At 47.4% G+C, this 71,108-nt stretch overlaps 8 protein-coding genes across 8 annotated transcripts in view; 6 read left to right on the forward strand and 2 right to left on the reverse strand.

The window, feature by feature from the left end:
• The first annotated feature begins 23,913 nt into the window (after positions 1-23,913).
• LOC144609510 (histone H1-like) lies at positions 23,914-24,585 on the forward strand. Its single transcript, XM_078427998.1, has one exon. It carries the CDS (start codon positions 23,965-23,967, stop codon positions 24,583-24,585), a length of 621 nt encoding a protein of 206 aa, XP_078284124.1. The 5' UTR covers positions 23,914-23,964.
• Positions 24,586-25,723: 1,138 nt separating this feature from the next.
• LOC144609390 (histone H3) lies at positions 25,724-26,134 on the forward strand. Its single transcript, XM_078427852.1, has one exon. The coding sequence runs from the start codon at positions 25,724-25,726 to the stop codon at positions 26,132-26,134; it is 411 nt and encodes a 136-aa protein (XP_078283978.1).
• Positions 26,135-30,202: 4,068 nt separating this feature from the next.
• On the forward strand, positions 30,203-30,589 carry LOC144609220 (histone H2AX-like). The gene has a single exon (XM_078427639.1). The coding sequence runs from the start codon at positions 30,203-30,205 to the stop codon at positions 30,587-30,589; it is 387 nt and encodes a 128-aa protein (XP_078283765.1).
• Positions 30,590-36,429: 5,840 nt separating this feature from the next.
• Positions 36,430-36,741, forward strand: LOC144609221 (histone H4). Its single transcript, XM_078427640.1, has one exon. The coding sequence runs from the start codon at positions 36,430-36,432 to the stop codon at positions 36,739-36,741; it is 312 nt and encodes a 103-aa protein (XP_078283766.1).
• A 782-nt stretch (positions 36,742-37,523) lies between these two features.
• LOC144609219 (histone H3) lies at positions 37,524-37,934 on the forward strand. Its single transcript, XM_078427638.1, has one exon. It carries the CDS (start codon positions 37,524-37,526, stop codon positions 37,932-37,934), a length of 411 nt encoding a protein of 136 aa, XP_078283764.1.
• Positions 37,935-38,959: 1,025 nt separating this feature from the next.
• Positions 38,960-39,379, forward strand: LOC144609222 (histone H2A-like). The gene has a single exon (XM_078427641.1). The coding sequence runs from the start codon at positions 38,987-38,989 to the stop codon at positions 39,377-39,379; it is 393 nt and encodes a 130-aa protein (XP_078283767.1). The 5' UTR covers positions 38,960-38,986.
• Positions 39,380-44,789: 5,410 nt separating this feature from the next.
• On the reverse strand, positions 44,790-45,101 carry LOC144609675 (histone H4-like). The gene has a single exon (XM_078428178.1). The coding sequence runs from the start codon at positions 45,099-45,101 to the stop codon at positions 44,790-44,792; it is 312 nt and encodes a 103-aa protein (XP_078284304.1).
• Positions 45,102-70,946: 25,845 nt separating this feature from the next.
• Positions 70,947-71,108, reverse strand: part of LOC144609211 (histone H2B 1/2-like) — a 390-nt gene continuing 228 nt past the window's right edge. The window contains exon 1 of the mRNA XM_078427627.1: positions 70,947-71,108. This exon is cut by the window's right edge and continues 228 nt beyond it. Coding sequence (XP_078283753.1) covers positions 70,947-71,108 — 162 coding nt within the window.

The following is a 71,108-nucleotide window of genomic DNA, read 5'->3' on the forward strand; positions in this document are numbered from 1 at the left end:
ATCCAGTGAGTTGGCCTCCACTGCCTTCTGTGGCAGGGAATTCCACAGATTCACAACTCTCTGGCTGAAAAAGTTTTTCCTCATCTCAATGCTAAATGGCCGCCCCCTTATTCTTAAACTGTGACCCCTGGTTCTGGACTCCCCAACATCAGGAGCATTTTTCTGCATCAAGCCTGTCCAATCCCTTAAGAATTTTATATGTATCTACAAGATCCCGTCTCATCCTTCTCAATTCCAGTGAATACAAGACCAGTCAACCCATTCTTTCATCATATGTCTGTCCCTCCCTCTGGGAATTAATCTGGTGAACCTTCTCTGCACTCCCTCAATAGCATTAATGTCCTTCCTCAAATAAGACATAAATTGCACACAATACTCCAGGGTTGGTTTCACCAGGGCCCTGTACAACCTGCTTGCTCCTAACTCAAATCCTCTCGCAATGAAGGCCAACAGCTTTCTTCACTGCTCGTTGTTCCTGCATGCTTACTTTCAGTGTTTGATGTACAAGCACACCCGGGTCGTGTTGCACCTCCCCTTTTCCGAATCTGACACCATTCCGATAATAATCTGCCTTCCTGTGCACCACCAAAGTGGATAACCTCACATTTATCCACATTATACTGCATCTGCCCACTCACCCAACCTATCCAAGACACCCTGCAGCCTCATAGCATCCTCCTGGCAGCTCACACTGCCGCCCAGCTTTGTGTCATCCGCAAACCTGGAGATGGTACATTTAATTCCCTCGTCTAAATCATTAATATATATTGTAAATAACTGGGATCCCAGCACCGAACCTTGCAGCACCCCACTGCCTGCCATTCTGAAAAGGACCCGTTAATTACTAATCTTTGCTTCCTGTCGGTCAACCAGTTCTCTATCCATGTCAATACCCTAACCCCAATACGATGTGCTCTAAATTTGCACACTAATCCCTTGTGTGGGACCTTGTCAAAGGCTTTTTGGAAGTCCAGTTACACCACACCCACTGGCTCTCCGTTATCCATTCTACTTCTTACATCCTCAAAAAAATCCAGAAGATTAGTCAAACATGATTTCCCCATCATAAATTCATGCTGACTTTGACCTATCCTGTGCTGCTTTCCAAATGCACAGATATAACATATTTAATAATCAACTCAAGCATCTTCCCCACTACCGATGTAAAGCTAAGTGATCTATAATTTTGTTTTCTCTCTCTCTCCTTTCTTAAAGAGTGGAGTTACATTGGCTACCCTCCGGTCCACAGGAACTGATCGAGAGTAGAAAGAACATTGGAAAATGATCACCAATGCATCCACGATTTCTAGGGACACCCACTTGAGTACTCTGGGATGTAGACCATCAGGCCTTGGGGATTTATCTGCCTCCAGTCCCAACAGTCCTAACACCATTTCCTGACTAATGTGGATTCTCTTCAATTCCTCCCTCCAAAGCCTGTCCAATCCCTTAAGAATTTTATATGTATCTACAAGATCCCGTCTCATCCTTCTCAATTCCAGTGAATACAAGACCAGTCAACCCATTCTTTGACCAGTCAACCCATTAATCTGAGAATTAATCTGGTGAACATTCTCTGCACTCCCTCAATAGCATTAATGTCCTTCCTCAAATAAGACATAAATTGCACACAATACTCCAGGGTTGGTCTCACCAGGGCCCTGTACAACCTGCTTACTCCTAACTCAAATCCTCTCGCAATGAAGGCCAACCACTTTCTTCACTGCCCGTTGTACCTGCATGCTTACTTTCAGTGTTTGATGTACAAGCACACCCTGGTCTTGTTGCACCTCCCCTTTTCCGAATCTGACACCATTCAGATAATAATCTGCCTTCCTGTGCACCACCAAAGTGGATAACCTCACAGGGAGTAACTCAGCGGGTCAGGCAGCATTTCTGGACAGAAGGAATGGGTGACGATTCGGGTCGAAACCCTTCTTCAGACTGATGTGAGGTGAGGGGGTGGGAGAAAGATAGAATGTAGTCGGAGACAGTAAGACTAGTGTTTTTTTCTTTCATGCTCTTTTCCCCCCTTTTAATTAACCCCTTTCTCCTCCTCTATTGTGTTCTAAATTTCTCCCAGTCCTCCAGTTTACTGCTTCCTCTGGCCAATTCATATGCCTCTTCCTTGGATTTAACACTTCCCTTGATTTCCCTTGTGAGCCACTGTTGAGCCGCCCTCCCCGTTTTATTTTTTTCGCCAGACAAGCATGAACATTTTTTGGAGTTCATTCATGCGGCCTTTAAATCTTTGCCATTGCATCTCCACTGTCAACCTTAAGTATAATTTGCCTGATTATCCAAGCCAATTCCCATCTCATACCATCAAAGTCTCCCTTCTTCAAGTTCAGGACCCCAGTCTCTGAATTAACCGTCTCACTATCCATCCTAATGCAGAATTCCATCATATCATGATCACTGTTGCCCAAGGGGCTTTGCACAACAAGATCGCTAACTAATCCTGCCTCATTATACAATACCCGGACTAGGATGACCTGCCCTCTAGTCGGTTCCTCAACATGTTGGCTTAAACAACCATCTTGTGTACATTCCAGGAAATCCTCCTCCTCAGCGATGTTACCAATTTGGTTGGCCCAATCTATATGTAGATTAAAGTCACCCATGATATCTGCTGTACCTTTACTACACGCATCCCTAATTTCCTGCTTTATGCAACCCCCAACCTCCCTGCTGCTGTTTGTTGGTCTGTCTACAACTCCAACAAGCATTTTCTGCCCTTGGCTATTTTGCAGTTCTACCCACACCGATTCTACAACATCCAAGCTAATGTCTCTCCTTGTGATTGCATTAATCTCCTCTTTAACCAGCAATGCCACCCCATGTCCTCTTCCTTTCTATCTATCCTTCCTGAATATTGAATACTCCTGCATGTTTAGCTCCCAGCCTTGGTCACCTTCAAGCCATGTCTCCGTAATTCCAACCAGCCCGCCTGAACCTACCTGATCTCCTCGTTGCCGGACACTTTAATTCTCCTTCCCATTCCTACACAGACCTTTCTGTCCTTGGTCTCCTCCATTGTCAGAGTGAGGCTAAACGCAAATTGGAGGAACATCATCTCATATTTCGATGGGGCAGCTTACATCTCAGTGGTATGAATAGTGATTTCCCTCACTTCAGGTAGCCCCAGCATTCCCTCTCTATCTCTCCCCCACCCAAGTCACACTAGCTTCTCATTTTCACCCTACAAACAGCTCACAATGGTCTGTTTGCTTTATCATCGTTACCTTTTTGCATGTCTTTCATTCATTGTTCTTTCTTTATCTCTCCATTTCACAGTCTATATCTCTTGTTTCCCTTATCCCTAACCAATCTGAAGGGTCTCGGCTCGAAACGTCACCCATTCCTTCTCTCCAGAGATGCTGCCTGTCCCACTAAGTTACTCCAGCTTTTTGTGTCAATCTTCCGTTTAAACCAGCATCTGCAGTTCCTACTTCCACACTGCCCAGTCCATAACGGCTACTGACCTCCCCACTGTCAAAGTGATCTAGCGGAGTCACAGGCTCAAGAAGGCAACCAGCATCATCAGAGACCAACATCAACCTTGCCATGCACTCATTTCACCAATGTCATTGGCAAGGTGGTTTCGGAGCTGGAAAACTCTAACGTCCAGATTTTGGACCAGGTTATTCCCAACATCATCTGGCTATTACACACTACAAACTCCAAATAAGCCCCATAGCTACATTGACTTGGGACAATTAATTTTGGCTTTGCACTATTATTGTTCTTTATCTACTGAACTTCAGTTGTTGGTTATTATGACGTTTGCACAGTACAATGTTTACATATCTGTTTTGCTGCTGCAGGAAAGAATTTCAATAATATATTCCTTTATTCGTCCCACACCGGGGAAATTTACTGTTCTGTTTCAGGATACAGTATCTGACAATAAAACACTCTTGACTTGACTCTTGAGGACACAGGCCCTTACAACACGGGCCGTTGCACTGTGAGGACACAGGCCTTTACAACACGGGCCGTTGCACTGTGAGGACACAGGCCCTTACAACACGGGCCGTTGCACTGTAGGATTTTGCAATGTGAAGATACAGGCCAACAAACAAAACACCAGTGGATTTTACGGGTACAGGTATAACAGGTATAACAGAGCTTTATTTGTTGTTCGGTACCGAAGTACCGAACGAAACTACATAGCAGTCATAGAAAAAAAAATACCCACATTGCATGGACTTTGTATCTCCCAGCATGATGCAGACACAGGTGTCACCATTAGACCACTGTATGAGCTGCACTACCAGGACAGAGAATATACAAACCACAGTCCTGCAGCTTGAGGATACAACCAAATAAATATCGCACACTGCATTTGGAGAAAGGACCATTTTATTATCATTATAAAGAACCTGGCAAATGTGGATAGGGAGAAGTGACTTGCAGGGAAATGTACATGTACAGCGAAGTGGGAGTTGTTTCAGAGTTCATGGCCAACGTGCTCCATTGGGGCAGAAAGTCCTGAATCTCGAGGGATGTTGAGGGATTGATTACATAAATTAAGAAAAGTAGCAAAGAGAGAAGTGGTTCACATGGACATCAAACAGCCTTTGACAAGAGACTTCATAAATGAAGAGAGGGGGCTTGGGGGAGAAGGTTGCTGTGAAATAAATTAAGAAGGGAAAGAGGAATCTGGAAAATTAGTGGCAGCTCAGATCAAGGAAAATTTCAGGAAGATTGCTAGGTAGATTATGAGCAAAAGTGTTACCAGGGAAAGAATCAGGCCTGTTTATTCTCACCTGTGTTCACTTAAAATTCATTGTGGCAGGAGATTTTAAGTATGAAGTGAATTTCTGGAGAACACTCAGATATCTTAGCAGGCACAAAAGTCGATAATTCCCAAGGACTACTTTGTTGGGCATGGAGATGATTACTGGGGCACTGACGGGGAGATTTATATCTTTACAGGGAACAGCTGAGATGCTAATTGACTGGAAGACAACAAATGAGGCACCTTTATTCAGGAAAGGCAACAGGGATAAGCCAGACAATAACAAGCTAGTTAGTCTTGGGTCAGTTGTGTGGGAATAATTAGAAAAAGCTTTGAGTGACGGGAATAATCTGCACTTGGCAGGGATTGTTCAGTAACACTGATTTGCTGGTGGGAGATCCCATCTGACTAATGTAATGGAGATTTATAAAAAAGTAACTAAATAAATTGTTGATGGCTGTTTGGTGGATGTGGTTCACATAGACCTCAGACAGGCCTTTGACAAGGTCCCAAACAGAAGGCTGGTCCAAAACATTAGACCCATGGTATTCAAAGTAATGTGACCAAAAGTACCCAAAAGTAGCTTGATGATAAGAGATGGAAGGTGATGGTGGAAGGTTACTTTTGTGATTGAAATCCTGTCAGCAGTGGTGTACAACAGGGATCAGTGCTGGGTCCCTTGATGTTTGCATCTTATTTAACAATTCAGATGCAAATACAGGAGGCACGGTTGACAGGTTTGTAGATAACCCTGCTGGTTTTGTTGACAGTGTGCAGTACAGTCTAGGACGATAGAATATGGATCAGCTGGTAAATTGACAAATGGAACATAATCCTGATAAATGTGAGGTGAAGCATTTGCCAGGGTTAAACAAGAGTCATATGTACTCTGAGGAGATATTGTAGAATAAAGTGATCTTGATGGGCTTGCAAAATACTCCTGAATGTGGCGGCACAGTTAGGATGAGTGGTGAAGAAGTTCTGTGGGATATTTGTCTTCGTCAGAACACACGTTTTACTAGAAACTTTTAAAACTTTGGTAAGGGCACAGCTGGAACAGTGTGGACTTCTCTGGTGCTGTATTGTAGGAAGAACGAGATTACACTGGAGAGGAGATTCACCAGGATGTTTACTGGGGTGGAATCATTCAGTTAAAAGGAGAGACTGGACAGGCTGGGCTTGATTTCCTTGGAGCAGTGGAAGCTAACCAGGTGAAGATGAATAAGATTGTGTGTGATCATTGTGTACTCCTACCTGGTTTAACTTTCAAAATGCATCACTACACACTTGTCCAAATTAAATTACATTGCCATTCCCATGCCCGCTTTCCCAGTTGATCAGTCTTCAGTTGTAAACATACATACCCTTCTTCACTCGACCATAAACTGTGGAGAGAGCTGTAAACGATAATTATGCGACTTATTTATGGTAATATGCATGACACACAACAGCAACCAACATTGATCCCTGCAGCATCTAAAAGAGAAGAACATAGAACAACGCAGGAACAGGCCCAAATGATTCCAACTACGGGTATTGTCTGTACAGAGTTTCTACGTTCTCCCCATGACCGTGTGGATTTTATTCAAAATCTTTGGTTTCCTCCCACACTCCAAAGACGTACACAGGTATGAAGGTTAATTGGCTTGGCTTGGTGTCTGTGCAAATTGTCCTTAGTGTGTATAGGATAGTGTTAATGTGCAGGGATCGCTGGCCAGTGCAGACTTGGTAGGCCGAAGGGCCTATTGCCATGCTGTATCTCTAAACTAAACAAACATGGCAAGACCACATGTGGAGTATTGTGTGCAGTTTTGGTCTCCCAATTTTGAGGAAGGACATCCTTGTAATTGAGGTAGTACAGCGTAGGTTGACGAGATTGATCCCTGAGATTACGGGACTGTCATATGAGGAAAGATTGAAAAGTCTAGGCTTGTATTCACTGGAGTTTAGAAGGATGAGAGGGGATCTTATAGAAATATATAGAAATATATAAAATTATAAAAGGACTGGACAAGCTAGATGCAGGAAAAATGTTCCCAATGTTGGGCGAGTCCAGAACCAGGGGCCACAGTCTTAGAATAAAGTCATTTAAAACTGAGGTGAGAAGGAACTTTTTCACCCAGAGAGTTTTCAATTTGTGGAATTCTCTGCCACAGAGGGCATTGGAGGCCAAATCATTGGATGGATTTAAGAGTGTTAGATAGAGCTCTAGGGGCTAGTGGTCAAAGGATATGGGGAGAAGGCAGGCAAGGGTTATTGGTTGTGGACGATCAGCCATGATCACAATGAATGACAGTGCTGGCTCGAAGGGCCAAATGGCCTCCTCCAGCACCTATTTTCTATGTTTCCATGCCAAGTTTAATTAATCCCCTCTGCCTGCGTGTGATTCATATCCGTGTATATCCAAGTGTCTATCCAAAAGACTCTTAAATGCCATTATTTTATCTGCCTGCACCATCTCCCAAGCAGCACATTCCAGGCACCCATACCACCCTGTGCAAAACAGCGGTCACACACATATCATTTAAACTTTGTGTCTCAAACCTTAAAGCTAAGTCATCTAGTTTATGACAATTTCAGCCAGGGACAAGGATCAGACTATCCACACTTTCTATGCCCCTCCTAATTTTATCTACTTCAACCTCAGCCTCCGATACTCCAGAGAAAACAATCCAATTTTATGCAACCTTGCCTTGTACCTAATGTCTTCTAATCCAGGCAACATTCTGGTAAACTTCTTCTGCACTCTCACCAACATTCCTGTAATGGGGTGACCAGACAATACTCCAAGGCTGCAACATGGGTTCCCGACTCTTTTACGCAATACACCGACTCACAAAGTATATCATGTGCCGTCTTTACCATACTATCTACTTGTGATCTCACTTTTAGGTTGCTGTAGTGTCCCCCAAAATCCCTCTACATGTCAATGCTTTTGAGGATCCAGACATTAACTGTATACTTTCCCCTAACATTAGACCTAACAAAGTGCAATCCCTTTCATTTGCTCCAATCAAACACCATCTGCCATTTATCCACCATTTCTGTAGCTGATCTGTATCCTGCTGTATACTTTCACAACCATCTTCACTGACCGCAACTTCATCAATTTTGGTGTTGTCTCCGAAGTTACGTACCAACTCTTCTACTTTTATGCCCTGTGCTGGAAGAACTCAACAGGTATATGCTGCAATTATGGAGGGAACGTTTCAAGTCGGGACTGGAACAAGGGAATTAAGTTGTTTAGACAAAAGAAAGGACCAAGTAATAATTCCTGCAGCACACCTGTAGTCAGAGTCCTCCAATCTGAAAAGGGAAGGGACATGACGTTGCCATAGGTGGAGGAGAGCAAAGATTTCAGAGCACCAGAACAGTGAAGGAGGTTACAGAAAGGGTGAGGGCAAAGAAGAGATTTGAACACGAGGATGGCATTGTTAAAACTGAGGCAGGGACTGGTGGAGTAGGTACCAACATACACTCACTGTTCACTCGACGGCAGTCAAGAAGAGAAGACCCCAATGTCCATGGTGGAGCACTCATGTCCACAAGATTCCACTTGTCAGGTCCCAGATCCACATGGGAATGGCACGTTTGATGCAATCGCCATCTTGTTCATCCCTCCAAGTCAGTCTACAAACACAAGAGAAGCCGTGAGATTACCTCTCATTCTTCGAAACTCTAGCAAGTACACACCAACCCCAGTTCAGTTCTTAACCTCAGCTTCCAATTGTTCGATGGGAAGAAAATAAAATCTGCAGATGCTGGAAGTCCGAGATGAACATAACACCTGCTGGGAATTCTCAGCAGCCCAGGCAGCGACCGTAGTGAGAGAAACAGAGCTGAGACCTGGAACCGAAACTCTGCCTTTCTCCCCGGAGATGCTGACCGACCTGCCGAGTGTTTCCAAACTATTCTACCCGCGGTCTAGGCTTAAGCTCAGGGGTGACCGCGCTTTTGCGGTTGCAGCTCCTAGACTGTGGAACAGCATCCCTCTCCCCATCAGAACTGCCCCCTCCATCGACTCCTTTAAGTCCAGGCTAAAAACCTATTTCTACTCCCTAGCGTTTGAGGCTCATTGAGGAGGCGCTGTGAACTGTTTGCGTGCTACTGTACGTTTCATTTTTTTCCTTAGTACCTAATCAGATGTACAGCACTTTGGTCAACGTGGTTCGTTTTTAAATGTGCTATATAAATAAAATTGACTTGACTTGACTTGACTTATTTCTCAGTGGGAGCGCCTGTCGACCGCTCTCAGATTTACCTGCTGCAGGGAACAGTTTCTCTGTATCGACCATTTCAGTTGAGTCGAGTCAATGCTTCCCCTTCCCAGCCCACGACCCCTGGTCCCAGGACGTGGAATAAACCCCATGGTCCTGCATCCTCAGGCCGGAGATCAGGACCAGGGCCCACACTTCCATCCTGGGGCAGCCTCGGCCGGACCCATTTTGAATTCGGTTCCTCTTCTCCGCCGCGCTGATGAAGGCGAGGCTCCATCCGCCTCTTCTCACCCTGACAACCTTCAGTGCGGCCCCGGGACCGGGACGAGCTGGAACCGCGCTCCAGCACTTTGGACACGGGCCTCCGGTCGCCACAACACCTCCCGCCCGGGGAATGTCTCGCGTCCGCCCCCGGGCCCAGGCCGCTCCTCCTCCGTGGGCCTCGCAGCCGGCTGCCGAGGGAACGACGTCAATGGCGCCCTGACGTCACGTCTCAATTAGCTCCGTGACGTCTCCTCGCATCACGTGACAGGGGCGGCCGCAGCCCGGGGAGGGGCAGATGGAGCTGTCAATCAGGCGAGCCGCTTTGCAAAGTGATACTGTGAAAAGTGAGCCGAATGATGGAGAATTCGGTGACACCAGCATGAGTGCGAAGTATTTTGAGTGAACTGTAAAACGTTGCTGAGACCACAGCTGGAGTGCTGTGTGCATTTCTGGTCACCACACCATAGGAGTGGTGGGAATGCACTTCAGATGGGCAAAGGAGATTGACCAGACTGTTCCCTGGGACAGAGCGTTTCGGACGTGTGGGTTATGTGGGTAGTAGGAGCAGCGTGGATAATGAGAAACCTTTCCCCATAAACGAAGATATTTGAAACCAGTTGACATAATTTTCAGGCGAGCAGGGAGAGGGTGAGAAAAACCTAACGATTTTTCATTCACCAAGGAGTGGGTTGCAATGAGGGACCACCCCGAGAAGGTGGTGGATGCAAGGACACTCACAAAATGTGTAGGTGTTTGCAGACCAAGTGGCAGAACAGTAGCTTTACAATAGACAATAGGTGCAGGAGTAGGCCATTCGGCCCTTCGAACCAGCACCGCCATTCAATGTGATCATGGCTGATCATTCTCAATCAGTACCCCGTTCCTGCTTTCTCCCCATACCCCCTGACTTTTGTAGAATGTACAACTTCTAAAAACCATTGTACATTTTTGTCATGTTCAGCTTGGTCTTTTCCTGCAATAGTTATATTATCAAGATAAGGGAAAGTATCTTTAAGGTTTTCCTGTTCAACAAGTTTGTCCATCTCTCTCTGAAAAACAGCCACACCATTAGTTACACCAAAAGGAACTCTGCAGTAGTGGTATAATTTTCCATTTGCTTCAAATGCAGTGTATTTCTTTTCTGGACATGGAGAATGAAAGAATGATCACAGACTCGCCCTTCTTGTACATTTTTGCGGAATCCAGTGGGCACAACTTATGATGTCTGGGACAAGCAAACGCGAAGTAGTTTCGGCGGATCAGGCATTTCCTCGGTGGATTTCAAACACAGAAGTGACCAGAAGCCGCTCGGAGCGCGGATTAAATAGGCAGCGCGTCGCCCTATGCTAATGAAGGATGGAGCGGGAGCAGATCGTCATTGGGTGGTCGGAGACATGAATAATTACACCTCCCCGTAAACGCTCTGATTGGATATCTGAGGGGAAACGTCACAATCCCTCGCTGCACCAATCAGAGGCCGCTCCCACTGCCCCGTGTCCTGTCCGGGTCACTCTGCGGACTGGGAATTGGCGCCGATCTGGTGCAGTGGCCGCTGCTGTTTAATACAGCAGAAAGCCCCGAAAGCTGTCGTTTGTCATCCTCTCCGGTGCCGAGTGCGGGATACTGACGTCCCGTAGGGTAAAGCACGAGAAAGAAAAACACCTTGCAATTAAAGGTCAGCTTGTACAACTTCATTAGTGGAGCAATTATTCAAATATGAAAGTGCCGGAATAACTCAGCAGGTGAGGCAGCATCGCTGGAGAACATGGATATGGGACCACAGGTAGACTACAAATGCTGAAGTAACTCAACGGATCAGGCAGCATCTCGGGAGAAGGAATGGGTGACGTTTCGGGTCGAGACCCTTCTGACTAATGTCAGGGGAGTGACTCTAGAATAGTCAGAGATAGGAAGACCAGTGGGAAAACTGGGAAAGAGAGAGAAAGCAGGGACTATGTGAAGTAAGAAAAACCAATGTTCATACCGCTGGGGTGTAAACTACCCAAACTTATGAGGTGCTGTGCCTCTAATCTGACAATGGAGGCCCAGGACAGAAAGGTCAGATTCGGAATGGAAGGCGGAGTTGAAGTGCTGAGCCAGCAGGAGATCAGGTAGGTCAAGATGGACTGAGCGGAGGTGTTCAGCGAAACGATCGTCGAGCCTGCGCTTGGTCTCACCGATGTAGAGAAGTTGACACCTGGATGCAGTAGATGAGGTTGGAAGGGGTGCCGGTGAAACTCTGCATCACCAGTAAAGACTGTTTGGGTCCATGGATGGAGTCGAGGGGGGAGGTAAAGGGACAGGTGTTGCTTCTCCTGCGGTTGCTGGGGAAAGTACCTGGGGAGGGGATGGTTTGGGTAGGAAGGAATGAGTGAACCAGAGAGTTGCGGAGGGAACGGTCTCTGCGGAAAGCATAAAGGGTTGGAGATGGGAAGATGTGGCCAGTAATGGGATCCCTTTGGAGGTGGCAAAAATGTTGGAGGATAAGATGTTGTATGCGATGGCTGATGGGGTGGAAGGTAACAAGGGGGACTCTGTCCTTGTTATGAATAGAGGAGGGGGAGGGGGAGCAAAAGTGGAGCTGAGGGATATTGAAGAAACCTTAGTGAGAGCCTCAAGTGCAATGGAAGAGGGGAACCCCCGTTACCTAATGAACGAGGACATCTCCGATGTCCTAGTATGGAACACCTCATCCTGAGCGCAGAGTCAGCGTAGACGGAGGAATTGGGAGTAGGGGATAGTCTTTACAGGAAACAGGGTGGGAAGAAGTGTAGTCAGGATAGCTATGGGAGTCAGTAGGTTTGCAGTAGATGTCGGTCAACAGTCTGTCTCCTGTAATGGAGACAGTAAGATCCAGAAACGGTAGGGAGATGTCGGAGATGCTCCAAGTAAATTTGAGAGCAGAATGGAAATTAGTAAAGTTGATGAAGTCAGTGAGTTCTGCATGTGTACAGGAGGTAGCACCAATGCAGTCTTCAATGTAGCTGAAGTAGAGTTCGGGGATAGGTCCAGTGTACACCTGGAACAGGGATTGTTCAACATACTCTACAAAGAGACAGGCATAGCTAGGTCGCATGCGAGTGCCCATAGCCACCCCTTGGATTTGGATCGTTCTTCAGTCTGATTGTAATATGGAAAAGGCGGCTGGAAGAGGGGGAATCCCCGGTGAAGCGTTGGAGGTCAGATCCAACTTAGATGGTAAACCTGTGTTTATAAAGCCAGAAGTTACTTAGGAAGCACAATAAATTGCAGTTTTCGTTTTGTTTCAGAGATAGTGTGGAAACAAGCCCATCGGCCCACCGAAACCGCGCCGACCAGCGATCCCCTTACACGAACACTATCCGACACGAGGGAAAATTTACAAATGCACGTAGCCAATTCCCCCTCTAACCTGTACGTCTTCAGTGCTGTAGGTAACTGGAGCACTCGCAGAAAACCCACACAGGGCATGTGAAGAACGTACAAACTCTGTACAGACAGCACCCATACTCAGGATCTAACCCGGGTCTCTGGCGCTGGAAGGTAGCAACACTGCGGAATGGACAGACAATGTTTTCGGATGGGAGCCTTCTACAGATTTTCATTAATCATAGTTGGTTCAATTAATTGAGGGGATAGCGTGGAGTGTTGGCGAGGACTTCAGCAATAACTGATAGGTCCCAAACGCCAAAACAGTTGATAATCTCAGTCAAATACCCTGGAGGCAAATGAAGAGGAGTAAATCTGTTTCAGAATCAATTCACCAACAGAGCGCACAGGTCCAGGGACCTCGACATTCCTTTCGGGTGAGGCAGAGGTTCACGTGCATCTCCTCCAACCTCATCTACTGTATCTGCCATCCAGGTGTGGATATGTGTATATGTGTATATATATATATATATATATATATATTAGGGGAGACCAAACACAGGCCGACTCGGCGATCGTTTCACTCAACAGTCCGCCTTAAACTACATGCTCTCCCAGTTGCGAAACACTTTAACTCCTCTTCCCATTCCCATCCTAACTTTGTCCGAGGTCTCCTTCAGTATCAGAGAGGCCAAATGTAAATTGGCGGAACAGTGCCTCATATTTCACTTTGGCAGTTTACAACCCAGCGGTATTAATTTTGATTTCTCTAACTTGCATCCCCTCTATCCGTCCCTCCTCCACCATCGTAATACTAGCTTTGTTGTCATCCTGTCGAATTTCACGGTCTGTATAACTCGTTATCACCTATCCCACAGTCATCAATGGACCATTGTGGGATTCACATTTCAATGATTGTCGTTGCTGTCTGCATTTCTTTCATTCATTTGTTCTAAGTATCGTCCATATCTCTCATTCCTCCTTTTCCCTGACTGTCAGTCTGAAGAAGGACCTTGACCCGAAACGTCACCTATTCCATTTCTCCAGAGATGCTGCCTGAGGTGCTGAGTTACTCTAGCTTTTAATATCTGTCTTCATTTTATCATGTCGCACTGGTACCCTGGAACATTAAGCTACCTGCCTGACCCTCCATTAACTATATTTCTGCAGGGGCTATAATATCCCAGTCCCATGTACTTATTCACGTCCAGTTCGACGACCTTACTTGTCCGGCCTCTTTTACTGAAATAAATTTAATTTAATCTGACTCCCTTTGCTCGTTCCCTGCCCTGCTGCTGCCTGACACATATACTGAACTTACTGTTGCTGACTTTGCAGTGAACTTGCAGCTTCCACTTGCCTCACTACTGCTTTGAATCCCACACCACTGCCAATCTATTTGAAACCTTCCCTGGTATCGTGAGCAAATCTGCCTGCCAGAATATTTGTCACCCTCCAGTTCAGGTGTAACCCGTCCCTCTTGTGCAGGTCACTGCAGCGCAGAAAAATCCCAATAATCTGACTCCCTGCTCCAACTTTTCAGCCATGCATTCATCTGTCCCATCTCCCTATTCCTATCCTCACAGAATATCCTTCTTTTCCCCTGACTATCGAGCGTCCTATCACTGTAGCCTGACTGGCCTCATTCATCCCCACTGTGCCACAGAGCTAGTCCTAGTAGCACAGATCTGGATGTTGCTTTCTGTTGAAACGTCACTGCTTCTCCCCACCCAACGGTTACAATTACCCATGACTACAAACACATTGATTTCACACCCTTCCTCATTCAGCCGACATGTTTGGTCTACTCTTCCATGCTGACTATTGAGAGGCAGACAGTATAATCCCATCATAGTGATCGTCCATTAACCCCACTGGCCCCTCTCGAAATTCCCCTCCCGTCTCTGTCTACTCATCCCACTGGATTTTACTGTCCTAATTTCTACATAGGAGTCACAGCCCACCCGATGAGAGTCACTGTGGATCTCACCCCCCTATATCACTAGATTAAATCCTGAGTAGCCCCGGTGCATCTATCAGCAAACGTCACTCAGTTCCACCCAATGCCCTCCCCAGCCCTCTCTGCTACAGAGCCAGACACATTTATCTCTTCCTCTGTTCCAATCAAGGATGCCAGAGCTAAAATATCAGCCATTTCTCTCTCCACAGATGCTGTCTGGCCTGCTGAGTTTTCCCACCATGTCCTACATTTCTTCACATTGACATCAGAGTTGCCGCTTCTCATCAACAGCACGGCCATGACACTGGTTCCCAGTGAGTCTCACTGCCAGCAGTCGTCGGGCACGAAAGTACTTGTCACCAACTGTACTCACTCCTGTCACTCAGTCTTTGGATAAACTTGCACATCACACAAATGACATGTTTTCGCTCAGATCAACCTGTTTTGTCACACTACTTGCCAATGCACAATTCAACCAACTTGGACACACAGATATCGTAAAATATTCAGATTTCTTCATATAAACTGTCCTTCAAACCCCTTCAATTTCCAACCCCGCAGACCAGACACTGTGTGAACCGTCTCTGCACTCCCTCTATTGTACCAATATCCTACCTATGATCGATCTGGACATAATATTCAAGATGTCAAAAAGGCGTTTGGTACACTGGGCTTCATCAGTCAGAGTTTTGGGAAGTCGTGGTGCGGTTGAGTAAGGCGTTGGTGAGACCGCATTTGGAATATTGTGTTCAGTTTTGGGCACCATGTCCGAGGCATAGACTCTATCCTCTGGAGCGCAGGAGAATGAGCGGTGATCTTATCGAGGTGTACAAATCATGAGGAATAGACCAGGTTGTTGCACAGAGTCTCTTGCCCAGATTAGATGAATCGAGGACCAGAGGGCACAAGTTTAAGGTGAAGGGGAAAAGGTTTAATAGGAATCTTACGTGACTTTTTTCCCCACACAAAGCGTGTTGAGTGTATGGAACAAGCTGCCAGAGGAGGTAGTTGAGGCGAGGATTATCCCCATGTTTAAGAAGCTGTTCGACGGGTACATAGGTAGGTCCTTTCGCGTTGGAGAACCAAAATGTACGTTTGTTATCGTACACTTGGAAAGGAAGATGAAGAGACTACGTTACCCTCAATTATTTGCTTAGGATAATAGCTGCAGATGCTGGTACAAATCAAAGGTATCACAAAATGCTGCAGTTACTCAGCGGGTCAGGCAGCATCTCTGAAGGGAAAGAATGGGTGACGTTTCTGGGTCAAGACCCTTCTTCAGACTGATGTCGGGACAAAGAAAGGGTTATAGGTGGAGACAGGAAGACAGTGGGAGAAATGGGAAGGGGAGGGAAGAAAGGGACAGAGGAACTATCCAAAGATAGAGTAGTCAATGTACATACCGCTGGGCTGTCAGCTGCCCAAGCGAAATATCGGGTGCTGTTCATCCAATTTGCAGTGGGCTTCACTGTGACACTGGAGAAAGCCCATGACAGAAAGGTCAGACTGGGAATGGGAGGGAGAGTTGAAGTGCTCAGCCACCGGGATATCAGGTTGGTTTAGGCAGACTGAGCGAAGGTGTTCAGCGGAACGATCGCCGTGCCTGCATTTGGTCTCGCCGATGTAGAGAAGCTGACATCTGGAACAGCGGATACAATAGATGAGGCTGGAGGAGGTGCAGGTGAACCTCTGCCTCACCTGGAAAGACTGTTTTGGTCCTTGGATGGAGTCGAGGGGGGAGGTAAAGGGACAGGTGTTCCATCTCCTGCGGTTGTAGGGGAAAGTGCCTGGGGAGAGGGTGGTTTGGGTGGGAAGGAACGAGTGGACCAGGGAGTCACGGAGGGAACGGCCTCTGCGGAAAGCAGAAAGGGGAGGAGATGGGAAGATGTGGCCAGTAGTAGAATCCCGTTGGAGATGATGGAAATGTTGGAGGATAATTTGTTGGATACTTTAGCTGATGGGGTGGAAGTTGAGGACAAGGGGGACACTGTCCTTGTTACAAATGGGGGGACAAGGGAGATCAAGCGCTGAGCTGCCGGATATAGAGGAGGCCCTAGTGAGAGCCTCATCTGTAAAGAATAAGGACATCTCTGAAAAAACACCTCACCCTGGCACAGATGCGGCGTAGACGGAGGAATTGTGAGTAGGGGATAGACTTTTTTGCTGGAGACAAGTTGGGAAGAAGTGTAGTCCAGATAGCTGTGGGAGTTAGTGGGCTTGTAGTAGATATCAGTCACTAGTCTGTCTCCTGTGATGGAGATGGTGAGATCCAGAAACCGTAGGGAGATGTCAGAGATGGTCCAAGTATATTTAAGAGCGGGATGGAAATTAGTGGTGTGCTATTTGCTTCATGATATGATACACCTTTAAAGTTCAACCTCTGTCGTCAAAGGAGAAAAGTGCTAGCGATGCAAACCTCACCCAATGGCTCAGGCCTTCGAGTCCTGGCCATATCCTCACGTATCTCTGCACTTTGAAAATCAACTGCTTATTTTCCTGAACTGAATAACCAAAACTGTGCAGAATGTTCCAAGTGCGGTATCAACAACCTCTTCTACAACTAACCACGTATTAAATCCCATGCTCATTGCCTCGAATGTTGAAGGCCAATGTACCGAAGGCCTTCGCCCCAGGAGCAAAGATAGAATGAGCGCAACAAATCTGGAACCTAATTGTTTCATTGCCCATTGTTTGCGAGAACAGTCCAGTAACCGCGCATTCCCGAATATTAAATCCAGTCCACATACCATTTCTATACTTTATCCGCTCTCTAACCATATACGTGAACCACTACCGCCATTGACCCGAAACTCTTGACCGCCGGGAAAACCGTCCACTGACCGTGTACTAAGATGACAGAATGTAAACCCATTTAGCAAATATCTCCATGATCTCAGATGGAGCCGCCATCAAACGGCCCGACCAAAGAGTAACCCGCAGTCAGGCGCCCGATACACTCCGACAAGTGAAACAGAGTTAGACCGACTGAATTCTGATGCAATCGGAGCCGAAAGTTTGGTGTTGATCTGCAGAGGCTGCCATCGACTATAATCACCAAAAACGCACTGGAATACGGAGCAAAGCGCTGCGAATAAAAAAGCAACGAGAGCGGGGGTCAGTGACAGCGGCAGTTTATTCTCCAACAGCCACCTACAGTTCCAGGGAGCTGCCCACACAACCCGCCCTCACACCAGTCTCCCGTTTCCATAGAGCCACAGTGCCGACCAATAGAGCCACGGAGAGCAGCGCCGTCCCGGCCGCAATTCCAGGAAGGACAAGGGACGGAACATCAGCAGCAGCGTCTGCGGGAACAAGACAGGGTTAGAGCGGCTCCAGGAACTCGCGCCCTTGCCAGTTACAGCCACCTCGGAACACAGTGGCCAGAAAGGTACACACCCGGCAGGTTGTCAAGTGTATAGAAACACGGCGGAATATGCGCACTATCTGCATCTAAGCAGCAGCCTCTCTGCACGCACTCGCGGCCAGAAATCTCCACAAACCCGCAGTCTTTGCGGAATTGAGGAGACAGCCAACATTTATCGGCCGGGAGATGCAGAGAGGGCGGCTGCGCTGAATAGGTTGCAGCAAAAGCCAAACAATGTGCCCATAACCCGTCCATCTCAACGCGCCAAGTCTCCGGGTGAATGATGCACTAGAGCCGACGCCTCCTTTTTCACCCTACGCTGTTTTACTGCCACTCAATGAATGACCCGATCAGCCGCAGGCCCAGAGTCCGCCGCCCACCGCCTCCCGCATTCCCGCGTGAATCTCGTGGATGGGCCTGGTTCCAATCAACCAGTGAAGGGGCTTCTGTCTTCAGGGAACGATCAGAAAATTCCCATCTTAAAGGCACCGCGGGTCTATATTGCAAGTCATTGTTTGATTAAATAATCAAAGTTATTTAAGACAGAATCAGGCTCTTCGGCCCACCGTATCCAGTGTCCGCCACCAACCACCAATTTTACAGTGATCTAATTTAGCAGCATCTATTTAGATTGAGGGTCGATGATGAAGGGAAGTAATGGCATCAAATTCCTGGCTTTAACATCTTGAATGCGATACATCCGATACGATACGAAAAACTTCATTCATCCATGGAGGGAAATTGGTCTGCCGACAGTCACAACACACAAGGTGCACAAAACTTGAAACTAAAAGTGAAAACAAAAAGACAAAGACAAGCGACAGTTGGTCGGCTGTCCTGTGCACAGCGCCTTCACCGGAACAAATGAACAAAGAAACAAACGAACGCAGACTTATCCCATGGGCAGAGGAATCTAGACTAGAGATCCCCCCTCCCCCACACCGGGTCCCCTTGTTCTCCAACCATCACTCACGGCGGTCCCCCCCAAGCCGGGTCCTCATTGTCTTCCCCTCCCCCCTCACGTTCATCCACCGCGAGCCTCATCTGTTCTGGGCCCAGCAAGTAATTTTAGATACCACCACGATAAAGGTGCGCCAGCGTCTTTGCTTTCTCCGAAGTTTAAATCAATCTGACATGACTCCGAACACTCACGCAAAACTTCTTCAGATGCATTGTATTCTGTCTTATTGCGTCATGGTCAGGTGCCGCATTTCTAATGCGGAGAAAAACGGTGCAGAGTGATAGGTTCAGCTCGGTCCACACAACGGCTTTTGTGCGGTTCATTCCGTACCGAAAGCCTTGAGATTTTCTTTTATCCGATGTCAGTGACATTTCACGGGAACTTTTGACCTTTCTAACTGCTCACTTGTTTTATTTTCTTGCTTGCTTACTCATCCTCAAGGACCAAGGAGCATGCAAATTTGATCGTAACGTCAAAGGTTGTCTATATAAGGTATAGACAGATGAATTCAGATGGGTACATCTGAATTCAAGGTACCGAACGAAACTACATAGCAGTCACACACAAAAAAGAACACAAGACACATGACCCCAACACAAACGTCCATCACAGTGACTCCAAACACCCCCTCATTGTGATGGAGGCAACAAAACTTCCACTCTCTTCCCCACGCCCACGGACAGACAGCTCGTCCCCGACCGACCCGCACAGTCCCCGCAAGGGGATGGAAGTCCCCGCGGCCGAGTCGCACCGGGCGCTGAGACGTCTCATTTTCACTGTTGCTCCGACAGAAAAAAAACCCTGACAAAAGTACTGTGCAAAGTGACTGGAATAAGTGAAGCCGTTTACCAAGCCGAAATTCCGTCTTTACCCGACTAGTTGTGCTGAATTGGTGTGTGATGCGCTCCTGGGTCCGTGGAAAGGATGTCGGCCGGAAATGTATCTATCCAGAGTATAAAATATTTTCTCGCCCACAGAAAAATAATTCATGAATTCATGAAAATGCGATTTAAAATCTCGCTGAAGGAGTTGTTGGGCAGCAGAATAGTTGGGTCAGTGCCTCAGAATGTTCGCACGCTCGTACTGAAAATAAAAATACAGAATTTGCTCCAAATTCTACGGAGTAGGGCGTAGGCAGCCAGTGATGATCTGCATGGTGTCGTTGAGGTTGGCGTCTAGCTTGCTAGTATGAACGTTGTGGCACCATGCTGGGGCAGCGTACTTAGCGGCGCTGTACACGAGTGCAAGAGCACTGGTTCGGAGAGTAGATGTCCTGGCACCCCATGACGATCCGGCCAAGCAAAGCAGGAGGTTGTTCCGTGCCGAGACTTTAGCACGGAGAGCTTCAAGGTGCTGCTTGTTGGTCAGCTGCCGATCCAGTTTCACCCCGAGATATGTAGGGAATGGGTTGTACGGTAGGGGTGACCCATTGCTGGTGACGGTTAGCTGGCATTGAGCTTCCTTGTTGTTCAGGTGAAAGGTTGTTGTTGTGGTTTTTGCAAAAGTCAGTTTTAGTCTCCAAGTCTTAAGGTAGCCCGCGACAAGTTCCATATCCACTGAGAGCACATCCTCCTAATCTATTGCATCCGCTGCTCTAGATGTCAACTTATTTATATCGGCGAAACCAAGCGCAGGCTCGGCGATCGCTTCGCTGAACACCTGCGCTCGGTCCGCATTAACAAAACTGATCTCCCGGTGGCCCAGCACTTTAACTCCCCCTCCCATTCCCAGTCTGACCTCTCTGTCATGGGCCTCCTCCAGTGCCATAGTGAGGCCCGCCGGAAATTGGAGGAGCAGCACCTCATATTTCGCCTGGGCAGTTGGCAGCCCGGTGGTATGAACGTCGACTTCTCCAACTTCAGATAGCTCCTCTGTCCCTCCCTTCCCCTCCTCCTTCCCAAATCTCCCTCTATCTTCCTGTCTCCACCTATATCCTTCCTTTGTCCCGCCCCCCTGACATCAGTCTGAAGAAGGGTCTCGACCCGAAACGTCACCCATTCCTTCTCTCCCGAGATGCTGCCTGACCTGCTGAGTTACTCCAGCATTTTGTGAATAACTCCACATTTGACCAACTCTTGTCCGAGTGCAGTAGGGCCAAGTCATCTGCGTATCCATACTGGCGCGAGGTCGTGCGTGGCAGATCGCTGATATAGAGGTTGAAGAGCATGGGGGCCACTACCGAGCCTTGAGGGAGGCTAGATTGTCTGTCGCTGGTCTTGAGTACACAACTTCGGTTGGCAAGGATGTTGGCAAGGAACCGCACTCAGTGACGGTCAGGGATGGTTCGGAGGAGCTTCAAGATCAAGCCCTGGTGCCACACAGTATCATAAGTGGCGGTGAGGTCCACCAGTGTGATGCCCGCCTGTGACCCTTTTCAAACCTGTCTTCGATGTCATTGGTCAGCTTGACTATTTGGTGGGTGGTGCAGCGTCCACGCCGAAATTCGGCTTGTTCAGCAGGTTGTTGAGGGTCAACGATTGGATTGAGCCGGGCCAGGAGAAGCCGTTCGAGGAGCTTGTACGGGACACAGAGGAGTGAGATGGGACGGTAATTTCCTTTGGTCATCCGCAGGCTTGTTTGGCTTTGGTAGCGCAATGACGGTGGCTTTCCGCCAGATCTTTGGAATGGACTGACCAATGAGGCAAGAGGAGTAAAACTCACGGAGACAGGCCAGGCATTTAGGACTGCAACGTTTCAGGAATTCTGGGGGGGTGTTATCAGGACCCTGAGCTTTTCCACATTTCAGTTGAGCTCTTAAAGATAGCGGTGTCATGGGGTATGGGGAGAGGGCAGGAACGGGGTACTGGTTGTGAATAATCATCCATGATCACATTAAATGGATCAAAGGGCTGAATATCCTACTCTTGCACCTCTTGTCTATTGTCTATTGTCTATTGAAAAGATATGGGTCAGTTTACTGGTCAATGACCGGCGAGTCTGTATTGAGTGATTGCATGGACCGCCAAATTCTGTTAAAAAGTGGAATTAACGCATCATCAGTGCATTTGTTTCCGGAGGTGGTTCCCAAAGCGCTCGGTTTCTCCAATCCATCCATTTCTCCTTCCCCCATCGGCACTCTTTGCACCTCCAACGCATTACTTAGTCTAACAAAGCCCAAATGATTCCATCAGTACAAGTACGGAACGGAGTGACGTTCACTTCCACTGTTGCTCCGAGAAGCAAAACCACTGACAAAAGCACTGTGCAAAGTGACTGGAATAGGTGAAGCCGTTTACCAAGCCGAAATTCCGTCTTTACCCGACTAGTTGTGCTGAATTGGCGTGTGATGCGCTCCTGGGTCCGTGGAAAGGATGTCGGCCGGAAATGAATCTATCCAGTGTATAAAATATTTTCTCGCCTACATAAAAATAATTCATGAATTCATGAAAATGCGATTTAAAATGTCGCTGAAGGAGTTGTTGGGCAGCAGAATAGTTGGGTCAGTGCCTCAGAATGTTCACACACTCGTACTGAAAATAAAAATACAGAATTTGCTCCAAATTCTACGGATACGTTAGAATGCCGTGAATGGAGAGGTCCCAACACACAACAATATTAATGTGCGCACAATTGTGCTCGGTTTGCCAATGCTCAGTTGAATTTTGAAATAAGCGACCACGTAAAAGGGGTAAACAGTCGCACGTAATTCCACGTATCAGGTCACTCCTCCGGGCGCGAACCCAAGCAATTAGTTGAGTCCGATGAAAATTCAAGAATGTTTCCTGTTTTCTTTGGCTATATTTTTGTTTGACTGAATTATTTTGCATAATACAATGGCTTGAATATAAATTGGCGGCGGCGGAGATGTCCTCATTCTTTAGGAAACGGGGTTCCCCTCTTCCATTATAGATGAGGCTCTCACTAGGGTCACCTCGATATCCCGCAGCTCCGCTGTTGCCCCCCCCCCCTTCGCAACAAGGACTTGACCTCACCAGCCGTCGCATCCAGCATATAATCCTACAACACCTCCAACGGCCACATCTTCCCATCTCCACCCCTTGCTGCTTTCCGCAGAGACCGTTCTCTCTGCAATTTCCTGGTCAACTCGTCTCTTCCCACCCAAACCACCCCCTCCCTGGGTACTTTCCCCTTTACCTCGCCCATCAGCTCCATCCAAGGACACTGACAGTCCTTTCAGGCGAGGCAGAGGTTCACTTGCATTTCCTCCAATCCAATTTACTGTATCCGCTGTTCCAGGTGTCAACGTCTGTACACCGGCCAGACCAACCGCAAACTCAGCGATCCTTTCACTGAACACCTCCGCTCAGCCCGCCTGATCCTACCTGAACTCCCGGTTGCTCAACACTTTAACTCCCGCTCCCATTCCCAATCTGACCTTTCTGTCCTGGGCTCTTCCATTGTCAGAGTGAGGCCAGCGCAAATTGGAGGAACAGCACCTCATATTTCACTTGGGTAGCTTACACCCCAGCGGCATGAACATTGACATCTGTAACTTCAAATAGCCCTTGCTTTCCCTCTCTCTCCATCACCTCTCCATTCCCGGTTCTCCCACCAGTCTTACTGTCTCCGACTACATTCTATCTCTGTCCCACCCACTCTCCTGACATCAGTCCGAAGAAGGGTCTCGACCCGAAACGTCACCCATTCCTTCTCTCCAGAGATGCTGCCTGCCCCGCTGAGTTACTCCACCATTGTGTGTCTGCCTTCAATTTAAACCAGTATCTGCAGTTCTTTCCGACACATTCCTATCACAAGGCATTTCCATGATCTTAAGTAAAACGCTCCTAATTTGCACAAAATTCTCTTCTCCATAAAATTACAGAAATTTGAACTCCATCCAAGAGAAAGCTTCTCATTTAATTCGCATCCAATCAAGTTCACAATATATTCACCGCCCACCATTAGCATGAGGTGCTGCAGTGTGTATCAGTGTGTATTGCCTATTATAAACATGGCAGTTCTTGTCCAGGACTACTGGAATAACATCTCCCATTTGTCTCAGTTGCGGATCAATACTGTAGAAGGGAACTAGGTCAGGAAAAAAAAGACAAGGCTTGCAAGGGGAACTATATGATGTTGGGAAGAAAACGATTCATTTCTCACTCAGTCCTGAGTGTCAGAGAGAGCTTGTGCAGAGTCGCCGACATGACCGAGACCGCAGCCGCCGAAGCGGATCCTCCAGCCGTCCCCGCCGCTAAAACAAAGGCTCCCAAGAAGAAGAAGGCGGCCGCCCGGAGCAAGTCAGCCGGTCCCAATCTGGGCGGCCGGGTCGACAAGCTTGTGGCGGATTGCCACGATCGCCATGGGCTATCTTTAGTTGCGATAAAGAAAGGTCTGGCCGCCGACGGCGTGGATGTGGACAAGTTACGCCACGTGATCCTGAGGTGCATCAGGAGGAGAGTAGCGAACGGTTTCCTGGTTCAGAACAAGGGCTCCTTCAAGATCGGTAAGGGAGAAGCCGCCGTGAAATCGGTAAAGAAAGCAAAGGTTCCAGCAGTCAAGGCATCCAAGAGCAAGAAACCGACGACCAAGAAAACCACGACCAAGAACTCACTGGCAAAAAAATCTACCACCAAGAAAACTACCGCTAAGAAAGTTGTGGCCAAGAAACCAGCGGCTAAAAAAACGTCGGCGAAGAAATCACCGAAGAAGGCATCGCCGAAAAAACCCAAGAAGGTCGCAGTGAAAATGGCAGCAAAGAAGCCGGCAAAACGACAGGCAAAGCCGAAATCGGTGAAACCCAAGAAGGCAACGACCAAAAAGTGAAATAAAAAGCGCTGTCTGTAAAGACCTGAACCCAACGGCTCTTTTCAGAGCCACCCACTCTATCAGGAAAGAGCAGATCCAAACTCAAACGTCCCCTGTCCCGGGACCAGGCTCAGTGCGAGGCGGAAATCATTTCAATTACCCAGGGGTTCATCATCCTAACTCGCTGTCTCCCACCACCCTCTTTCTATGTGATCAGGGATGCGGTCACCTACACGAGCACGCCAAGCGTAAAGCAGTCACTGCCATGGACGTGTACGCCCTGAAACGCCAGGGCCGCGCTCTGTTCGGAGGCTGAACCATTCCCTTTATTCGAACACAAAACAAAGGCTCTTCAAGAGCCGAAGATAGCCATAAAACCCTGGAGTAACTCAGCAGGACAGGCAGCTTCTCTTGAGAGAAGGGATCGGTGACGTTTCGGGTCTAGACACTTCTCCAGACGCTATTGTATCTCTTCAGAGAGTGTACCCACAGAGGGAACAGTGAGACGGGAGTGAGAGTGGATGCAGAGTGGAACAGGAGTCGACTCGAAACCGTTCCCTCAGTCTGAAGAAGGGTCTCCCGAGATGCTGACTGACCCGCTGAGTTACTCCATCATTTTGTGTCTACCTTCGATTTAAACCAACATCTGCAGTTTTTCTCCTACACCCTCTGCAACGGGATCCGGTCTGTAAGTCCGCGCCGCATATTCGGACTCGATGATTTAAAGCAGAAGTTAAAGTGGATTTGATATTAAGTTGACAGAAACGGAATATTATTTGTAATTGTATAAATAATACGGCCGTCAGTTCCCGACTGCTGTGAAATTGGCGGGCAATTTGTAATTCAACCCGCAACCAATGATAGTGCAGTCCATGCTCTCTGGTTGGCTGAGCTTCCCCCACACCACCCGCCGGTCACAAATCTCTGTACCCCTCCCCCCCCCCCCCCCTCCGGACTCAGACCTTCTGAAACCGCCGCCTGATGCTGACAGACCTGCAGCCATTCGCAGGCATGGGACACCGTGAGTGACATTTCTGCTCCAGCCATTCAGAGGCTGTGGGCCGGCGCTTCACCAACGCTTTAAAACCTGGTCCCAGAGCCGGCTCCGTCATTCCTGTGCCTGTGTTTCACGCTGTGCTCCGACTGTTGAAGGAGAATGGCCCGGACCAAGCAGACAGCGCGCAAATCGACCGGAGGGAAAGCTCCTCGCAAACAGCTGGCGACCAAAGCGGCGCGGAAGAGCGCTCCAGCCACGGGCGGAGTGAAGAAGCCTCATCGCTACAGGCCCGGCACCGTGGCTCTGAGGGAGATCCGGCGCTACCAGAAATCCACCGAGCTGCTCATCCGCAAACTGCCCTTCCAGCGCCTGGTGCGGGAGATCGCTCAGGACTTCAAGACAGACCTGCGCTTCCAGAGCTCGGCCGTCATGGCCCTGCAGGAGGCCAGCGAGGCTTACCTGGTGGGGCTCTTTGAGGACACCAACCTGTGCGCCATCCACGCCAAGCGAGTCACCATCATGCCCAAAGACATCCAGCTGGCCCGCCGCATCCGCGGGGAGCGCGCCTAAACCCCACCTCCACCAAGGACAACAAACGGCTCTTTTAAGAGCCACTAACCCCGGCAGAAGAAAGTGCTGCGCCTTTGTCTTAATGTCCTGTTACATTAATGCTCTGTTCTATCCGTGGGGTTTTCATCTGAATTAATGCCATAGACTATTGCTAAGCGGAGTTTTACTCCAGTGATTCAAGTGTAACTGGTTACGATGTAAACGCCAAAGCTGCTCATAATGCTGTGTACACGCCGCGCACAGACCAGCCCCTGTTCGCTCTGCGCCCCATTTTCTTCCGCTCTGGGTTCAAGGACAACAAACACCTTTATTACGCACTTTCCCCGCGCGGACCTCAGTCGCTGATCAGCCCTTCCACAGTCACTGAGTTACTGCATCTACATCTACAAAGTGATGAGGCCGGTTGGAGGGACAAAGGCGGCGACCAGATACACCAGCTCCAAGTAACGACCCACACAGCGCTGACGCAGCTAACGGAAATCCTAACGGCTCTGTTCAGAGCCACGCACGGTCTCGCTGAAAGTGTTGTGCCGATATTTCGACACCTCATTGCTCTAACTGGTTCGATATTTCATTTTCAGGCGATGATTCTCATTCTGTTTAATTTCATCAAATTAGCCTTCACGGTATAATCCATGTGTCGCTCTGCATTCATGCCAACTGCACTGAAACGGAAACATCACTCTCTGCTTGCCCATTAGTTTGTCTCAATCTTCATACACTTCTCTCAATGATCTATCCCTTCAGATTGGATTAACGTGAACAAGATGTTGGTGTGTTTGTTGCTGCTGCTGCTGTTTTAATTGCGAAGTGACTGACTTTTTGTGACTGCAGTCTGTTGTTTTGAACGTGTGAATCGTTTACTATTCGAGAAACAAACATATTAACCATATAACCATATAACAATTACAGCACAGAAACAGGCCCGTTCGGCCCTACCAGTCCACGCCGACCACTTTCTCTGGCCTAGTCTCATCTACCTGCTCTCAGACCATAACCCTCCAATCCCCTCCCATCCATATACCTATCCAATTTACTCTTAAATAATAAAATCGAGCCTGCCTCCACCACTTCCACCGAAAGCTCATTCCTCACAGCCACCACCATCTGAGTAACGAAGTTACCCCTCATGTTACCCCTAAACTTTTGTCCCTTAATTCTGAAGTTATGTCCCCTTGTTGGAATTTTCCCCACTCTCAAAGGGAAAAGCCTACCCACGTCAACTCTGTCCGTCCCTCTTAAAATTTAAAAAACCTCTATCAAGTCCCCCCTCAACCTTCTACGCTCCAAAGAATAAAGACCCAACCTGTTCAACCTCTCTCTGTAGCTTAAGTGCTGAAACCCAGGCAACATTCTAGTAAATCTCCTCTGTACCCTCTCCATTTTGTCGACATCCTTCCTATAATTTGGCGACCAGAACTGCACACCATACTCCAGATTCGGCCTCACCAATGCCCTATACAATTTCAACATTACATCCCAACTTCTATATTCGATGCTCTGATTTATAAAGGCAAGCATACCAAACGCCTTCTTCACCACCCTATCCACATGAGATTCCACCTTCAGGGAACAATGCACAGTTATTCCCAGATCACTCTGTTCCACTGCATTCCTTAATTCCCTGCCATTTACCCTGTACGTCCTATTTATGATTTGTCCTACCAAAATGCAGCACCTCACACTTATCAGCATTAAACTCCATCTGCCATCTTTCAGCCCACCCTTTCAAAAAGCCCAAGTCTCTCTGTAGACTTTGAAAATCTACTTCATTATTAACTACACCACCTATCTTAGTATCATCTGCATACTTACTAATCCAATTTGCCACACCATCATCCAGATCATTAATGTAAATGACAAACAACAGTGGACCCAACACAGATCCTTAGGGTATTCCACTAGACACTGGCCTCCAACCTGACATACAGTTGTCAACCATTACCCTCTGGTATCTCCCATTCAGCCATTGTTGAATCCATCTTGCAACCTCACTATTAATACCCAACGATTTAACCTTCTTAATCAACCTTCCATGTGGAACCTTGTCAAGTGCCTTACTGAAGTCCATATAGACAACATCCACAGCCTTGCCCTTATCAATTTCCCTGGTAACCTCTTCAAAAAATTCAAGAAGATTAGTCAAACATGACCTTCCAGGCACAAATCCATGTTGACTGTTTCTAATCAGGCCTTGTTTATCCATGTGATTATATATATTGTCCCTAAGTATCTTTTCCATTAATTTTCCCACCACAGACATCAAACTAACAGGTCTATAATTGCTAGGTTTACTTTTAGAACCTTTTTTAAACAAAGGCACAACATGCGCAATGCGCCAATCTTCCGGCACCATCCCCGTTTCTAATGACGTTTGAAATATTTCCGTCATAGCCCCTGCTATTTCTGCACTAACTCCCCTCAATGTCCTAGGGAATATCCTATCAGGACCTGGAGACTTATCCACTTTTATATTTTTCAAAAGTGTCCGTACCTCCTCTTCTTTGATCCTCATAATTTCCATCACTACTCTACTTGTTTCGCTTACCTCACATAATTCAATATCCTTCTCCTCGGTGAATACCGAAGAAAAGAAATTGTTTAATATCTCCCCCATTTCTTCCGGCTCAGCACATAGCTGTCCACTCTGACTCTCTAATGGACCAATTTTATCCCTCGCTATCCTTTTGCTATTGACATATCTGTAGAACCCCTTGGGGTTTACTTTTACATTACTTGCCAAAGCAACCTCATATCTTTTTTTCACTTTTCTAATTTCCTTCTTAAGATTCCTTTTACATTCTTTATATTCCTCAAGAACCTCATTTACTCCCTGCCGCTTATATTTATTGTATATCTCGCTCTTTTTCCGAACCAAGTGTCCAATTTCCCTGGAAAACCACGGCTCTTTCAAATTATTATTCTTTCCTTTCCACCGAACAGGGACATAAAGACTCTGTACTCTCAAAATTTCACCTTTAAATATCCTCCATTTCTCTATTATATCCTTTTCATAAAACAAAATGACCCATTTCACTCCTTTTAAATCCTTTCTCATCTCCTCAAAATTAGCCTTTCTCCAATCCAAAATCTCAACCCTTGGTCCAGATTTGACCTTCTCCATAATTATATTGAAACTAATGGCATTGTGATCACTAGACCCAAAGTGCTCCTCAACACATACCTCCGTCACCTAACCCGTCTCATTTCCTAACAGGAGGTCCAACACTGCCCCTTCTCTGGTAGGTACCTCTACGTATTGCTGCAAAAAACTATCCTGCACACATTTTACAAACTCCAAACCATCCAGTCCTTTAACAGAATGTGATTCCCAGTCTATGTACGGAAAATTGAAATCACCCACAATCACTACTCTGTGCTTACTACTATCTGCTATCTCCTTACATATTTGCTCTTCCAATTCTCGTTCCCTATTTGGCGGTCTATAATACACCCCTATAAGTGTTGCTAAGCCTTTCTCATTTCTGAGTTCCACCCAAACAGCCTCCCTAATCGAGCCTTCTAGTCTGTCCTGAAAGTGCTGCGACGGCTCCGTGAGTCATTAGACCATAGGTCATCAATACTCTAATGTCTTTTGTGCATAGAGCGATGTCTAACATGTTCTGTGAACCGCGTTTGTTCCGACAGGTTTGCGGTTTAAAATAGTAAGTGAGCATTCCTAGGAATCTCTCACCATGGAACGAATTCACACTCGGTGTGTCTTGTAGATGGGTCATCATAGAATAACCGGGGATACGGGGATGCATTATCACACATAGATCTGTAATTAATTAAGTCTGGGGTATTGCTGAAGATATATTTTTTCTTTTTGGGCGGGCTTTTCAAATATCAGTTCTTTTGGGGACTGGCGGTTATTTTCCGCGCTTCGCCTGTTGGCGCCTGGTCATTGGAGGAAGAGGCAGCTCTACGATTGGCCTATTTCACTTCACCAATGAGATGAAGCGCTGCGCCACCAATGGTAAGCGTCCCACCGCATTCCTCCAGAAGCTACAAGAAGGGCGAGTGCGGGAGGATTTCCTCATTCTCTGCGTGCAGAAGTTTGTGGAAATGACTGGACGAGGGAAAACCGGAGGCAAGGCCAAGGCTAAATCACGCTCGTCCCGGGCCGGACTGCAGTTCCCGGTGGGCCGTGTTCACAGGCTCCTGAGAAAGGAAAACTATGGTGAGCGGGTGGGTGCCGGAGCCCCGGTCTACCTGGCTGCTGTGCTCGAGTATCTGACGGCTGAAATCCTGGAGCTGGCCGGCAACGCGGCCCGGGACAACAAGAAGAGCCGCATCATCCCCAGACACCTGCAGCTGGCCGTCCGCAACGACGAGGAGCTCAACAAGCTGCTGGGATGGGTGACCATCGCTCAGGGCGGGCTGCTGCATAATATCCAGGCCGTGCTGTTGCCCAAGAAAACCAGCGCAACCTCTGGCACTAAGAGCAAATAGATCAGCGAAACGTCAATCCAACGACCCAAAGGCTCTTCTCAGAGCCACTCATAGTGTGTCGAAGGGCTGAGTACCGGCTGGGGTGAGCGGTTTCTGTTCAGTCTATCCGCTCACGTATGAAGCGATCCGCTTCAGTCCGGCTTCCTCCACAGTCCACAGTCTCCTCTCCGTCAGTTACATGGAGCTCCCCCCCAACGGGATCAGTGAGAGGGGAGCTGGGGAATTTCAGAAAGGCCGACGATTCCAGAACATCATAGAAACGTAGAAAATAGGTGCAGGAGTAGTCCATTCGGCCCTTCGAGCCTGCACCGCCATTCAATATGATCATGGCTGATCATCCAACTCAGTATCCCGTACCTGACTTCTCTCCATACCCCCTGATCCCTTAACCCACAAGGGCCACATCTATCTCCCTCTTAAATACAGCCAATGAACTGGCCTCAACTGTGGCAGAGGATTCCACAGATTCACCACTCTCTGTGTGAAAAAAAAGTTTCTCATCTCGGTCCAAAAAGACTTCCCCCTTATCCTTAAACTGTGACCCCTTGTTCTGGACTTACCCAACATCGAGACAAGTTCTGCCTGCAATTGTAAAGGCAAGGAATGAGTAGGAACAGTCACGGTGGTTCTGTGAATGGGAAATTGTGACTCACGAATTTAACTGAGTTTCTCAAAAAGGAACCATGAAAATTGTTGAGGGGCAGGCAGTAGATGTTGCTACATGGACTTTAGCAAGGCCTTTCACATGGTGTTGTATGGTAGGCAGGTCCAGAAGTTAGTTCACAAGCGATGCAGGGTGAGCTGGGCAATTGATACAAAACTGGTTTGGTAGAGGTGATTCTGTAAGTCTGATTTACAGTTTGGAGACCTATGATCAGTGGTGTACTGCAGAGATCAGTGCTGGGTCCACTGTTGTTTATCATCTATGCCCATCATTTGGATGATTATGCGATTGTCTTGGTTAGTAAGTTGACGGATAATAAATTAGTGGTAGAGTGGACAGTGAATAAGGTTATCTAAGATTGACGCTGGATCTAAATCAGCTGGGACAGAGGCTCAAGGAATGGCAGAAGGGACTTAACTCACACAACTGTACAGTGTTGCATTTTGGCTGAACAGTAAACGGCACCAGATTGCAGGAAGGATGTGGTTTTAACATGGAAACATAGAAAATAGGTGCGGGAGGAGGCCATTCGGCCTTCGAGCCAGCACCGCCATTCATTGTGATCATGGCTGATCGTCCCCAATCAATAACCCATGCCTGCCTTCTCTCCATATCCCTCGATTCCACTATCCCCTAGAGCTCTATCCAACTGCCCTTTGTGGCAGAGAATTCCACAAATTCACAACTCTCTGGGTGAAAAAGTTTTTCTCACCTCAGTTAAATGGCCTCCCCTTTATTCTAAGACTGTGTCCCCTGGTTCTGGACTCGCCCAACATTGGGAACATTTTTCCTGCATTTAGCTTGTCCAGTCCTTTTAAAATTTTTCTGTTCCTATAAGATCCCCTCTCATCCTTCTAGACTCCAGTGAATACAAGCCCTGTTTTTTCAATCTTTCCTCATACGACAGACCTGCCATCCAAGGGATCAATCTTGAGAACCTATGCTGCACTGCCTCAATTACAAAGATGTCCTTCCTCAAATTAGGAGACCAAAACTGTGCACAATACTCCAGATGTGGTCTTACCAGGGCCCTATACAACTGCAGAAGAACCTCTTTACTCCTACACAGAAATCGTCTTGTTATGAAGGCCAACATTCCATTAGCTTTCTTCACTGCCTGCTGTACCTGCACGCCACCTTTCAGTGACTGGTGTACAAGGACACCCAGGTCTCGCTGCACTTCCCCCTTATCTAACCTAACTCCATTGAGAAAATAATCTGCCTCCATGTTTTTGCCGCCAAAGTGCATAACCTCACATTTATCTATATTATACTGCATCTGCCATGCATCTGCCCACACACTCAACCTGCCCAGGTCACCCTGCAACCTCCTCACATCCTCTTCACAGTTTACACTGCCACCCAGCTTTGTCACAAATGGGTGAAGTTTTGGGTCGAGACCCTTCTTCAGATCAGTATGAAGAAGGGTCTCGACCCAAAAAGTCATCCATTCCTTCTCTGCAGAGATGCTGTATGTCCCGCAGATTTACTCCAGCATTTTGTGTTTACCTTCAGCAGAATATTGCTTGGACTGGAGGACTTTATCCATGGGGAGAACCTGGAGAGGATTTTCTTGTTTTCCTTGCAGTGAAGGAAACTGAGGAATGACCTGTTGGAAGTATATGAGGTTAGGATAAATAATCAATATTCTTTTCTCATGGTCAGTATTTCAAAAACATGAGGGGATAGGGTTGAGGTAAAGCACAAGGAGTTTTAAAGGAATGTGAGGCGTATTTTTTTTACACAGGGTTGGTTGATATCTGAATCATGTGACAGAGAAGGTGGTGGAATTGGATACAGTCACCATGTTTAAGAGACATATAGACAGATGAATAGGCAAGGCATAGAAGATTTCAAGAGAGAGTTAGATTTAGCTCTGAGCGCTAAGGGAATCAAGGGATATGTGGAAAAAACCGTAACGGTACTGATTTTGGACGATCAGCCATGATCTTATTGTATGGCGGTGCTGGCTCAAAGGGCCGAATGCCCTATTCCTGCACCAATTTTCTATGTTTCTATGAAGTCCCTATGCCAGCAAAACAGGATTGATACAGATGGGCAAATTGATGTGGTGGGCCAAAGGCTCTGTTTATTGGCTGTATTACTCTGTCTAAATACAAAATTATCAAATTTGGGGAAAAAAAGAAGCATGTCTCTAAACATATCACCAACTATTTGTTCTGGTACATTGATTCTATGATAAGGCACCACACCAACGCCTACACTTCTTCAGGATACAAAAGAAATCTAGCGGCTCTCCAATGACTATCAATTTCTGCTCTTGCACCACCATGGAAATCATATATCCAGAAGCATCATAGATTGCTGGTCTGTCCTGGTCTGTCCATGATCTCAATAAATTGCAGAGAGTTGTGGAAATAGCCCAGTCCAAAACAAACCAGGCTGCTCCATCATCATAATCTACACTTCGTCCTGGCTCGGGAAAGCAACCAACATAATCCAAGGACCACTCACAGGTCTCAAGAAGGGTCTCGACTGTCCCGCTGAGTTACTCCAGCTGTTTGTGTCTATCTTCGGTTTAAACCAGCATCTGCAGTTCCTTCTTACACCACTCACAACCTGGTCATTGTATCTCCTCTCCTCTGCTGTCAGGCGGAAAATATTATAGTTTGAAAGCGCGTGTCACCAGATTCAAGATTAGCTATTTGCCTGCTGTTAGCAGACTCTTGAACAGACATTTCATATGTTTCCAATAGACAATAGGTGCAGGAGTAGGCCATTCAGCCCTTCGAGCCAGCACCGCCATTCAATGCGATCATGGCTGATCACTCTCAATCAGTACCCCGTTCCTGCCTTCTCCCCATACCCCCTCACTCCGCTATCCTTAAGAGCTCTATCCAGCTCTCTCTTGAAAGCATCCAACGAACTGGCCTCCACTGCCTTCTGAGGCAGAGAATTCCACACCTTCACCACTCTCTGACTGAAAAAGTTCTTCCTCATCTCCGTTCTAAATGGCCTACCCCTTATTCTGGACTCCCCCAACATTGGGAACATGTTTCCTGCCTCTAATGTGTCCAATCCCCTAATTATCTTATATGTTTCAATAAGATCCCCCCTCATCCTTCTAAATTCCAGTGTATACAAGCCTAATTGCTCCAGCCTTTCAACATACGACAGTCCCGCCATTCCGGGAATTAACCTAGTGAACCTACGCTGCACGCCCTCAATAGCAAGAATATCCTTCCTCAAATTTGGAGACCTAAACTGCACACACTGCAATCTTCCAATCCACCTCGTGATCCACTGCACTTTGTTTCCTTTTTGCTCTCATGTATTGTGTGAGTGTACGATTTGCCTGCCTGACATGCAAAATAAACGTTGTCACAGTATGTTGCTACGTGACAATAATAAACCAACTCCAAATACTGAGATGACAAAGGCCTGAGGTTCACAGAGATCTTAGGGTCCTGCTGCCTAATTTGCAACAACTCGCATGCAGACGCAGATAGAATGACTTTTTCCTCTACTTCTTTCTTAGGCCCCCTCGGTCATGGGTTACCATGGGTGATGCATCCAAGTTGGCTGCTTCCTCCACACCTCGGCTGGAGCAGCAGATAGAATGTGAATTCGTGGATTTTACAGGTTACCTGATGTAGGGGAGGGGGGGTTGCAGAAGCCTGTAAGTGTAACAGGGTTATGCTGGTAGGTGATTTAAACTTTCGTCATGTTGACTGGGACTGCCACAGATTCGAGACTATGGAAGGGGAGGAATTTGTTAAATGCCACCAGGAAAGATTTCTCAAACAATATGTGGAAGGGCCTGACGGAGAGGAGGCGATACTGGGCCTCCTATTGGGAAATCAGGCGGAGCAAGTGACTGAAGTGTCAGTGGGGAGCCAGTGACCATAATACCATCCGGTAAAAATAACAAGTAAATAAATTATATTTCAGATATGCAGTGAGCTGTTGATACCACAACTGGAGTCTGTGTCAGGTGTTGGAGTGTTTAAAAATACAGGGCCGCTCATGTAAGAAAGAGGCGACACGAATCCGAATCCAGGGATCAGAGACTCTGATGATGGCGGCGTCAGCGAGTTTAACAGTTACTGAGCTGGGAAACTACACGCAACCCCCGAGAATCCACAGCAGAGAGGTTATCCCACCCTGGGAACTGTGCAACGGGCTGGCTGTCCGAGCTGTGAATGTGTAGATGTGAACATTGTGTCAGAGAGTGTGTTAAAGGGGCGGGCGGCTCAGATTGATGTCACTGTGTTTGTGGGTCCGAACATTTCGCCGGATTTCGCAGCCCCTCTGGTGAAAAATGTAAAGATATCAGTGTCAGGGGATCGCCCCACTTCCCAGCTCAGTCCTGAAGTGGGAATGAACCGCATAGTTTACGTTGGTTTCGATATTTCTGTCGAAAAACAGCGGGCACGTCAGCGATCGGGACAGAGAACGCGCTCAGTGCATCAGTGAAACGAGTTTAAATGGACAGCGCTGCCTTTAATTCGTATCAGACTTACTCGGCAATAAACATTCCGGTCTCAGAGATGTACCGAGGTCAGTCTGTGTCTCCGAAATGTCTGATTTTAAGTGGAATTGGAGGGTTTTTGAAGACAGAGAAACACAGCGAGGCGGAGAGGCCGGGAGCTGACAGCAGGATGTCACCGCCCCGTCCGCTCGCTGCCTTTAAATTGCTCTGTGCCGCTAAATGGTGTGACCGGGCTAAGCATCACTCGGACTGGGCATACGTTTGGCTTCGAGCTGAATTTAAAGCCTTTCATTGTCAGTGAGACCAACTCGGTATGTTCTCCAAATCATCCTTTAAAGCGACTGTAAACTGCTGAACCGCGTGGGGTGGGCGATATGGGCAGAGGGAACGGACTCCGAGAATGAACTGGAAGGAGACAAATAAATTTGACACAGCGATAATACCACTGAGTGACTTTTACCGCGGAATGCCTGTCTCTGACAGTTTGTCCGGAGCGCTAATTTTCGGGTCAACTGTCGACTAACCGTTGGAAATTTGGTTTCAGGAATCTGGGGCGTGGAGCTGGAATATGAGAGGGTGCTGTCTGTCACGTTGTCTCCTCCTCTCTCCGCCTCTCTCTCGCTCTCTCTCTCTGCATATTTCGGGCAGGTCGGGGCGCTGTTTATAAAAGGAGACAACAGCAGTCAGTTTATCATTGAGCAGCGACTCGAGTGAAGCAGCATCATGTCTGGCCGAGGGAAAGGAGGCAAAGGTCTGGGCAAAGGCGGAGCAAAGCGGCACCGAAAAGTGCTTCGCGATAACATCCAGGGCATCACCAAGCCAGCCATCCGCCGCCTGGCTCGGCGTGGCGGGGTCAAGCGGATCTCGGGTCTCATCTACGAGGAGACCCGCGGGGTGCTGAAGGTTTTCCTGGAGAATGTGATCAGGGACGCGGTCACCTACACCGAGCACGCCAAGCGCAAGACAGTCACTGCCATGGATGTGGTGTACGCTCTGAAACGCCAGGGCCGCACTCTCTACGGGTTCGGCGGATAAATAACTACCCCTTTTATTCGAACACAAAACAAAGAAAAAAAAAGGCTCTTCTAAGAGCCGCCCACAGCCTCACAGAGAGAGCAGTGACTCGGGAGTGACAGTAGATGCAGATTGTAATGTGCTTTATGAAACGAGTTATTCGACCACAAGAGTGGTTTGATCACAGCCGACAGTAAAAGATCACACACAAGGCGATGTCAGTTTCCCTTTTACCTTTATACCCCATAATTACTGCGGCAACAGGAGGGTCGACTCGAAACCGTTCTCTGGGTAACCGTCGCTTATTTCCAGTCTGAATTCCGTCTGCACCGGGATCCGGTCTGTAAATCCGCGCCGCGTATTCAGTCCATGATTTAAGCGAGAAGTTAAAGTGGATTTGCTATTAAGTTGACAGAAACTGGATTCATTCGGAAATATCAATAAAATACTGTCCGGTTCCCCGCTGAAATGAAATTGGCGGCAATTTAAAATTCAATCCGCAACCAATGATTCTGCAGTCCGTGCTCTCTGGTTGGCTGAGCTTCCTCCAACCCACCCGCCGGTCACAAATCTCTGTATCCCCCCCCCCCCCCCCCGCGGGCCTCAGACCTCCTGAAACCGCCGCCTGGTGCTGACAGACCTGCAGCCACTCGCAGGCATGGGACACCGTGAGTGACATCTCTGCTCCAGCCATTCAGAGGCTGTGGGCCGGCGCTTCACCAACGCTTTAAAAGCCGGTCCCAGAGCCGGCTCCGTCATTCCAGTGCCTGTGTTTCACGCTGTGCTCCGACTGTTGAAGGAGAATGGCCCGGACCAAGCAGACAGCGCGCAAATCGACCGGAGGGAAAGCTCCTCGCAAACAGCTGGCGACCAAAGCGGCGCGGAAGAGCGCTCCAGCCACGGGCGGAGTGAAGAAGCCTCATCGCTACAGGCCCGGCACCGTGGCTCTGAGGGAGATCCGGCGCTACCAGAAATCCACCGAGCTGCTCATCCGCAAACTGCCCTTCCAGCGCCTGGTGCGGGAGATCGCTCAGGACTTCAAGACAGACCTGCGCTTCCAGAGCTCGGCCGTCATGGCCCTGCAGGAGGCCAGCGAGGCTTACCTGGTGGGGCTCTTTGAGGACACCAACCTGTGCGCCATCCACGCTAAGCGCGTCACCATCATGCCCAAAGACATCCAGCTGGCCCGCCGCATCCGCGGGGAGCGCGCCTAAACCCCACCTCAAACGGACCAACGACACCCCCCCCCCCCCCCCCCCCCGCCAAGGACAACAAACGGCTCTTTTAAGAGCCACTAACCCGGCAGAAGAAAGTGCTGCGCCTTTGTCTTAATGTCCTGTTATATTAATGTTCTGTTCTATCCGCGGGGATTTTTTTCTGAATTAATGCCATAGACGATTGCTGAACGGAGTTTTACTCCAGTGATTCAAGTGTAACTGGTTACGATGTAAACGCCAAAGCTGCTCATAATGCTGTGTACACGCCGCGCACAGACCAGCCCCTGTTCGCTCTGCGCCCCATTTTCTCGCGCTCTGGGTTCAAGGACAACAAACACCTTTATTACGCACGTTCCCCGCGCGCACCTCAGTCGCTGATCAGCCCTTCCACAGTCACTGAGTTACTGCATCTACATCTACAAAGTGATGAGGCCGGTTGGAGGGACAAAGGCGGCGACCAGATACACCTGCTCCAAGTAACAACCCACAGCGCTGACGCAGCTAACGGAAATCCTAACGGCTCTGTTCAGAGCCACGCACGGTCTCGCTGAAAGTGTTGTGCCGATATTTCAACACCTCATTGCTCCAACTGGTTCGATATTTCATTTTCAGGCGATGATTCTCATTCTGTTTAATTTCATCAAATTAGCCGTCCAGACCACGGTATAATCCATGTGTCGCTCTGCATTCATGCCAACTGCACTGAAACGGAAACATCACTCTCTGCTTGCCCGTTAGTTTGTCTCAATCTTCATACACTTCTCTCTATGATCTATCCCTTCAGATTGGATTAACGTGAACAAGATGTTGGAGTGTTTGTTGCTGCTGCTGTTTTAATTGTTTAGTGACTGACATTTAGTGACTGCAGTCTGGTGTTTTGAACGTGTGAGTCGTTTGCTATTCGAGTTATTTTCTTATAGAATAAGCGGGGATGCGGGGATCCATTATCACAGATGTGTAATTAATTAAGTAGACTTGCTGAATATGTATATTTTATTTTTGGGCGGGCTTTTCAAATTTCAGTTCTCTGCGCGCAGAAGTTTGTGGAAATGACTGGACGAGGGAAAACCGGTGGCAAAGCCAAGGCCAAGCCTAAATCACGCTCGTCCCGGGCCGGACTGCAGTTCCCGGTGGGCCGTGTTCACAGGCTCCTGAGAAAGGGCAACTATGGTGAGCGGGTGGGTGCCGGAGCCCCGGTCTATCTGGCTGATGTGCTCGAGTATCTGACGGCTGAAATCATGGAGCTGGCCGGCAACGCGGCCCGGGACAACAAGAAGAGCCGCATCATCCCCAGACACCTGCAGCTGGCCGTCCGCCACGACGAGGAGCTCAACAAGCTGCTGGGAGGGGTGACCATCGCTCAGGGCGGGGTGCTGCCTAATATCCAGGCCGTGCTGTTACCCGTGAAAACCAGCGCAACCTCTGGCACTATGAGCAAGTAGATCAGCGAAGCGTCAATCTAACGACCCAAAGGCTCTTTTCAGAGCCACTCATAGTGTGTCGAAGGGCTTAGTACCGGCTGGGGTGGGCGGTTTCCGTTCAGTCTATCCGCTCACGTATGAAACACCGTTCCCCTTTGCCAAGCCCCATGAATAAAGCCAACATCTGCCCCGCACAAAGCGATCCGCTTCTGTCTGGCTTCCTCCACAGTCCACATTCTCCTCTCCGTCAGTTACATGGAGCTCTCTCCCAACGGGATCAGTGAGAGGGGAGCTTGGGATTCCAGAACATCATAGAAACATAGAAAATAGGTGCAGGAGTAGGCCACTCGGCCCTTCGAGCCTGCACCGCCATTCAATAAGATCATGGCTGATTATCCAACTCAGTATCCCGTACCTGCCTTCTCTTCATACCCCCTGATCACTTTAGCCACAAGGGTCACATCTAACTCCCTCTTAAATATAGTCAATGAACTGGCCTCAACTACCTTCTGTGGCAGAGAATTCACCACTCTCTGTGAAAAAAAACTTTCTCATCTCGGTCCTAAAAGACTTCCCCCTTATCCTTAAACTGTGACCCCTTGTTCTGGACTTCCCCAACATCAATTTTCCGTATATAGACTGGGAATCACATTCTGTTAAAGGGCTGGGTGGTTTGCAGTTTGTAAAATGTGTGCAGGATAGTTTTTTGCAGCAATACGTAGAGGTGCCTACCAGAGAAGGGGCAGTGTTGGACCTCCTGTTAGGAAATGAGACGGGTCAGGTGACGGAGGTATGTGTTGAGGAGCACTTTGGGTCTAGTGATCACAATGCCATTAGTTTCAATATCATTATGGAGAAGGTCAAATCTGGACCAAGGGTTGAGATTTTGGATTGGAGAAAGGCTAATTTTGAGGAGATGAGAAAGGATTTAAAAGGAGTGAAATGGAACTTTTTGTTTTATGAAAAGGATATAATAGAGAAATGGAGGATATTTAAAGGTGAAATTTTGAGAGTACAGAGTCTTTATGTCCCTGTTCGGTGGAAAGGAAAGAATAATAATTTGAAAGAGCCGTGGTTTTCCAGGGAAATTGGACACTTGGTTCGGAAAAAGAGGGAGATATACAATAAATATAAGCGGCAGGGAGTAAATAAGGTTCTTGAGGAATATAAAGAATGTAAAAGGAATCTTAAGAAGGAAATTAGAAAAGTGAAAAAAAGATATGAGGCTGCTTTGGCAAGTAATGTAAAAGTAAACCCCAAGGGGTTCTACAGATATGTCAATACAAAAGGATAGTGAGGGATAAAATTGGTCCATTAGAGAGTCGGAGTGGACAGCTATGTGCTGAGCCAGAAGAAATGGGGGAAATATTAAACAATTTCTTTTCTTCGGTATTCACCGAGGAGAAGGATATTGAAATATGTGAGGTAAGCGAAACAAGTAGAGTAGTGATGGAAATTATGAGGATTAAAGAAGAGGAGGTACAGACACTTTTGAAAAATATAAAAGTGGATAAGTCCTGATAGGATATTCCCTAGGACATTGAGGGAAGTTAGTGCAGAAATAGCAGGGGCTATGACGGAAATATTTCAAATGTCATTAGAAACGGGGATGGTGCCGGAAGATTGGCGCATTGCGCATGTTGTGCCTTTGTTTAAAAAAGGTTCTAAAAGTAAACCTAGCAATTATAGACCTATTAGTTTGACGTCTGGTGGGAAAATTAATGGAAAAGATACTTGGGGACAATATATATAATTATTTGGACAAACAAGGCCTGATTAGAAACAGTCAACATGGATTTGTGCCTGGAAGGTCATGTTTGACTAATCTTCTTGAATTGTTTGAAGAGGTTACCAGGGAAATTGATAAGGGCAAGGCTGTGGATGTTGTCTATATGGACTTCAGTAAGGCATTTGACAAGGTTCCACATGGAAGGTTGATTAAGAAGGTTAAATCGTTGGGTATTAATAGTGAGGTTGCAAGATGGATTCAACAATGGCTGAATGGGAGATACCAGAGGGTAATGGTTGACAATTGTATGTCAGGTTGGGGGCCAGTGTCTAGTGGCCCCAGGGATCTGTGTTGGGTCCACTGTTGTTTGTCATTTACATTAATGATCTGGATGATGGTGTGGCAAATTGGATTAGTAAATATGCAGATGATACTAAGATAGGTGGTGTAGTTAGTAATGAAGTAGAGTTTCAAAGTCTACAGAGAGACTTGGGCCTTTTGGAAGGGTGGGCTGAAAGATGGCAGATGGAGTTTAATGCCGATAAGTGTGAGGTGCTGCATTTTGGTAGGACAAATCAAAATAGGACGTACAGGGTAAATGGTAGGGAATTGAGGAATGCAGTGGAACAGAGGGATCTGGGAATAACTGTGCATTGTTCCCTGAAGGTGGAATCTCATGTGGATAGGGTGGTGAAGAAGGCATTTGGTATGCTTGCCTTTATAAATCAGAGCATCGAGTATAGAAGTTGGGATGTAATGTTAAAATTGTACAGGGCATTGGTGAGGCCGGATCTGGAGTATGGTGTGCAGTTCTGGTCGCCAAATTATAGGAAAGATGTCGACAAAATGGAGAGGGTACAGAGGAGATTTACTAGAATGTTGCCTGGGTTTCAGCACTTAAGCTACAGAGAGAGGTTGAACAGGTTGGGTCTTTATTCTTTGGAGCGTAGAAGGTTGAGGGGGGATTTGATAGAGGTTTTAAAATTTTTGAGAGGGACGGACAGAGTTGACGTGGGTAGGCTTTTCCCTTTGAGAGTGGGGAAGATTCCAACAAGGGGACATAGCTTCAGAATTGAGGGACAAAAGTTTAGGGGTAACATGAGGGGTAACTTCTTTACTCAGAGGGTGGTGGCTGTATGGAATGGGCTTCCGGTGGAAGTGTTGGAGGCAGGCTCGATTTTATTATTTAAGAGTAAATTGGATAGGTATATGGATAAGAGGGGATTAGAGGGTTATGGTCTGCGTGCAGGTAGATGAGACTAGGTCAGGGAGAGTGGTCGGCGTGGACTGGAAGGGCCGAAAGGGCCTGTTTACGTGCTGTAGTTGTTATATGGTTATATGGTTATCGGGAACAATCTTCCTGCATCTAGCCTGTCCAACCCCTTAAGAATTTTGTAAGTTTCTATAAGATCCCCCCTCAATCTTCTAAATTCCAGCGAGTACAAGCCGAGTCTATCCAGGCTTTCTTCACATGAAAGTCCTGCCATCCCAGGAATCAATCTGGCGAACGATCTCTATGGCAAGAATGTCTTTCCTCGGATTAGGAGACCAAAACTGTACGTAATTCTCCAGGTGTGGTCTCACCAATGCCCTGTACAACTGCAGCAGAACCTTCCTGCTCCTATATTCAAATCCCCTCGCTATGAATGCCAACATACCATTCGCTTTCTTCACTGCCTGCTGCACCTGCATGCCTACTTTCAATGGCTGGTGTACCACGACACCCAGGTCTCGTACCATCTGCCCTTTTCATAATCGGCCACCATTCAGGTGATAGTCTGCTTTCCTGTTCTTGCCACCAAAGTGGATAACCTCACATTTATCCACATTATACTGCATCTGCCATGCATTTGCCCACTCACCTAACCTATCCAAGTCACCTTGCAGCCTCCTAGCATCCTCCTCACAGCGAACACTGCCCCCCAGCTTCGTGTCATCTGCAAACTTGGAGATGTTGCATTCAATTCCCTTGTCCAAATCATTAATATATATTGTAAATAGCTGGGGTCCCAGCACTGAGCCTTGCGGTACCCCACTAGTCGCTGCCTACCATTCTGAAAAGGACATGTTTATTCCTACTCTTTGCTTCCTGTCTGCCAGCCAGTTCTCTATCCACATCAATACTGAACCCACAATACCGTGTGCTTTAACTTTGCATACTAATCTCTTGGGACCTTGTCGAAAGCCTTCTGGAAGTCCAGATATAACACATCCACTGGTTCTCCCTTATCCACTCTACTAGTTACATCCTCGAAAAATTCTATAAGATTCATCAGACATGATTTACCTTTCATAAATCCATGCTGACTTTGTCCAATGATTTCACCACTTTCCAAATGTGCTGCTATCCCATCTTTAATAACTGACTCTAGCATTTTCCCCACTACCGATGTTAGACTAACTGGTCTGTAATTCCCCCTTTTCTCTCTCCCTCCCTTTTTGAAAAGTGGGGTTACATTAGCTACCCTCCAATCCTCAGGAACTACTCCAGAATCCAAAGAGTTTTGAAAAATTATCACTAATGCATCCACTATTTCTGGGGCTACCTCCTTAAGCACTCTGGGATGCAGCCTATCTGGCCCTGGGGATTTATCGGCCTTTAATCCATTCAATTTACCTAACACCACTTCCCGACTAACCTGGATTTCACTCAGTTCCTCCATCTCATTTGACCCCCGGTCCCCTGCTATTTCCGGCAGATTATTTATGTCTTCCTTAGTGAAGACAGAACCAACGTAGTTATTCAATTGGTCTGCCATGTCCTTGATCCCCATGATCATTTCACCTGTTTCTGACTGCAAGGGACCTATATTTGTTTTAACTAATCTTTTTCTCTTCACATATCTATAAAAGCTTTTGCAGTCAGTTTTTATGTTCCCTGCCAGTTTTCTTTCATAATCTATTTTCCCCTTTCCTAATTAAGCCCTTTGTCATCCTCTGCTGGACTCTGAATATCTCCCAGTCCTCTGGTAGGCTGCTTTTTCTTGCGAATTTGTATGCTTCATCTTTTGTTTTGATACTATCCCTAATTTCCCTTGTTAGCCACGGATGCACTACCTTCCCTGATTTATTCTTTTGCCAAACTGGGTTGAACAATTTTTGTAGTTCATCCATGCGGTCTTTAAATTCCTTCCATTGCATATCCACCGTCAACCCTTTAAGAATCAATTGACAGTCTATCTTGGAGAATTCACGTCTCATACCCTCAAAGTTACCTTTCTTTAAGTTCAGAACCGTTGTTTCTGAATTAACTATGTCAATCCGCAGAGGGAAAATTTAACCTACATACCGTCAGCATCTGTGTGACGACTCCCAAATACTGGGAATAACTTAACCGGTCACAGCATCTGTGAAGGGAATGAATAGCGGACATTTCGCCAACACGAATCTTTGTCTCCATGGAGCAACGCCTCTCTTCATGACCGAATGCCGCCCAGACTGTTCGGACTCCGGACCGGTGTTAAACAGGCAGAGACACCACTTCGCAACAGTACAACCGATCACCAATGTCACAAAATATTCATTTACGGGAACACATTAACTGCTGCAGGATTCAATATAATTAGTTGAAAATCTCATCGGCCCCAGTTAACCTTTAACAAATTATAATTAACCAAATCGGGTGGTCACTGCTCTCTCTGTGAGGCTGTGGGCGGCTCTGAGAAGAGCCTTTGTTTTGTGTTCGAATAAAGGGGTAGTTATTTATCCGCCGAACCCGTAGAGAGTGCGGCCCTGGCGTTTCAGAGCGTACACCACATCCATGGCAGTGACCGTCTTGCGCTTGGCGTGCTCGGTGTAGGTGACCGCGTCCCTGATCACATTCTCCAGGAAAACCTTCAGCACCCCGCGGGTCTCCTCGTAGATCAGACCCGAGATCCGCTTGACCCCGCCACGCCGAGCCAGGCGGCGGATGGCTGGCTTGGTGATGCCCTGGATGTTATCACAAAGCACTTTTCGGTGCCGCTTTGCTCCACCTTTTCCCAGACCTTTGCCTCCTTTCCCTCTGCCAGACATGATGCTGCTTCACTCGAGTCGCTGCTCAGTGACAATCTCGCTGTTGCTGTCTCCTTTTATACTCAGTGCCCCGACCTGCCGGGGAAATGCAGAGGAGGAGAAAAGGCAGAATCATTGTGACAGGCAGAAAGAGGAATGCCTCTCATCTTCCAGCTCCGCCCTCGGTTTTCTTTAACCGCCAATTTCCAACCGTCAATAAACAATACAATTTAAATTTAGCGTTCCCGCCAATCCCCATGTTGAACTGGTCGAAATAAGGAACTGCAGATGCTGGTTCATACGAAAGATGGACATAAAGTGCTGGAGTAATCAGCATCTCAAGAGAAAAGGGGTAGGTGATGTTTTTGCTCGGGACCCTTCAGCCTGAAATTGGGGAGGGGGTGTGTGGAAATTGAGGAGGCAGTGGAGAGGGAGTGGAAAGTTGGAGGTGAGAAAAGACCGGGACAAATCAGGGCCGGCGACAATTTACCTTTCCACTTGGAAATTGGAGGAACAGCAGCTGATGTTTAGCTTGTATGAACGGTGAATTTTCTGTGTTTAAATGACTTCTACCAAAACTCTCCTCACCTCCCCCTTTGCCCCCATCACCCTCTAGTCGTTTAACCAGATCCACAGTTTTCCCCATTGTATCCCTCTTGGGATCACACCTTCCTTAGCCACAACTTTGCAACAAGGTCCAGAGCAGTTGGGAAGGTGGGACTAGGAAGGGCAGATGGCATTTTGGCCTATGAAACAACGGACATGACTTGCACGTAGATGGTAGGACCCTGAAGTGTGTTGCAGAACACAGAGATCTGGGTGTACAGGAGTATGGCTCCCTGAAAGGGTCAGTCATGTGGACAGCGCGGTGTAGGCTGCGTTTGGCATGCTTTACTTCACTAGGAAGGATATAGAGTACAAACGTTGCCACATCATCATGCAGCTGAGCAAGTCGTTAGTTTTAGAGGTATTTGGGCCAAATGTAGGGAAAAGGGACCAGCCCAATATGCCAACTTAGTTGGTATGGACAAGGTTTCCATGCTGCACAGCTCTATAACTTTATGACTGGTATTTATACGATGATAGATGACTGGCACTCACTGTGTGACTTAAAAAGATTTAAGTTTATTATTATTGTCACGTGCACCAACAGGAAACAATAATACTCCCCTGCACTGTACTGTAGGGAGACTGTGTGACCATCACACAGCACAATAATATAAAGACAAGGGACCTCAAACTGCTCTGTGGGGCAACAGATTTCCAACACCAACCCCTCTGCTGTACAGATAGACAGGAACACCCCCTGCACTACACTGTGAAATCACAGCCCACTACAGACCACACAGCCTGTGGACAGAGAGCTTTGCATCAGCCACTCCCAACACTGTAAGGGCACAGACCCGCACAAACCACCTCAGGACTGCATGGAGACTGCCCAGTACAGCTCCAGCACTGACAGTAGGGAGATGGACAAAGGGAATCCAACCACAGTCCTGCAGGGACACAGATTGGTGCGATGTCAGACTGTAACATGGCGTTCCATACCATCATCCCCTCCAAACTGGTTACCAGTTTGAGGGAACTGGATCTCTGCACATCCATATGCAACTGCATCAAATTCCTGGGCATGCACATTTCTGAACATCTGTCCTGGCCCGAGCACATTGATGCAATCATAAAGAAAGTGGATCAATGTTTATACTTCTAAGATTCAGGAAATTCAGTATGTTAACAAACACATTATTTTACTTCTACAGGTGTACAGTAGAGAACATATTGACTGGTTGCACCATGGCCTGGTTCAGCAACTTGAAACGCCCAGGATCAAAGATGATTGCAAAAATGGATGAACACTGCCCAGTCCATAGGCACAAAAAGCTGGAGTAACTCAGCGGGACAGGCAGCATCTCTGGAGAGAAGGAATGGGTGACGTTTCGGGTCGAGACCCTTCTTCAGACTGGTTAAGGACAATGGAAACAAGAGATATAGACGGTGATATGGAGAGGTAAAGAATAATGAATGAAAGATATGCAAAAAAGTAACAATGATAAAAGAAACAGGCCATTGTTAGCTGCTTATAGGGTGAAAATGAAACACTAATGCAACTTGGATGGGGGAGGGATAGAGAGAGAGAGAGAGAGAGAGGGAATCTCGGGGCTAGCTGAAGAGAGAAACATAGAAAAATAGATGTAGGAGTAGGCCATTCGCCCTTCCAGCCAGATCAATTTGATCATGGCCGATCATCTAAAATCAGTACCCCGTTCCGGCTTTCTCCCCATGTCCCTTGATTCCTTCAGCCCTGAGATCTTAATCTAACTCTCTCTTGAAAACATCCAGTGAGTTGGCCTCCACTGCCTTCTGTGGCAGGGAATTCCACAGATTCACAACTCTCTGGCTGAAAAAGTTTTTCCTCATCTCAGTCCTAAATGGCCGCCCCCTTATTCTTAAAATGTGACCCCTGGTTCTGGACTCCCCAACATCGGGAGCATTTTTCTGCATCAAGCCTGTCCAATCCCTTAAGAATTTTATATGTTTCTACAAGATCCCCTCTCATCCTTCTCAATTCCAGTGAGTACAAGACCAGTCAACCCATTCTTTCATCATTTGTCAGTCCCTCCCTCTGGGAATTAATCTGGTGAACCTTCTCTGCACTCCCTCAATAGCATTAATGTCCTTCCTCAAATAAGGCATAAATTGCACACAATACTCCAGGGTTGGTTTCACCAGCTTGCTCCTAATTCAAATCCTCTCGCAATGAAGGCCAACAGCTTTATTCACTGCCCGTTGTTCCTGCATGCTTACTTTCAGTGTTTGATGTACAAGCACACCCGGGTCGTGTTGCACCTCCCCTTTTCCGAATCTGACACCATTCCGATAATAATCTGCCTTCCTGTGCACCACCAAAGTGGATAACCTCACATTTATCCACATTATACTGCATCTGCCCACTCACCCAACCTATCCAAGATACCCTGCAGCCTCATAGCATCCTCCTGGCAGCTCACACTGCCGCCCAGCTTTGTGTCATCCACAAACCTGGAGATGGTACGTTTAATTCCCTCGTCTAAATCATTAATATATATTGTAAATAACTGGGATCCCAGCACCGAACCTTGCAGCACCCCACTGCCTGCCATTCTGAAAAGGACCCGTTAATTACTAATCTTTGCTTCCTGTCGGTCAACCAGTTCTATATCCATGTCAATACCCTAACCCCAATACGATGTGCTCTAAATTTGCACACTAATCTCTTGTGTGGGACCTTGTCAAAAGCTTTTTGGAAGTCCAGTTACACCACACCCACTGGCTCTCCGTTATCCATTCTACTTGTTACATTCTCAGAAAAATCCAGAAGATTAGTCAAGCATGATTTCCCCATCATAAATTCATGCTGACTTTGACCTATCCTGTTACTGCTTTCCAAATGCGCAGATATAACATTTTTAATAATCAACTCAAGCATCAAGCATAGGGCGGCACGGTGGCGCAACGGTAGAGTTGCTGCTTTACAGTGAATGCAGCGCCGGAGACTCAGGTTCGATCCTGACTACGGGTGCTGTACTGTAAGGAGTTTGTACGTTCTCCCCGTGACCTGCGTGGGTTTTCTCCGAGATCTTCGGTTTCCTCCCACACTCCAAAGACGTACAGGTATGTAGGTTAATTGACTGGGTAAATGTAAAAATGGTCCCTAGTGGGTGTAGGATAGTGTTAATGTACGGGGATCGCTGGGCGGCGCAGACTTGGTGGGCCGAAAAGGCCTGTTTCCGCGCTGTATCTGAAATATGAAATAAATAACAAAATAATATCTTCCCCACTACCGATGTTAGGCTAAGTGATCTATAATTTTGTTTTCTCTCTCTCTCCTTTCTTAAAGAGTGGAGTTACATTGGCTACCCTCCGGTCCACAGGAACTGATCGAGAGTAGAAAGAACATTGGAAAATGATCACCAATGCATCCACGATTTCTAGGGACACCTACTTGAGTACTCTGGGATGTAGACCATCAGGCCTTGGGGATTTATCTGCCTCCAGTCCCAACAGTCCTCACACCATTTCCTGACTAATGTGGATTCTCTTCAATACCTCCCTCCCACTAGATCCTCCGTCCCCTAGTATTTCTGGGAGATTGGTCCTGTCTTCACCAAGGAAGACACAAATAAAGTACTCATTTAACTGTTCTGCCATTTCCTTGTTTCCCATTTTAAATTCACCTGTCTCTGATTGTAAGGGACCTACATTTGTCTTCACTAATCTTTTCCCTTTTACACATCTAAAGAAGCTTTTACAGTCAGTTTTTATATTCCTCGCAAGCTTTCTTTCATGTGTGGGAAAGAACTGCAGATGCTGGTTTAAATCGAAGGTAGACACAAAATGCTGGAGTAACTCAGCGGGTCAGGCAGCATCTCTGGACAGAAGGAATGGGTGACGATTCGGGTCGAAACCCGTCTTCAGACTGATGTTATGTGAGGGGGTGGGAGAAAGATAGACTGTAGTCGGAGACAGTAAGACTAGTGTTTTTTTCTTTCATGCTCTTTCCCCCCCTTTTAATTAACCCCTTTCTCCTCCTCTATTGTGTTCTAAATTTCTCCCAGTCCTCCAGTTTGGTGCTTCCTCTGGCCAATTCATATGCCTCTTCCTTGGATTTAACACTTCCCTTGATTTCCCTTGTGAGTCACTGTTGAGCCGCCCTCCCCGTTTTATTTTTTCGACAGACAAGCATGAACATTTTTTGGAGTTCATCCATGCGGTCTTTAAATCTTTGCCATTGCATCTCCACTGTCAACCTTAAGTATAATTTGCCTGATTATCCAAGCCAATTCCCATCTCATTCCAACAAAGTCTCCTTTCTTCAAGTTCAGGACCCCAGTCTCTGAATTAACCGTCTCACTCTCCATCCTAATGCAGAATTCCATCATATTATCATCACTGTTGCCCAAAGGACTTTGCACAACAAGATCGCTAACTAATCCTTCCTCATTATACAATACCCAGACTACGATGACCTCCCCTCTAGTCGGTTCCATATAACAATTACAGCACGGAAACAGGCCCGTTCGGCCCTACCAGTCCACGCCGACCACTTTCTCTGACCTAGTCTCATCTACCTGCTCTCAGACCATAACCCTCTAATCCCCTCCCATCCATATACCTATCCAATTTACTCTTAAATAATAAAATCGAGCCTGCCTCCACCACTTCCACCGGAAGCTCATTCCACATAGCCACCACCCTCTGAGTAAAGAAGTTATCCCTCATGTTACCCCTAAACTTTTGTCCCTTAATTCTGAAGTTATGTCCCCTTGTTGGAATCTTCCCCACTCTCAAAGGGAAAAGCCTACCCACGTCAACTCTGTCCGTCCCTCTTAAATTTTTTAAAACCTCTATCAAGTCCCCCCTCAACCTTCTACGCTCCAAAGAATAAAGACCCAACCTGTTCAACCTTTCTCTGTAGCTTAAGTGCTGAAACCCAGGCAACATTCTAGTATATCTCCTCTGTACCCTCTCCATTTTGTCGACACCCTTCCTATAATTTGGCGACCAGAACTGCACACCATACTCCAGATTCGGCCTCACCAATGCCCTGTACAATTTCAACATTACATCCCAACTTCTATATTCGATGCTCTGATTTATAAAGGCAAGCATACCAAACGCCTTCTTCACCACCCTATCTACATGAGATTCCACCTTCAGGGAACAATGCACAGTTATTCCTCAACATGTTGGCTTAAACAACCATCTTGTGTACATTCCAGGAAATCCTCCTCCTCAGCGATGTTACCAATTTGGTTGGCCCAATCTATATGTAGATTAAAGTCACCCATGATATCTGCTGTACCTTTATTACACGCATCCCTAATTTCCTGCTTTATGCAACCCCCAACCTCCCTGCTGCTGTTTGGTGGTCGGTCTACAACTCCAACAAGAATTTTCTGCCCTTGGCTATTTCGCAGTTCTACCCACACCGATTCTACAACATCCAAGCTAATGTCTCTCCTTGTGATTGCATTCATCTCCTCTTTAACCAGCAATGCCACCCCACGTCCTCTTCCTTTCTATCTATCCTTCCTGAATATTGAATACTCCTGCATGTTTAGCTCCCAGCCTTGGTCACCTTCAAGCCATGTCTCCGCAATTCCAACCAGCCCGCCTGAACCTACCTGATCTCCTGGTTGCTGGACACTTTAATTCTCCTTCCCATTCCTACACAGACCTTTCTGTCCTTGGTCTCCTCCATTGTCAGAGTGAGGCTAAACGCAAATTGGAGGAACATCATCTCATATTTCGATGTGGCAGCTTACATCTCAGTGGTATGAATAGTGATTTCCCTCACTTCAGGTAGCCCCGGCATTCCCTCTCTATCCCTCCCCCACCCAAGTCACACTAGCTTCTCATTTTCACCCTACAAACAGCTCACAATGGTCTGTTTGCTTTATCATCGTTACCTTTTTATAGACAATAGACAATAGGTGCAGGAGTAGGCCATTCAGCCCTTCGAGCCAGCACCGCCATTCAATGCGATCATGGCTGATCACTCTCAATCAGTACCCCGTTCCTGCCTTCTCCCCATACCCCCTCACTCCGCTATCCTTAAGAGCTCTATCCAGCTCCCTCTTAAAAGCATCCAACGAACTGGCCTCCACTGCCTTCTGAGGCAGAGAATTCCACACCTTCACCACTCTCTGACTGAAAAAGTTCTTCCTCATCTCCGTTCTAAATGGCCTACCCCTTATTCTTAAACTATGGCCCCTTGTTCTGGACTCCCCCAACATTGGGAACATGTTTCCTGCCTCTAATGTGTCCAATCCCCTAATCATCTTATATGTTTCAATAAGATCCCCCCTCATCCTTCTAAATTCCAGTGTATACAAGCCTAATTGCTCCAGCCTTTCAACATACGACAGTCCCGCCATTCTGGGAATTAACCTAGTGAACCTACGCTGCACGCCCTCAATAGCATGTCTTTCATTCATTGTTCTTTCTTTATCTCTCCATTTCACAGTCTATATCTCTTGTTTCCCTTATCCCTAACCAATCTGAAGAAGGGTCTCGATTTGAAACGTCACCCATTCCTTCTCTCCAGAGATGCTGCCTGTCCCACTAAGTTACTCCAGCTTTTTGTGTCAATCTTCCGTTTAAACCAGCATCTGTAGTTCCTTCTTCCACACTGCCCAGTCCATAACGGCTACTGACCTCCCCACTGTCAAAGTGATCTAGCGGAGTCGCAGGCTCATGAAGGCAACCAGCATCATCAGAGACCAACATCAACCTTGCCATGCACTCATTTCACCATGTCATTGGCAAGGTGGTTTCGGAGCTGGAAAACTCTAACGTCCAGGTTTTGGACCAGGTTATTCCCAACATCATCTGGCTATTACGCACTACAAACTCCAAATAAGCCCCATAGCTACATTGACTTGGGACAATTAATTTTGGCTTTGCACTATTATTGTTTGTTCTTTTTATCTACTGAATTTCACAGTTGTTGGTTATTATGACGTTTGCAGAGTACAATGTTTACATATCTGTTTTGCTGCTGCAGGAAAGAATTTCACTAATATATTCCTTTATTCGTCCCACACCGGGGAAATTTACTGTTCTGTTTCAGGATACAGTATCTGACAATAAAACACTCTCGACTTGACTCTTGAGGACACAGGCCTTTACAACACGGGCCGTTGCACTGTGAGGACACAGGCCCTTACAACACGGGCCGTTGCACTGTGAGGACACAGGCCCTAACAACACGGGCCGTTGCACTGTGAGGACACAGGCCTTTATAACACGGGCCGTTGCACTGTGAGGACACAGGCCTTTACAACAAGGGCCGTTGCACTGTGAGGACACAGGCCCTTATAACACGGGCCGTTGCACTGTAGGATTTTGCAATGTGAAGATACAGGCCAACAAACAAAACACCAGTGGATTTTACGGGTACAGGCATTTAAATACCCACATTGCATGGACTTTGTATCTCCCAGCATGATGCAGACCACTGTATGAGCTGCACTACCAGGACAGAGAATATACAAACCACAGTCCTGCAGCTTGAGGATACAACCAAATAAATATCGCACACTGCATTGTGGAGAAACAGTCAGCAGTGGACAATAAGGACAATCAACTTTGCAGCACTGAGAACTTCACAAGAAGATCTATAAATACACATAGCACTGTAGAGAGCACACAAAGCTATTCATACCCAGCACAGAATTACCATGGTTGATCATTGCAACATCCACAATATTAACTGGATTCCCTTTGTGTGAAGGATCAGGGGTAGGGTTTTTAAAAGTGCATCAAGGATAATGTTTGTTTCAGTACATTAATGGTCGCACTGGGGATGGGGCATTGCCTGTCCCAATCCCAGGCAATGAGGCTGGGCAAGTGGATAAAGTGTCAGTGTGCAATCACTTCTGGGATAGTGAGGGCAACTCAGTTTCAAAGTAGCTAGGGAAAAATAAGTATTGTCTGGAAATGAAGTGTCTGAATTGGAGAAAGGACCATTTCATTATCATTATAAAGAACCTGGCAAATGTGGATGGGGAGAAGTGACTTGCAGGTAAATGTACATGTACAGCGAAGTGGGAGTTGTTTCAGAGTTCATGGCCAACGTGCTCCATTGGGGCAGAAAGTCCAGGGATTCCTGAATCTCGAGGGATGTTGAGGGATTGATTACATAAATTAAGAAAAGTAGCAAAGAGAGAAGTGGTTCACATGGACATCAAACAGCCTTTGACAAGGTCCCGCGCAGAGACTTCATGAATGGAGAGAGGGGGCTGGGGGGAGAAGGTGGTACTTGTGAAATAAATTAAGAAGGGAAAGAGGAATCTGGAAAATTAGTGGCAGCTCAGATCAAGGAAAATTTCAGGAAGATTGCTAGGTAGATTATGAGCAAAAGTGTTACCAGGGAAAGAATCAGGCCTGTTTGTTCTCACCTGTGTTCACTTAAAATTCAATGTGGCAGGAGATTTTAAGTATGAAGTGAATTTCTGGAGAACACTCAGATATCTTAGCAGGCACAAAGGTCGATAATTCTCCAGGACTACTTTGTTGGGCATGGAGATGATTACTGGGGCACTGACGGGGAGATTTAAATCTTTACTGGCAACAGCTGATGCTAATTGACTGCAAGACAACAAATGAGGCACCTTTATTCAGGAAAGGCAACAGGGAGAAGCCAGAATAACAAGCTAGTTAGTCTTGGGTCAGTTGTGTGGGAATAATTAGAAAAAGCTTTGAGTGACGGGAATAATCTGCACTTGGCAGGGATTGTTCAGTAACACTGATTTGCTGGTGGGAGATCCCATCTGACTAATGTAATGGAGATTTATAAAAAAGTAACTAAATAAATTGATGATGGCTGTTTGGTGGATGTGGTTCACACAGACCTCAGACAGGCATTTGACAAGGTCCCAAACAGAAGGCTGGTCCAAAACATTAGACCCGTGGTATTCAAAGTAATGTGGCCAAAAGTACCCAAAAGTAGCTTGATGATAAGAGATGGAAGGTGATGGTGGAAGGTTACTTTTGTGATTGAAATCCTGTCAGCAGTGGTGTACAACAGGGATCAGTGCTGGGTCCCTTGATGTTTGCATCTTATTTAACAATTCAGATGCAAATACAGGAGGCACGGTTGACAGATTTGTAGATAACCCTGCTGGTTTTGTTGACAGTGTGCAGTACAGTCTAGGACAATAAAATATGGATCAGCTGGTAAATTGATAAATGGAACATAATCCTGATAAATGTGAGGTGAAGCATTTGCCAGGGTTAAACAAGAGTCATATGTACTCTGAGGAGATATTGTGGAATAAAGAGATCTTGATCGGCTTGCAAAATACTCCTGAACGTGGCGGCACAGTTAGGATGAGTGGTGAAGAAGTTCTGTGGGATATTTGTCTTCGTCAGAACACACGTTTTACTAGAACCTTTTAAAACTTTGGTAAGGGCACAGCTGGAACAGTGTGGACTTTTCTGGTGCTGTATTGTAGGAAGAACGAGATTACACTGGAGAGGAGATTCACCAGGATGTTTACTGGGGTGGAATCATTCCGTTATAAGGAGAGACTGGACAGGCTGGGCTTGATTTCCTTGGAGCAGTGGAAGCTAACCAGGTGAAGATGAATAAGATTGTGTGTGATCATTGTGTACTCCTACCTGGTTTAACTTTCAAAATGCATCACTACACACTTGTCCAAATTAAATTACATTGCCATTCCCATGCCCGCTTTCCCAGTTGATCAGTCTTCAGTTGTAAACATACATACCCTTCTTCACTCTCCACTCTACCATAAACTGTGGAGAGAGCTGTAAACTTGATAATTGTGCGACTTATTTATGGTAATATGCATGACACACAACAGCAACCAACATTGATCCCTGCAGCATCTAAAAAGAGAAGAACATAGAACAGCGCAGGAACAGGCCCAAATGATTCCAACTATGGGTATTGTCTGTACAGAGTTTCTACGTTCTCCCCATGACAGTGTGGATGTTCTTCAAAATCTTTGGTTTCCTCCCACACTCCAAAGACGTACACAGGTATGAAGGTTAATTGGCTTGGCTTAGTGTCTGTGCAAATTGTCCTTAGTGTGTATAGGATAGTGTTAATGTGCAGGGATCGCTGGCCAGTGCAGACTTGGTAGGCCGAAGGGCCTATTGCCATGCTGTATCTCTAAACTAAACAAACATGGCAAGACCACATGTGGAGTATTGTGTGCAGTTTTGGTCTCCTAATTTGAGGAAGGACATCCTTGTAATTGAGGCAGTACAGCGTAGGTTCACGAGATTGATCCCTGAGATTAAGGGACTGTCATATGAGGAAAGATTGAAAAGTCTAGGCTTGTATTCACTAGAGTTTAGAAGGATGAGAGGGGATCTTATAGAAATATATAAAATTATAAAAGGACTGGACAAGCTAGATGCAGGAAAAATGTTCCCAATGTTGGGCGAGTCCAGAACCAGGGGGCAGTCTTAGAATAAAGGGGAGGCTGTAGCGACCATAGAGAATGGTCCAGGTCGTCGAACCCTCGGATTGGCCAGCGAGGTCACGTGGGAACGCGACCATGAGGATTGGTCCAGCAAACGACATCGCTGATTGGCCAGCGATGTCAGGTGCGCGTTTGGCGCCCGTTTTAGCCAGTTCGGCGAAGTCTTCAAGGAAGACAGTAAGTTTATATTGGTTGTCCTGTAACTTGTTGTTTTGATTCTGTATTCGTGTATTGCGGCTGCAATAAACTTCGTCTACAACTAGCAAGTTTCGGACTCGCCATATTGGTGACCCCGAACGTGATCTGGACGATCACCAACTGAGCAGGAACCCGACGCCTCGTTGACGATGACTGAGCAGGGCATACCGGAGTCAGGCGCGGCAGGCGTTCATCTTCCGTTATTTTGGACGTACGCACCGCAAGCTTGGTTTATCCACGCCGAGGCTCAATTCCACATAAAGAAGGTGTCGGACGATTCCACGAAGTACTTCTACCTCGTCAGCGCTCTATCGCCGGACACAACCAAGCGCATGATGCGGTTTATCATAACTTCACCTGCGGAAGACAAATACGAAACCATGAAGAAGGCATTACTGCGAACCTTCGGGTTAAATAAGCATGGTGGTGCGGCAAAACTTCTGCACCTACCGGAGCTTGGAGACCAACTGCCTTCCGTCCGCATGGCCGAAATGATGGTGCTAGCCGGTGAGCATACGGATTGCCCGATGTTTGAACAGGCATTCCGCGAGAAACTTCCCGAGGATGTCCGACTGCTGCTTACGGATTGTTCTTTTAAGGACCCCGAAGCATATGCAGCGAAAGCGGACGCGCTCATAGCGGGAAAAAACAAGGCCAGTGAGTCCATCAACAAAGTCTCGACATCGGTGACCACGCCACAGCGACGGAAAGATGGCGCCACGTCTCCCGCCAATTCCCCGAAAGCCCGCCAAAAAGATCCGCACAAGCGCGGCTGGTGCTATTATCACCTACGATGGGGTAACGAATCCCGCAACTGTCGTTTGCCTTGTACCTTCGCGGGAAATGCCTCGGCCGATCGTACATAGGGGCAGTTACGATTGGCCTGAACCGGCGCCTCTATGTCCATGATCGATTCACGGACACAGAATTTTTGGTAGACACCGGAGCCATCGTCAGCATAGTGCCGCCGACCGACCTCGAAACCAGATCGGGTAAGACAGGTCCCACCCTCATCGCGGTTAACGGCAGCCCAATTCGCACTTTCGGCACACGGAAGATGTCCCTTGCTTTAGGCCTCCGCACGTACGAATGGCCATTCATCATAGCCGACGTCAAACAAGCGATCCTGGGCGCAGATTTTCTCTGGGCTTTTTCACTGGTTCCTGATGTCCGCGGTAACGACCTCCGACCCGCTGCTGAAGACGAGCACGTCGCTCCGGCAATCGCCTCCTCGCCCAGCCCTACTGTCCAGGCCGTCGTCGCGGCCCCCGACTCGTATGCTGCGATTCTGGCAGAGTTCCCAGAGCTGCTCGTCCAACGTTTTGACGCACCTTCAGCTAAGCACGGTGTAGTCCATCACATCCGCACTGAAGGCCCTCCCGTTTTCGCTCGGGCCAGGAGACTACCGCCAGACAAACTGGTGGTGGCACGGGCGGAGTTCAGGAAGATGGAGGAAATGGGAATTGTTCGTCAGTCCGACAGCCCGTGGGCCTCGCCGTTACACATGGTCTCCAAGGTATCTGGGGGGTGGAGGCCATGTGGCGATTATCGGCGTCTCAATGCTGTCACCACGGCTGATCGCTACCCCATACCGCACCTACAGGACTTTTCATCTGGACTGGAAGGAGCGGTGGTGTTTTCCAAAATCGATTTGGTGCGAGGATACCATCAGATTCCGGTGCGACCGGAGGACATACAAAAAACTGCAACTATTACTCCGTTCGGGTTGTTTGAATGGTTGCGTATGCCTTTCGGTTTAAAGAACGCGGCACAGGCTTTCCAGCGACTGATGGACCGCGTGGGCAGGGGTTTACCCTTTGTGTTTATTTATTTAGACGACATCCTGGTAGCCAGTCCCTCAGTGCAAGAACACCAGGCCCATTTGCGGACCGTGTTCCAGCGGCTCCAAGACCACGGGCTCATTATTCAACCCTCCAAATGTCAATTCGGCCTGCCTGCTCTCGATTTTCTAGGTCACAGAATTACCTCTGCCGGCGCTGTCCCTTTGCCAGAGAAGGTGGAGGCTATCCGGGCTTTCCCCAGGCCTACCACAGTAAAAGGGCTGCAGGAGTTCGTAGGCATGGTTAATTTCTACCATAGATTCGTTCCGGCAGCGGCGCGAGTCCTGCGCCCACTTTTCCAATGCCTTGCAGGTAATCCGGTAGAGTTGTTGTGGTCCCCGGCCGCAGAGTCGGCTTTTACGGCAGCTAAGGCAGCCTTGGCAGACGCCACCATGCTGGTCCATCCGAGCCCCTCCGCCCCCACGGCCCTGACGGTTGACGCCTCTGACGTGGCGGTGGGCGGGGTTCTGGAGCAGCAGGTTGGTGGCCGTTGGCAGCCTTTAGCGTTTTTCAGCCGGCAACTAAATTCGGCCGAGCTGAAATATAGCGCATTTGACCGAGAGCTTCTAGCTCTCCATTTAGCTGTCCGTCATTTCAGGTATTTCCTCGAGGGCCGCCCATTTGTGGCATTTACGGACCACAAGCCATTAACATTTGCTTTTTTGAAATTGTCTGACCCATGGTCGGCCCGCCAGCAGCGGCACCTGACTGCTATCTCAGAATTTACCACAGATGTCCGTCATATCGCGGGTAAGCTGAATGCCGTTGCTGACGCCCTGTCTAGACCTGCTTTTCCCCCTATTTCGGCGGTGGACTGCGAAGTGGATCCCCAGGAGCTCGCGGAGGCACAGCTCCTGGCGGATACCGTTTCGACGTACCAGTCCACCACGTCGGGATTGAAGTTGGCCCAGGTAGCTTGTGGGTCGGAGGGCACGAAAGTCTGGTGCGATGTTTCTCTTCCTCGCCCCAGGCCGGTAGTACCGCCCTCCCTTCAGCGCCGGGTTTTCGATGCTATTCATGGGCTGGCACACCCGTCCATCCGCTCCACCTCTGCCTTGGTGGCAGCGAGGTTTGTCTGGCATGGCCTGCGGAAACAGGTAGCGGGATGGGCACGTTCCTGCGTGCCCTGTCAGACCGCTAAGGTCCAGCGCCACGTCCAGCCCCCCGTACAGGATTTCGAAGTCCCGGCTTTTCGTTTTTTCCACATCCACGTGGATTTGGTCGGGCCTTTGCCTTCCTCCCGGGGCTACACCCACCTCCTCACGGTGGTGGATCGGTTCACCCGGTGGCCAGAGGCTTTCCCATTGTGTGATATCTCGTCAGCGTCTTGTGCTAGGACTTTGGCCCTTCACTGGGTAGCTCGTTTCGGGGTCCCGGCAGTTATTACAACTGACAGAGGACCACAGTTCACTTCGTCCCTCTGGGCCGCGCTGGCGGAACTGTACGGGTCCAAATTGCAACCCACAACTGCATATCACCCCCAGGCAAATGGACTCGTAGAAAGGTTCCACCGCCAACTTAAGGCGTCCCTCTGTGCAAGGCTTGAAGGCCCAGACTGGGTAGACCAACTCCCTTGGGTTCTGTTGGGCATCCGGACGGCTCCTAAGCCAGATCTCGGTGCGTCGTCCGCAGAGCTGGTATATGGCTCGACCCTTCGAGTACCTGGAGATCTGTTTCCGGACACTTCAGCCCTGCTCCCTACAGTCCCATCAGCGTTAGCAGCTCTCCGGGAACGGGTGGGCTCCCTGGCTCCAGTGCCGACTTCACGTCATGGGTGTCCCATGGTACATGAACCGTCTTCCCTGAAGGACTGTGAGTTTGTTTTTTTGCGTAAAGATGCCCATCGCGCCCCGTTGCAGAGGGTCTATCAAGGGCCGTTTCGGGTTTTACGTAAGGGAACGGCTACTTTCACCTTAGACATGGGCGGCAAGAGTGAACTCGTCTCGGTGTCCCGGCTCAAACCTGCCCATTTGGACCCAGATCAACCAGTCCTGGTCGGTCAAACCCCTAGAAGAGGCCGACCTCCGTTAGTTCCGCCGAGTCCACAAACCCCCATTCCGACAGTTCCTCCGGGACCTCCAGTTTCGGCAGTTCCCCTAGGACCCCCCGTTTCGGCAGTTCCTCCAGGACCCCCCGTTCCGGTAGTTCCTCCAGAACCTCCCGTTCCGGCTGTTCCACCAAGTCCGGAACCTCCGGCTCCTGTGGTTCAGGCTGTCCCTCTCCGTACTCGTTATGGTCGCGAAATCCGGCTCCCTGCTAGGTTCCGCACCTCGGGTTCTGGGGGGGGTCATGTAGCGACCATAGAGAATGGTCCAGGTCGTCGAACCCTCGGATTGGCCAGCGAGGTCACATGGGAACGCGACCATGAGGATTGGTCCAGCAAACGACATCGCTGATTGGCCAGCGATGTCAGGTGCGCGTTTGGCGCCCGTTTTAGCCAGTTCGGCGAAGTCTTCAAGGAAGACAGTAAGTTTATATTGGTTGTCCTGTAACTTGTTGTTTTGATTCTGTATTCGTGTATTGCGGCTGCAATAAACTTCGTCTACAACTAGCAAGTTTCGGACTCGCCATAAGGCCATTTAAAACTGAGGTGAGAAGGAACTTTTTCAACCAGAGAGTTGTGAATTTGTGGAATTCTCTGCCACAGAGGGCAGTGGAGGCCAAATCATTGGATGGATTTAAGAGAGTTAGATAAACCTCTAGGGGCTAGTGGTCAAGGGATATAGGGAGAAGGCAAGCACGGGTTATTGATTGTGGACGATCAGCCATGATCACAATGAATGACAGTGCTGGCTCGAAGGGCCAAATGGCCTCCTCCAGCACCTATTTTCTATGTTTCCATGCCAAGTTTAATTAATCCCCTCTGCCTGCGTGTGATTCATATCCGTGTATATCCAAGTGTCTATCCAAAAGACTCTTAAATGCCACTATTCTATCTGCCTGCACCATCTCCCACGCAGCACATTCCAGGCACCCATACCACCCTGTGCAAAACAGCGGTCACACACATATCGTTTAAACTTTGTGTCTCAAACCTTAAAGCTAAGCCATCTAGTTTATGACAATTTCAGCCAGAGAAAAGGATCAGACAATCCACACTTTCTATGACCCTCCTAATTTTATCTACTTCAACCTCAGCCTCCGATACTCCAGAGAAAACAATCCAATTTTATGCAACCTTGCCTTGTAGCTAATGCCTTCTAATCCAGGCAACATTCTGGTAAACTTCTTCTGCACTCTCACCAACATTCCTGTAATGGGGTGACCAGACAATACTCCAAGGCTGCAACTTGGGTTCCCGACTCTTTTACGCAATACACCGACTCACAAAGTATATCATGTGCCGTCTTTACCATACTATCTACGTGATCTCACTTTTAGGTTGCTGTAGTGTCCCCCAAAATCCCTCTACATGTTAATGCTTTTGAGGATCCAGACATTAACTGTATACTTTCCCCTAACATTAGACCTAACAAAGTGTAACCCCTTTCATTTGCTCCAATCAAACACCATCTGCCATTTATCCACCATTTGTGTAGCTGATCTGTATCCTGCTGTACACTTTCACAACCATCTTCACTGACCGCAACTTCACCAATTTTGGTGTTGTCTCCGAAGTTACGCACCGACTCTTCTAACATAGCACAAAAAGTAAGGAAATTTGTGTTTGGTAGATTATTTCTTTGTTGTAACAATGCTTCTTGGCAATAAATCTTATACCGTTGGAAAGCCTGTTTATTTCCCTTTTAAATGGTGCCACATTTGTAAGGAACATGCATTTGTGGGATGAGCAGCAGAGCTGAGCATATAGGTTGCGCCCATGAAAAATTTGCCAAATCTTCTCTGCCAATGCCAAACGGCTTATCCTGCTGTTGCTATTGACTCTTGTTTTGAACTTTTCTCTTCCTCACGGCGCGGGGTGCGGCTCGGCTGCGGGGCCTAACATCCCCCGGTGCGGCTCGGCCGATGGACTTTACATCCCGGTGCGGCTTGGCCGCTGGACTTACATCGCCCGGTGCAGCTCGGCTGCGGGGCTTAACACCGCCCGGTGCAACTCGGCTGCGGGACTTTACATCGCCCGGAGCAGCTCGGCTGCGGGGCTTAACACCGCCCGGTGCAACTCGGCTGCGGGACTTTACATCGCCCGGTGCAGCTCGGCTGCGGGGCTTAACACCGCCCGGTGCAACTCGGCTGCGGGACTTTACATCGCCCGGTGCAGCTCGGCTGCGGGGCTTAACACCGCCCGGTGCAACTCGGCTGCGGGACTTTACATCGCCCGGTGCAGCTCGGCTGCGGGGCTTAACACCGCCCGGTGCAGCTCGGCTGCGGGGCTTAACACCGCCCGGTGCAACTCGGCTGCGGGACTTAACACCGCCCGGTGCGGCTCGGCTGCGGGACTTTTCACCGCTGGTGCGGCTCGGCTGCGGGACTTAACACCGCCCAGTGCGGCTCGGCTGCGGGACTTTTCACCGCTGGTGCGGCTCGGCTGCGGGACTTAGCTGCGCAAGGCTTGGTCGCGGGCCTTTCATCGCCCGGTTCGGCCGCGAGACGTTTCAGCGCCCGGTGCGGGGACTGTGCGGGTCGGTCGGGGACGAGCTGTCTGTCCGTGGGCGTGGGGAAGAGAGGGGAAGTTTTGTTGCCTCCATCACAGTGAGGGGGTGTTTGGAGTCACTGTGATGGACGTTTGTGTTGGCGTTATGTGTCTTGTGTACTTTTTTTTTTCTATGACTGCTATGTAGTTTCGTTCGGTACTTCGGTACCGAACGACAAATAAAGCTCTGTTCTACCTGTTATACCTGTTATATGACATTGCCACAGGTGGAGGAGAGCAAAGATTTCAGAGGGCCAGAACAGTGGAGGAGGTTACAGAAAGGGTGAGGGCAAAGAAGGGATTTGAACACGAGGATGACATTGTTACAACTGAGGCAGCGACTGGTGGAGTAGATACCAACATACACTCACTGTTCACTCGATGGCAGTCAAAAAGAGAAGACCCCAATGTCCACGGTGGAGGAGCACTCATGTCCACAAGATTCCACTAGTCAGGTCCCAGATCCACATGGGAATGGCACGTTTGATGCAATCGCCATCTTGTTCGCCCCTCCAAGTCAGTCTGCAAACACAAGAGAAGCCGTGAGATCATCTCTCATTCTTCTAAACTCTAGCAAGTACACACCAACCCCAGTTCAGTTCTTAACCTCAGCTTCCAATTGTTTGATGGAAGAAAATAAAATCTGCATATGCTGGAAGTCCGAGATGAACATAACACCTGCTGGGAATTCTCAGCAGCCCAGGCAGCGACCGTGGTGAGAGAAACAGAGCTGAGACCTGGAACCGAAACTCTGCTTTTTTCCCCGGAGATGCTGACCGACCTGCCGAGTGTTTCCAAACTGTTCTACCATTATTTCTCAGTGGGAGCGCCTGTCGACCGCTCTCAATAGACAATAGGTGCAGGAGTAGGCCATTCAGCCCTTCGAGCCAGCACCGCCATTCAATGCGATCATGGCTGATCACTCTCAATCAGTACCCCGTTCCTGCCTTCTCCCCATACCCCCTCACTCCGCTATCCTTAACAGCTCTATCCAGCTCTCTCTTGAAAGCATCCAACGAACTGGCCTCCACTGCCTTCTGAGGCAGAGAATTCCACACCTTCACCACTCTCTGACTGAAAAAGTTCTTCCTCATCTCCGTTCTAAATGGCTACCCCTTATTCTTAAACTGTGGCCTCTTGTTCTGGACTCCCCCAACATTGGGAACATGTTTCCTGCCTCTAATGTGTCCAATCCCCTAATTATCTTATATGTTTCAATAAGATCCCCCCTCATCCTTCTAAATTCCAGTGTATACCTGGAATTTACCTGCTGCAGGGAACAGTTTCTCTGCATCGACCGTTTCAGTTCAGTCGAGTCAATGCTTCCCCTTCCCAGCCCACGACCCCTGGTCCCAGGACGTGGAATAAACCCCATGGTCCTGCATCCTCAGGCCGGAGATCAGGACCAGGGCCCACACTTCCATCCTGGGGCAGCCTCGGCCGGACCCATTTTGAATTCTGTTCCTCTTCTCCGCCGCGCTGATGAAGGCGAGGCTCCATCCGCCTCTTCTCACCCTGACTCCCTTCAGTGCGGCCCCGGGACCGGGACGAGCTGGAACCGCGCTCCAGCACTTTGGACACGGGCCCCCGGTCGCCACACCTCCCGCCCGGGGAATCTCTCGCGTCCACCCCCGGGCCCAGGCCGCTCCTCCTCCGTGGGCCTCGCAGCCGGTTGCCGAGGGAACGACGTCAATGGCGTCGTGACGTCAGGTTGCAATTAGCTCCGTGACGTCTCCTCGCATCACGTGACAGGGGCGGCCGCAGCCCGGGGAGGGGCATATGGAGCTGTCAATCAGACGAGCCGCTGTGTAAAGTGATACTGTGTAAAGTGAGCTGAATGATGGAGAATTCGGAGACAGCGGAATGGGTGCGAAGTATTTTGAGTGAACTGTAAAACGTTGCTGAGGCCACAGCTGGAGTGCTGTGTGCGTTTCTGGTCACCACACCATTGGAGGGGCGGGAATGCACTTCAGATGGGCAAAGGAGATTGACCAGACAGTTCCCTGACCCTGGGACAGAGCGTTTCGGACATGAGGGGAATCTGGTCAGAGCGAGCTGTAGGTCATGTGGGTAATGATTAGCGTGGATAATGAGAAACCTTTCCCCATAAACGAAGATATTTGAAACCAGTTTACATCATTTTCAGGCGTGCAGGGAGAGGGTGAGAAAAACCTAACGATTTTTCTTTCACCTTGGAGTGGGTTGCAATGAGGGACACAGTCCCCGGGAAGGTGGTGGATGCAAGGACACTCACAAAATGTGAGAAGTATCTGGATGAGCACAGGAAGCGTTATGGTGTAGGTGTTTGCAGAACAAGTAGCAGTACAGTAGCTTTACAGCTTGCTGACTAGATTAGCCTGCAGCAAGGTTGTATGGTTACTGAAACTCCAGAAATGTCACTGCTTCTTCCTGTGCTTGATTGGGGTCCTGCCATAGAGAAAATAAGTATTAAAATTTAATAACTATATTAAGTCATCTGTATTTGGTACTGCGCCAAGACTGGATAGGACATGTTTAGAGGGAATATGGCGGGTGGGACTAGTGTAGATGGGACGTGAAGCATTATGGTGTAGATGTTTACAGATCAAGTGCCAATGAACTGGATCGGTACAGATGGGTTTTTGTTAGTCAGTATGGTGGATCACAGTGACTGTCTGTGTTTAACTAAGTTATGACTATCAGGATGTTTAACACCATCATCCCCTCCAAGGACACTCATACCAAGCTCATGGAACTGGGTCTCTGCACAACCTTCTGCAACTGGTTCCTGGACTTCCTTGTCAACAGACAATTATCTATACGAATTGGCAGCAACACTTCCTCCTTGATAACCATCAACATTGGATGACCCCACGGCTGCGTGCTCAGCCCGCTACTCTACTCATCACTGTGTAGCCGGACACAGTTTGAACTCCATCTTCAAGTTTGCCAATGACACCACTGTTGTTGCATGAATTATAGATGACGATAAGTTGGAAAATAGGAGGAAGATCGAACAACTGATCAAATGGTGCCAGAACAACAACCTTGCTTTCAACGTCAATGTTGTGAGGCAAATGAAAATTCTAATTAATTAAACTTTATTTAAGCTTTAAGCAACTAATTTCTGTCATACACATCTTCAAAGCGCCTGGGAAATTATCGCTGATTCCGCAGGCCTCGCCGGCCCAAGCCCAGCACATGCGAACACTTCATGTGCCCTCCTATTTATAAGTTGAGACAGTCAGGAGGTTAAGTATGTCTTGATGACCGTCGCAGCACTGGAGCATCAGGAGATAATGGTATTTCAATAGGTGGTGGTACATATATTGCTTGGTCATCAACTTCACTCATATTGTTATTTACATTTTCAATTTTAGAATTACTTATAGAAGTTTTCATAGGGGACAGTGGGAGCGTTGAAGGAAGTTCTAGATTAATATTATCAAGGAGTGATGGAGCTGATGGAGAAGATGGACATGGTGCAAGGTCACGAAGTGAGAAGTTGACTGACGTCCATCCTGATACTTGATAGTTGCATAAGAAGGGTTGACATCAGTCAGTTCAACTTCATCAACAAAGGGCTCATTCTTATTTGATCGGACATACCAACGAAGCAACACAGTCCCAGGGCTAGTCAACCATGATGACAGAGAAATACCACTAGAAGAACGCCATTTGAAGTTAAAGAACCGCTCATGTGGAGTATTGGTAGTAGTTGACAGTAGCAATCTGATGGAGTGTAATGCATCTGGTAGAACACATTCCCACTGCTGATCTAGTATGTCATTTGACTTTAAAGCCAGTTTCACTGCTTTCCAAATGATTCCGTTATACCTTTCAACCTGACCATTTCCAATAGGATGATATAGTTTTGTTTTACTTGTTGCAATTCCTCTATTAGAGAGGTAATCTTTTAAATCTTTTGACATGAATGAGGTGCCCCTATCAGAATGTATGTAACTTGGAAATCCACAGAATTAAAACAGTTGATCTAAACATTTGATAACTAGCAGCTGACATATTTGGACAAGGAAAGGCAAATGGAAACCTCGAATATTCATCAACTATGGTAAGTATATAAACGTTTTGAGAGGAGGATGGTAAAGGCCCTTTGAAGTCAATACTCACACGTTCCATAGGTCGAGAAGCTTTGATCAATCTTCCTTCTTCAGGATGGAACAACCTTGGTTTTAATTCAGCACAGATTCTACATGAAGCACACGTCATCTTCACATCTTCTGTAGAGAAAGGTAAGTTTTTGGAACGAACATAGTGTAACATACGAGTGACTCCAGGATGACACAACCCATTGTGAAGATCAGTGAGTGCAGAAGAATGAACAGAGGCACAAAATGCTCGAGTTAATGTATCCGGAGCAATATTATCCTTACCAGGGCGGTACTCAATTGAATATCTATATGCAGATAATTCAATCCTCCATTCATGAAATTTATTGTTTTTAATCTTCGTTCGTTTCCGATTATCTAGCATAAAAGCTATTGAATGCTGATCTGTTATCAAAGTGAAGTGCTGGCGAGCAAGGAAATGACTCAATTTACTCACTGCTTCAATAATTGCTGTAGTTTCCTTTTCGACGGGAGGGTAGTGCAATTCACTACCTTGGAGAGTACATGACATGAAAGCCACTGGTCGCCCTCCTTGATTTAATGCTGCTGATATTGCTAATCAGAGGGATCACATACAACAACAAAGGGGAGATCCTCGTCGATGGCATGTAATGTCGCAGATTCTAATTCTTTCTTTAAAGAAGTAAAGGCACCAATTGCTGTAGAGTCAAGGGGAAACGATTTTGCTCTAATCAAAGGTTGAATTTTCCATTTAGCACAATATGCAAACATACCAAGAACCCTTCGTATAGAGCTTAATGTAGCTGGAACAGGTATCTCTTGGACTGGGTGGATTTTTGTCTGGATCAGGCTTGATTATATAATTTCCAACCCAATAACCAAGAATATTAATTGATGACACTGATGTTATTGACTTAGCCTCATTTAATGTTAGATTTTTAGAATGTACAACCTCTAAAAACCATTGTACATTTTTGTCATGTTCAGCTTGGTCTTTTCCTGCAATAGTTATATTATCAAGATAAGGGAAAGTATCTTTAAGGTTTTCCTGTTCAACAAGTTTGTCCATCTGATATATATAAAAAAATTCATTCCTATAGTTATCGGGGACTGTACCTTTAAGAATAATGTATGGACAAGCAGATGCTTGTTCCTAGACTTTGCTCACTTCTATTAGGTGCTAACTGTAGTTTTGTACTTTGCATACCTGCATGATGAGATTGATTAAGTTGTACTTTGCATACCTGCATGATGATTAAGTTGTGTTACATACCTGCATGATGGGATTAAGTTGTGTTCAATACATCTTTGTCTACTCCATGGTATAAAGAAATGAGGGGGGGCACTGCTGCGTTAGAGAGACTTGTTCAGACTGCTGTACTCTGTGCAATCCTCTCTCATGTATTAAAACATTCAGTTGGATCTAAATTGCTGTGACTGTCGTTTGTTGGGAAAATATTTCTAACACCATCTCTCTCTGAAAAACAGCCACACCATTAGTTACACCAAAAGGAACTCTGCAGTCGTGGTATAATTTTCCATTTGCTTCAAACGCAGTGTATTTCTTTTCTGATTCTTTCAAAGGAATTTGATAGTAAGCACTTTTTAGGTCAAAAGTAGAGAATATCTTACACTTGGTTAATGTATTGATAATATCTTCTATACGAGGTAATGGATATGCATCAAGCTCCGTGAACTGGTTAATAATTTGAGAATAATCAATGCAGAGTCTCTTTCTATGTCTCTCCAAGGGGTCCTTAACCACAACAGCTTGTGCCTTCCAAGGGGAAGAGCTGGGTTCTATGATACCTTCTTGTAAAAGATTAGTTACTTCTGGGTTGATAATTTTTTTGTCATCTTTACTAAAATGTCTTGATTTTGTGCATTACAGGATAAATTAGTGAATAATGAAGGACATTCAACAGATGTAGTAGAAAAGACACACAATATTGGTGGCTTTGACAATACAAGATCAGGCATTGTTCCATCATACATTATTTGAAGTGATCTGTGCTGTTTCTGAAAATCATGACCTAGAATTATATCGCTACACAATTTTTTCAAAATACCAAGACATACAGATTTATAACTAGTTTTGTTCAGAATAAAGTCCTCAATACAAGATCCAATAATTTGAGTATTGAGAGTTGTCAGAGCCATCGGGATTTCTCTATTTGAAGGAATTATAGTTAGATTTAGTCGAGACACAACTTGTTCACTTATAAAACTTTCTGAACTGCCAGAATCAAGTAGTACATTAAGTGTACGGCCGTTGATGGATACCGTTGTAGCTGCATGAGACAAGCTCTGAGGAAATGCAGCTGTGATTGTACATAAAGAAGGCATATACGTGGCAGCAATCACACTTTTAGTAGTTGCTTTGGACTTGCATACTCTAGAATAATGTCCCTTCTTGCCACAACCATTACAAGTTGCCTCTCGAGCAGGACATATCGCTCTCTATTATGAATATTACCCACGCAAAAGTAACACTTCTTTTTTGAATAAGTACATGCTGTAGCAAGGGCACATTTATCAGTAGAAATTGATTCAGCTTGCACCATATTAGTACTTGGGTTAGATTATTCTGTAGTAGTTGCAGCAGAATACACATTAGATGAGCCATAAGCATCTGAAATTCTCTGAGCCAAGTCTAATGAGTAAGCTTGATTCAGATTCTGGAGTAGTTCCTGAGGACTGGAGGGTAGCTAATGTAACCCCACTTTTTAAAAAGGGAGGGAGAGAGAAAACGGGGAATTATAGACCAGTTAGCCTAACATCGGTAGTGGGGAAAATGCTAGAGTCACTTATTAAAGATGTGATAGCATCACATTTGGAAAGTGGTGAAATCATTGGACAAAGTCAGCATGGATTTACCAAAGGCAAATCATGTCTGACGAATCTTATAAAAATTTTTGAGGATGTAACTAGTAGAGTGGATAAGGGAGAACCAGTCGATGTGTTATATCTGGACTTTCAGAAGGCCTTCGACAAGGTCCCACATAGGAGATTGGTGTACAAAGTTAAAGCACACGGTATTGAGGGTTCAGTGTTGAGGTGTATAGAAAATTGGTTGGCGGACAGGAAGCAAAGAGTAGGAATAAACGGGTCCTTTTCGGAATGGCAGGCAGTGACTAGTGGGGTACCGCAAGGCTCAGTGCTGGGACCCCAGTTATTTACAGTGTATATTAATGATTTGGACGAGGGAATTGAATGCAACATCTCTAAGTTTGCGGATGACACGAAGCTGGGTGGCAGTGTTAGCTGCGAGGAGGATGCTAGGAGGCTGCAGAGTGACTTGGATAGATTAGGCGAGTGGGCAAATGCATGGCAGATGCAATATAATGTGGATAAATGTGAGGTTATCCACTTTGGCGGCAAGAACAGGAAAGCAGAGTATTACCTGAATGGTGACCGATTGGGAGAAGGGGAGATGCAACGTGACCTGGGTGTCATGGTGCACCAATCATTGAAAGCAAGCATGCAGGTGCAGCAGGCAGTAAAGAAAGCGAATGGTATGTTGGCATTCATAGCAAGAGGATTTGAGTTTAGGAGCAGGGAGGTTCTGCTGCAGTTATACAGGGCCTTGGTGAGACCGCACCTGGAGTATTGTGTCCAGTTTTGTTCTCCTAACCTGAGGAAAGACGTTCTTGCCTTAGAGGGAGTACAGAGAAGGTTCACCAGATTGATCCCTGGGATGGCGGGACTTTCATATGAGGAAAGACTGGATAGACTGGGCTTGTACTCGCTGGAATTTAGAAGACTGAGGGGGGATCTTATAGAAACATATAAAATTCTTAAGGGGTTGGTGAGGCTAGATGCGGGAAGATTGTTCCCGATGTTGCGGGAGTCCAGAACCAGGGGTCACAGCTTAAGGATAAGGGGGAAGTCTTTTAGGACCGAGATGAGAAAACATTTCTTCACACAGAGAGTGGTGAGTCTGTGGAATTATCTGCCACAGAAGGTAGTTGAGGCCAGTTCATTGGCTATATTTAAGAGGGAGTTAGATGTGGCCCTTTTTGCTAAAGGGATCAGAGGGTATGGAGAGAAGGCAGATACAGGCTACTGAGCTGGATGATCAGCCATGATCATATTGAATGGCGGTGCAGGCTCGAAGGGCCGAATGGCCTACTCCTGCACCTAGTTTCTATGTTTCTATGTGTGGATCTTTACTTGGAGCTGGTGTACTTGGTCACCGCCTTTGTCCCTTCCGACACGGCGTGCTTGGCCAGCTCCCCGGGAAGAAGCAGGCGCACGGCGGTCTGAATCTCTCGGGAGCTGATGGTAGATCTCTTGTTGTAATGGGCCAGGCGGGAAGCCTCGCCTGCGAT

The sequence above is a fragment of the Rhinoraja longicauda genome, chromosome 34 (genome assembly GCF_053455715.1).
Source record: "Rhinoraja longicauda isolate Sanriku21f chromosome 34, sRhiLon1.1, whole genome shotgun sequence".
Classification (NCBI taxonomy): Eukaryota; Metazoa; Chordata; class Chondrichthyes; order Rajiformes; family Arhynchobatidae; genus Rhinoraja; species Rhinoraja longicauda.

Coding starts and splice junctions, on each gene's coding strand:
- LOC144609510 (XM_078427998.1), top strand. CDS start 23,965: ATGACCGAGACCGCAGCCGCCGAAGCGGATCCTCCAGCCGTCCCCGCC.
- LOC144609390 (XM_078427852.1), top strand. CDS start 25,724: ATGGCCCGGACCAAGCAGACAGCGCGCAAATCGACCGGAGGGAAAGCT.
- LOC144609220 (XM_078427639.1), top strand. CDS start 30,203: ATGACTGGACGAGGGAAAACCGGAGGCAAGGCCAAGGCTAAATCACGC.
- LOC144609221 (XM_078427640.1), top strand. CDS start 36,430: ATGTCTGGCCGAGGGAAAGGAGGCAAAGGTCTGGGCAAAGGCGGAGCA.
- LOC144609219 (XM_078427638.1), top strand. CDS start 37,524: ATGGCCCGGACCAAGCAGACAGCGCGCAAATCGACCGGAGGGAAAGCT.
- LOC144609222 (XM_078427641.1), top strand. CDS start 38,987: ATGACTGGACGAGGGAAAACCGGTGGCAAAGCCAAGGCCAAGCCTAAA.
- LOC144609675 (XM_078428178.1), bottom strand. CDS start 45,101: ATGTCTGGCAGAGGGAAAGGAGGCAAAGGTCTGGGAAAAGGTGGAGCA.